This window comes from Triturus cristatus, chromosome 6 (genome assembly GCF_964204655.1).
Source record: "Triturus cristatus chromosome 6, aTriCri1.1, whole genome shotgun sequence".
Taxonomy (NCBI): domain Eukaryota; kingdom Metazoa; phylum Chordata; class Amphibia; order Caudata; family Salamandridae; genus Triturus; species Triturus cristatus.
Genome location: NC_140589.1, coordinates 1,512,649,781 through 1,512,721,869, shown reverse-complemented (window position 1 = coordinate 1,512,721,869; position 72,089 = coordinate 1,512,649,781).

The window sequence follows — 72,089 nt, the reverse complement described above, 5'->3', positions numbered from 1 at the left end:
CACCCACAGAAACCTGCACCGCAGCAATGATTAATAAACTAGTAACATGCACCGACATAAGAGTTAATAGACATCAATCATACAGCGACCGATAAAAGCATTTCCCCAACTACTCGGTGGTTGGGCGAGAGGATGAAGTGTGTAAATGTCTTCCCTGCCAACTCTCTAAGATTTTGTTTCTTGTACTCATTCAAAGATAACCTGCGGCCATCGGAAGAGAGGGGTCGGACGTGACGCACAGCCTGGCTGCGGACCATGGAACATCTATGGCATCGACCAAGGGGGGAGCAACGAAGCAAAAAGGGCGTGAGACGAGGCACCATTATTAGCATGATAAACGATAGAACGAAGGGCTATCTCGAGGCCCCCTGCTCGCTGACCAGCGTGCCTGAAGTCCCAACCCGTCGGGCCCGATTGATGGGCCCAGTGCTGAAAGATTCTGCTCTCCTTGGTCTGCTTTTTGATCCGATCCCACTCCACCCCCTCTTCCCTCGGCATCCCAAAGTACGCCACACCCCTTCTCTCTCTCTCTCTTATATGGATTTTGAATTTGACTTAACAACAGAAGAACAAAATGCGGGTACCCCGTCTCAAGGTACCTATGATAAAATGAGTTAGAGAACAGGACTGTGATCCGAGAACCACGAATGGTCACACCCTGCTACGTGAAAACTTGGATTTGAGCTGGACCTTAGCTCCACCGCCGGTGCTCAACAGTGCCAACAAAAGAAGAAGAACAATAAGAGCTTACCAGTGATGGCTCGTTATAATAGGACGCTGGAAAGAAGAACTCCCTTCCCTGACTGTAACTCATGTTAAGTTGAATTCCTCTCCCAACCGCTTTTATATTGACTATCTTCCAATCGAGTTTTCGTGATATTGCATCAGTCACTTCCAACTGTACACTGATAAGTTAAGAAACTCTAACTTTGTATAATGACATTTGTATACACATGACTATGCTGTTTAGCTTGATCCACGCGAAGTCTAGGCCTTAAGTAAATGGGCGTAATTATCTCTTGTTTTACCGAACCTTTTTCAAGTATCGAGTTTGTGTTCTAATGAAATTCTGTATACGCTACGCCATCAACTGTCACGTCAACCACATGTAACTATGTACAATTGTGTCAGATTGCTCCCGCCTGTCCTAAGACTCTGTACTTTTAAGGAATGCATGAAAACATTTACAATATTATGGCTAAAAGGTAAACGAAGGTGAATGTCGGCCAGGCAAGCTGGCGAGATATGTTAAAAGGGAGGACTGTGGAAATTTAGTTTACAACTGAACATTATCTGCGCCATCTTGCCTCTCCCCAGCGCCACGCACCGGAAACGTACGACAGCCATTTTAGGCACCCCACTCTCTCTCCCCGCTCATTATCACCAGCGCGCCCCTCAGGCGCTGCGAACATCCCCCGCGCGCTGGCCACCCCCGCTCTCTCGTACATGGGCTGTAAAACCTCTCCTTCTGCGCAACCCTGCCATGGAATCGCACCCCGTGCCTGACCAACACTTCCTTTTCATCCCATACATGGTCATACATCCTTTCTGATAACCCCCTTCCTCCGCGCCCGATTGTCCGAACCGATCCCAGGCCATCCCCCAGCCCTGCGGATGCAGTTTATTGCCCCTACTGTAAAGGAAACACCCCACATCAAAGGGATTACAGCAGATCAAGGCCCCCCCCCACCCCCTGAGATCCGACCGGTCGCACACACCCCCGGGAATTGGCGGAATGTCCAGCTGTGTGATAGCCATCTCCCACTGTGGGTGGGGTGGGGGCTTCCACTGTATATATGTGTGGGAACGAGCTTGAAGTGGGGATTCTGAGGATGTTCTTTCATGTATCAAAGCGACCTCAAGAATGTGCCATGTATGATAAGCCTGCAATAAAGTCATAAACCTGTGTATAAGAGGCCAGGCCTCAGAGATGTGGTTAGAGCACCTCATGACGAAACCTTGCTGTCTGACCTGATGTGTTTTCCTCCGGAGAGAATAAAACCTTGTTTCCTGCCTTCCAGTCTCCGGAGCCTGCCTCTTTGTTGGTTTAGCATCGAATGGTACAAGAGGCGATTACCGCCGGGCAATACTTGAAAGGTTATCGACTACGACTGCCGCTACCATTTAACACATTGACCACCCTGAGGAAGGCTTGCAAAAAATCAGAACGTGAATGGAGGAAGGATTATGATCTTAGGAAAAAAGCATGTTATCAGGCTCTGATCAAACAATATCACTGATCTATCTGTAAAGTTTGAGCAGCATACTTTGCCAATGAGATCAAGCTCAGCTCTAATCCAGCTAAATGTAATTTTAAGATCCTCAAAGATCTTAGGGCCAGAAAAAGCTCAGCTCCCGTTATTTCATCTAATCGGCAGTGTGAAGACCTGGCCACCTTCTTCATTGAGAAAGTCCGTACCATCTACCGGTCTTTCCCTCAAGTGAGCTTTCCATCTTCTACCAGTCTTCCTAGATCCCTGACACGTCCTTCCTTAACAGTCATACCTAGCATTTCATTGGATGAGTTCACTCAGTTGAGCCGGAAAGTTAAATCTGGCTCCCCGGCTGACCCTTTAAAGCCAGCCCAGTTTAGGGAGTCATTCTCTCTTTTCTTGACCCCACTATGTCAGATTGTTAATTTTTCCCTTTCTTCAGCTACTGTCCCTGTGTCATGGAAGCAGGCATGGGAATCCCCCATTCTTAAAAAACCACTACTCAACCCTACCAATCCCGAAAATTTTCGGCCTATATCTCTCCTCCCTTGGGTGGCTAAGTTTACAGAGACTCATGTTAATAACATGCTTACGAACTTTTTAAGTACCAATAACATCTTGGATCCTTCTCAGAATGGTTTCCGCCCGCGCCACAGCATGGAAACTGCTCTTTTGGCCATGACTGAACATCTGCGGACCATTCTTGATTCTGGTCAGACGGCGTCATTGATCCTGTTGGATCTCACATGGCATTCTGCTCCAGTGGCTGGAGGAGGCGGGTGTGGCCGGCTTGGCTTTGGAATGGTTTAGATCTTTTCTAACTGATAGATATTTTCGAGTGTCTGCCCCCCCCTTTCTTTCCCAGACTCATTCCATCGATCAGGGTGTGTGCCAGGGCTTGGGACTCAGGCCATCATTGTTCAATCTGTATGTCCAGCCTCTTGAGGCGGTCACCAGGCAGTGGAACCTCACCATGGTCTCCTATGCGGATGATACGCAGCTGGTGGTGGCCCTGGCTGAAGGTTCCTCACTGAATGCCTCTAGGTTTAGTGGCAGCCTGGCGGCCGTCGCAGATTGGATGACTACTAATTGTTTACAGCTGAATGCTAGCAAAACGGAGGTTCTGTTAGTAGGGAAGAATGCTAGCCTTTGGAGTGAGAGTTGGTGGCCGAGTGTCTTGGGCAGTCCTCCCAATCCTAAGCGTGTGGTTAAGAACTTGGGGGTCTGGATAGATTCCTCCCTCACTTTGGAGGTCTTAAGCCTCTTTTAAAGTTTTTTGATCCCCCAACACGCCAGCTGATTGTCCAGTCAACTATTTTATCTCAACTGGACTATGCTAGTTCTCTATTATTAGGGGCTAACCAAGCTGAAATAATTTGGCTACAGCGTGTTCAAAATGCTACCGCTAGAGCCTTGTTAGGGCTCCCGCGGTTTTGCTCCTCTACCAGTGCCATTCGTAGATTTCACTGGCTTCCCATGGTGGAGCGCATTCAATTTAAGACGTTTTGTCTCTCTTTTAAGATTCTGAAGCTGGCCACTCCCAGTCTGCTTAGTAACTTGCTCATCCCCTATGTTCCCGCACGTCAGCTGCGTTCCTTGGGGCAGCATTTGGTTATTGTCCCGCGTGTGAAACGCCTTCGTGCTGGAGGCCGGTCTTTTCGCTGCTTGGCAGCTAAGCTATGGAACTTTCTGCCTGTTCAGATTCGTAGGATGACTTGTTTGTCCGGCTTTAGGAAGGCGATCAAAACTTTTCTCTTTCCCCTTATTTTTTTTTTATCCCAGTTCGACCATTTCACTGTTCTCTGCTGCTTCTCGGTCTCAGGGTTTGGATCAGCTCTCTGATGCTGCAGTGCCGGGACGCCCCTTTGCTGGGGCAGCTGTGTGCTATACAAATCCTAATAACATAACATAACATAACATGCAGCATACATGTGAGTCAGGAACTGGCATCTGATTTCACAGTTTGGTCATGTACAGGAAAGGACACCTTCCAGCGCATGTAAATACCATGGCTTTTGACTTTTCCAATGTGGACTGCACATGGGAGCACACCTGAAACTAGCTAATGTGAGGATATGTTATGCATTTCTCCAAGTTTTGCTACCTTAGGCCCAGGGATTCTGTGGTGTTCACATCTGCACTGCCACATGTTCTATCCGCTATTGATGATTAGTGGCAGCATCAACTTCTGTGACTGTAGTTGTGGGACACCCACCACTACAACAACTGCATGCCCCCTTTCACAGAAGGTTTAGCCTGGAAGTGGCCACATTCACAAGTCAGCGTGAAGACACTTTACATAGCTTGATACAACATTGGGTGACTTGACGCTGCCTTGGTCATGTTGTGCTGTCCCTATCACCCCCGCTAATTCCAACATGAGTGACATTGTGGTTGTGATGGGGGCTTGTTACTATGGCCCATGGTGTAAACACACTTTACCCTCAAGGTTGACCCCACATGTGGTGTGTAAGTGTTCTATGATTCTAATGTGTGTGCATTTCATGATGTCTTTTTCTGCTGCTCGGGCCTGGTCAATGCCACCCTGACATGTGATGCTAATGTGTGGGTGATGTGTGTTTGTGTATGTGCCACTCAGCTGCTGCCATGGATGGTACATTCTGTACTGGTTCTGATATTCATGGGCTGACATGTGTGTGATGAGTACCTAACAGCATTTTATTTAACTGACACAGTTGACTTGCCATGTGGTTATGTTGAATGGCACATGAGGGTGTGATGGTCAACTCACATCATGAGTGATGTTGGATGCTGTATTCTGTGTGGCAGATGTGTGCACTGTGGGCCATTTTGTCGTGACCGGTAATGTACTTATCACCGCTTTGCCAGCACGGTACAGGCGCCGAGGCGACAATGAGGGGCTAGATCAAGTGCCCAATGGAATTACCAAATGAGCCTAGGGTCACACCAGACACTGGACTTCTGATGGAATTCTATGGGGGATTTCATCGCGCCTCTTGCCGCCACTTTACCAGCATTTTCCTGCTGCACAGGCAGTGATGATTATATCACCATTCTTGGTAATCTGGCCCACATCTCATGAACAGGCAAGGAGGCACATTGCATGGGAATGCAGGTGTTGTCTTAGTTTCTGACTTTGCACAACACCACACACATTCAATTTGGCTGCACACGGACACATGCAACTCTGACACCACAGTGTGGATGCACTGTGTATGTTAATGCTCATGTGCACGATTAGGCATGCCGCTTCCGACGTCAGCACACAGGCGACATTAGGCACATGTGCTTGAGTAGTCTGCAGGTATGTGCATGTGCGTATGTGTCAAGCTGGCAAGGCATGCACCAGCTTGGACACTACTCAGACACATGTGGGCAATGCTGCAGGTGTGCTGACGTTGGTGGAGGCATGACTGATCGTGCACATGAGCATAGACATTCCCAGCTCATCCACAACGTGGCATCTGAGTGACATGTGTACTTGTGCAGGCAATTTGTATGTGCGTGGTGATGTGGCAAGGGGACCATTTGGCAACTCTGCCACATGTCAAGTTGTTGTGCCACTGTGTGGTTTGCAGCTGAACATATGGGGTGCTCTGACATTGTACTTGGACTAGGTTTGCTTAGCTTTTCTGTGCACATATTATGGTCTGTCTGCCCGCCACTATGGGCCATATTATCAATTATGTCGCCAACATTATAGTTGCTTTTGCGGAAGGAAACTGCTGCTTCAGCGGCACTACAGGGCTTGATGATATGCCCTATTGACTTCTAATGGCAAACAAGCTTCTGTTGTGCACCTGGACTACTATTTGAATTCAATTGATCATATTCTCATGCCCCTTATCACTGCTTTGGCAGCAGGTTCCTGCCGCTACAGCACCAATTATGTTGGCGTCATTCCTGTTACTATGGCCCTGTGTGTTGTGTGATGTGCTGTTTGAGAATGGTGATATGTCCCTATGCCAGCATGCACAGGGGTATCCAGGACCTGTTCCACAGTACACGTGGGTATGCACTTCAATTAATTTCATGGTACTTGGGTGCCACTGTGCTCATCCACCCCCTTCCCCCTGTCCCTGGTTGATGCTCACCCTGGTGTTGTGTCTGTTCACATTCAGCACTATCCTGACCTGCCACTCCGACGACAGTCTCCTCACTGATGACGCGGGACACCTGCTCCTCCAGCTCATCCAGCTCCTGCAGTGGAGCTGGGTCGCCACCTCCAGTCTGCATCGCTGCCTTAAGGTTGGCTCCCAGTTTCTTCTTGGTCTTGCTCTTTGCATCATGCCAACGCTTCTTGCACTCATCCACTGTCCTACTCCTCTCTCCAATGGCATTCACCTTGGACACGATGTCCTGCCATATATCTTTTTTCCTTGCCAATGTCACTGTGGAACTCACAAACAGTTCCTGTTGGTGTAGCGTCACCTCTTCAACCAGGACCTGGTTCTCCATTGGACTGAACTTGGGGTTCCTCTTCCTCTTGGCCTTCACATGGGTCTCTGCCTGGTCCTCCTGGGTGTTATTGGGGTTGTTCATGGCCTCTGCACTGGCCCCAGGTTGTTCCATGTCACCTCTTGCATTTTCCATTTTGTATTTTTTTGTTCCTGCTTTGCAAGCCTGGTGCCTATTGGCGAGCGGATTTTATCTCTGATTGGTCCATCGTGAGATTTTTCACGTTAGCGTGCGTTTTTTTATCACCATCATGCTAAATCTATCGCCGTCCCTTTCCGCATGAAAAGGTTACTATCACCAGTTAGCGACGTGTTGCTAATATGCCGCTAATGCGGCGATAGATTCTGGCGATAAAAATAATCACTCTAAATAGCGTTAGCGATAAATATAGCCTCTTTTTGCTAATATGCCCCATAGTTACTTTGAATTGTTCGGTCTCAAATCCTGTTCAAACAGTGATGTGTTGAGTTTCAGGTAATTTTCTATTCAGAGTGGAATTGTTTTATATTTTTGGTGGTAGGCACGGGAGAAATACCACAATGAGATATTCCACTCTACGAACCCTGGACTACCCTGCAACTTATCAGTTTCTTGGCTTATTGGAAAATAGTTGGTCTCTTCTGTTGTCTGAAGTTTGTGAGGAAGGAAATGATCTACATCAAAACTATTCCTGAATCTCAGTGGTTCAAGCAGGTGTTGGAGCAGAATACATTTATTTGCTTCACCAAGGACTGTGAAAGGTTTAGTGTGATTAATGCAGCTGGATGGGCGGCTTTCTAGGGAGGGAGGAAACCCTCTCTCAAGGGTTGCTTCCCCACTCTCCGTGGTCTGCTATTGACGTTTATGGTAAAGTTGGTTCCAACATCTGTGGCGTCGCTTGAAGTAGGTTGTTCTGGGAAAGGTGGCAGGGAAGTGAGGAGTGATTACTTCATCTTTTAATGGTTTTTTGACTGAGTCTTCAAGAAGGGACATTTTGAAAATCTTTGTGATGTCTGCGAAAGGTAATGCAATGGATTTCTCATGCAGAGTAGGGTTCTACTACTATGTTAGGGCCTTTGGTTTTATCTGCTGACTCCCAGGCATGAATCAAGCGTAACAATTGGAAGTAGGGCTAGGAAGAAAAAAAATGCAAGAATATGTAATGGGGTACTGTTCAATTCTGCAGTTGTCCTTTGTAGTTTTACAACATAGTTTTCTATTTTCACTCCAAGAACTCAGAAAGAGATATTCTCTGTGCAGTTTCAAGTTCATTTTGAAGTTTTGGCCCACACATCTGCTGTCGACTTTGAGAAGTTTATTTATTGGGGTATAGCATGGGATATTCTTGCCGATTGTTTTTGGTTTATGATAGCCCTTGAGATACATAATATATGTTCAGCTCTGTTGGTTTCATACAATTGGCGTTCAGAGTTAAACTATTTCTTTCTAAGTTGGCTATCTCGGTAATGTGCTCCTCATTAGACATTTCTTATGATTTTGCTTTCTCTTTACTAGCAGTGATGCCACATCAGGTGTTCTGGTAAGTTATGTGTGCAAGGCATTATTGAGAGGTTGAGAGTACTGTGGGGGCTACATTGAGCAGCTTTGTTTCAGTATGTCTTCTTCGTGCACCAAGAGCCAGATTATACAAAGTGCCCTGGGGATGCAACCGGTTTGGGCATCCGTTTTTTGCACCCCAGGGGAACTTAAGTATTGCACAAAAAGTTGCTGACAATCGCACCACCCATTTCTGTGATATGGAGTGCACTTTAGCTAAATGTCCTCCACCTTAACATCAAGGGAGCATTTCTTCATTTGCAAGTGGGTATGGTCCCATGAAAATAAGGGAATTCTTTTTCATTGAGCCAGTGCTGTTTTAAAAATACAGTCACATGGGCAAATTAGCTGCTAGAAGGTAGCCTTATTGTGCACCGCCCCCTTGAGGTTTTGTACGGTCTGTGCACCCCCACCCTACCTTTAGGGAGGAGGGGATGGGGGGTTTCTCTCTGGCATTGCAATGCAAAATTCTTAATTTACCTCACTAAAGAAAAATTTTTAATCTCAGTATTTATATTTGTTTATATTTACTTATCTCTAGTCTATATGACTAACTAGGTAAGGTGTATTTCAAACTTGGATAGACTACACTTATTTCGCATCCATTTTGGCAAAAATGTATTTTGTTGTCACAAGTAAGTTTTAAAGAGTGAAAATCTAAAATGGAGGTTTTAACAGAAAGGTCACTTTGTGCAGGTGTACAAGTGCAGTTCACTGCGCAGCTGAGTTCCAATATGAATAGAACTATACTCCCCTTTGCTTTGTCAAAGGTCAAAGCTGCTCCTTGTCTTCACATTATAAGTGGAAACTTCTTGGTAAGGTTTAGTTGGAGGTGGAATAACTTGTTTAACTTTTTGCCTAGTGTCTGATTCTGCTGTCTCAATCTGTGTGTCTCACTCTAACGCGCTGTATGCATTAGCAAATTAAACCTAGCTGTATTGGCTTTGACAATGTTTGTTAACATGTTGTGATTTGTGATAAATTTTACATTTCAAGAATACAAAATACTTTCTAAAACTAAGCAGGGTTGGCAGGTGAACCAATGCAGCTCACCTGACTCTAATTACATGGTGAAATATCAACCACAAAAAACATATTGTGGGAAAATCATGGTACAGAAGTACTAGATTGCCACATACTGATGTTATTATGGTAAGTATGTACAATTAGTTGAAACCAACATTAATAACATTCAAAATAAAAGATACTGAGGGGTCTATTAGGATGGCGGGCGGATGGCCTGGAAAACCGCCGGTCCGATTAGCATCGCGGTCATGACCGCTGCAGTGTGATTTTCCGCCCGCCACTTTTCTGCCGGTTGCAGTCCACCCGCTTGCCTTGCGGGTGGAGCTGGACCGCTACAATTGTTGCGGGTCAGGGCCAAGCACCGCCAGCACGATTCTGATGCCAGCGGTAGCCAGCCTTTCCGCTGTGGTGGAACCGCCAATGGAAAGGCAATGCGGAGACATGTCCAGGGGCCCATTTCAGGCCCCCAATGTGTTGGGAGGGAGTGTGGGTGCACTGGGGGGGTCCCCATGGTATCCCCCACATGTCCCTGTACCAGGTGGCAGGCACTGTGCAGTGCCTGCCACGCAGTGCAGTGACATGCATGACATGCTCCTTTTCACACCACTGCGGTGTTGCTGGCAGCAGCAACCGCCGCAATGTTAATCGCCAGAATCCGACCACCGTGGTTGGATTTCGACTGCGGAGCATCCTAATTGGACCGGTGGTTATGCCACGGTCCTTGTGGGTGGTCTTTTCCCGCTACCATGGCGGTTCGAGAGATTTTCCGACCTCCATCCTAATAGACCCCTCAGTTTTTATAAAACTAATATAAAAACATAACATATCAATACTTACTTATTAACTTAAAAATTTAAATTATCTTTATAAAAACTGTACACTCAATTAAGCAGCAAATATGAATACTTTTTAGTATGAAACTAAACATTAAAATACACATAAAAAATAATTCTTAAATTGAAATATATAATAATTATAATTTTTATTAGAAATAAGCATATAGGTATATAGGTAATAATCATTCTAAGAATATGAAAATATGTTTTTAAATATATTCCATATTTTAAAATAATTTAAAAAAAATATAGAATACAAAATGTTCTAACTGAAATTCTACAATAAAAAGGGAACATTCATACATTGGTTAATGAAAATGCAGTATTCAAGCTTCAATCTAAAAAAAAATTTGTGAAAGTGAATAAACTGGTTTTGGGTGTCAGCTTTATCACTTTAATTTCAATCCAACAAGCATTGGAGAAAGTGCATATATTTAGGAAGCAGATCTATTATGGTAACTCCTGTCTAACCAACACTGGGGAAAGTGAATACATTGGGAGGGTTAGATGTATTATTCTGACAAACATTGAAGAATGCAAATGCATGTGGGGGCTGATTTACTATTCTAACTTGACTAGCAAACATTGTGGAAAGTATTTACATTAGGAGGGTCAGATTTATGTTTCTATTCTGACTCCAGCCTAAAAAATATAGGGGAAAGTAAATTAATAATGGGTTCATATTTAATATTATATCTAACTCCAGTCTAATGAACATTGGGGAATATGCATACACTGAGTGTCAAATTTAATATACCAACTACAGTCTAAGAAATATTTTGGAAATAGCATTTGGACTTTTTGATTTGCTAGTCTAAAAAACATTGTGAAGGATACATATGTGGGTGGAGGCCAGACAAGAGGCCTCATTTAGAGTTTGGCACTGGGTCACACAATCCATGATCCGACCACAAGCTAGCAGCTGACAAGGGTCTGCATATACCACTTCTACAATAAGGGCGCAGAAACAGAGAAATCAACAGCGCAAAATTGATGGAAGTAGCATATATTTGCATACAAATGGGTTCAATCTGAGGAGACATGATGGGCAAAAGAACAATGTGTTGGAATGCTACCCAAAGCCATTGCCAGTGATTACACTTATTGCAAGCATCCTCCCATTATATTTTGTGTGTTTTATGTAACAGGCTCAAAGGCCGTGGGTATGCTCAGATGTGGGTCCCTTTAGTACAACTGTGCCACTAAAACCGAGCTATTATGGCTGTTACTATTGGAGCAGGGTCAAGACTGGTTTACATATAGCTGGGCCCAATCTGAGTGGCATGGTGGGGCAAAAATGCTTTGGAATACTACCTTGAGTGATTGCCAGTGGTTAGACTTATTGAAAGCCTCTTTCCATCACCTTTTGTGGGATTGATGTGCTGCTCCAGGCTGACAGCTTGTGTACTGTCTGTTAGAAAGGAGCAGATCCATTGGAGTGTGGGTCCTTGGATGTCAAGCATCCTCCCATCACTTTTCGGGTGTTTGAATACTGGAGCATTACTTTTCTGATGCCCTCAAACTCATCTGTGCAGGGCCTCAATGGTTCTTATCTCAGCCCTACCCTCTTCAGAGCATATTCAATTCCACTGGTCAATGTTTTCTGCACACAACATCAAAATCAACTCCTACCCAAATGACAAACAACTCATACTTTCTATTTCGGACAAGATCCCCCCCACACAAGGAACAAGTTCCTTACCTGCATGATCGAAGTTGCCAACTGCATGAAGTTAAATTATCCCAAACTCAGCACTGATTAGACAGTAAGTAGTGATCTTCAGAAAGAACACCACAACATGAGACTTCAATTGGTGGCCAGCCAACTTTGAACCCACACCCACCTCCACCTCCAGCACCTACACCAGGAACCTCAGTATCATCATTGACAGCAATCTAGACATGACCACAGAAGCCAACGCCATCACTGTATCCCAGTGACCAAGCCAAAGTCAACTCCACTGGCTCCTAGTGACCAAGCATATCGATTTCAAAGCACTATGTTATATGCATAAGATCTGTTCCCGCTGAGGACCACGGTACTTGCAAAAACTGCCGAATCCAGCACTCCAGCAGTGTTTTCTATTTAAAGTTCCGAGAGTCAGGTATGCTTGCATGATCAGGTAATCTTTTTTTTTGCTAGGTTCAAGACTATGGAACGCTCTTCCAGCATCATGAAGATGCTATGGCTCCCTCTCCACTTGTCGCAAGGGACTAAAACCTTGGTTGTTTAATCTCCTATTAGGTTGATCTACCGGTTCTCCAAGCGCAGGTAAACCCTGCTAGGATAGCCATGCGCTATACAGGAACTCCATAATAATAATAAGGTAAAGGTAGTGCATGGACAACAGGCATGGATATAAGAGGCAGAACCAGCAAGGGCACATAATCAGAGAGGGCAGAGAGAAAATGGTGAGATGTGGGTGGAAAAGGGTAGACCAATAAAGAGATACTAAGAAGTTGGTGGGGAGAGGGAGAGAGGAGGGGTGAGGTGGAACTAAGATGGGCAGAAACAGCTAAAGAAAATGAATGGCTTGGTGAAGGATAAAGAGTAGATTAGTGAAGTAGAGGTTGGTGTAAAAGGGGCACAATAAGCAAGAGAATGTATGAGGAGAAGGGCAAGGACTAAAAGGCTGAACCAGCGAAAAAAGATAGGAGGACAGGGCAAAAGGACAAGTGAGATAGGTGAATTTAGGATGGATAAACCAGCATAGAAGATCAAAGGCTGGGTGGATAGGTAAGAAGTGAAGTGTAGGACAGGGAAGGGAGGCATGGATACAACAGGGGCAAGACCAACAAAAAAAGGTGAGAGGCTGAGTGGATAGATGAGAAGTAAGACTAGATGGGAAAGATGAATGCAAGAGTGACAGACAGAGAAGTTAAGATGCTTGGGGGAGATGAGAGGTGAAGACGAGATATATCAGGGGTGAAGTGGATATAAGAGGGGCTGTACTATCAAGAGTAAATAATAGACTGGGTGAGAGATGAGGTGAAAATTACCGCAAAGAGGGGAGAGGTGGAGGTAAGAGGGCAGAATCAGGAAACAGAGTAAGAGCCTGGAGAAGAGGTAAAAATGTATTTGAACCAGTTTTTGATTCTAAGTCTGTTGGGCCTTTAGCTGGAGTTTGCAATTCCATATTTCTTTATTTCACATGTAAAAAAAAAGAAAATAGTCTTAGTTTGGAGATGCGTGTGTCAACCTTCTCAAAGGGTTGTGATATTTAACCATCCTAGATGTGACTGAAGAATTTCAACCTGCCCTCTGTGTACTCTGTTACTCATTTCCATTAATTTTTGCTCCCAGTAGGACCATTTCCTTCCCATGACCTGACAGGAGATCTAGAGGTCATAGCTCCTGCCCTGACATCACTTTGCAATATTTCGCTTTCCTGATCACTGGTTCCTACCAATCTAAAAAAATAACTACAGTCGTTCCTCTGCTCAAAAACAACCTTCAGTAGGCTCAAATTATCTCTGCATCTTCTGACATCTCTTTGCTGACTTTTCCTTGAAAATTCCACAATATTTTGAAGTAATACCAAAAGGGTAAATGTATATTGGTGAGACCTTTACTTTGGGTGAGGGGCAATAGGTGATTGATTGGCAGTGCCTGTTATGTATACCATTGTTTTCAATTGCTGATACAGAGCTTAAGACCATTTCATTTGGATAAGAGGTATTCCTTTTGGAACCTTGCCTCCCCAAAGGTGGCAATAGTGAGAAGTTAAAGCTTACTTCAGGAGTGATAAAGGTATTGGACATCGAATACAGTATGACACGTTAATCATACCCATTAGGCACCTCTCTTACAAATCTCTTTCAAAAGGGACAATTTAGAGAATGTGGTTATGGAATGTAACACAAAAAATGTGTTCCACAAAAAATGTGTTCTGTGACTAAATAGTCCCCCTCTTCCAAACAAATGTCTTTTGATGTCTCTGTGTGTGAAAAGTGTCCTGCAAAGTGATAACGGACGGAAGCCCATCTTGCAAGATGTAAGTGCTGTGGAGTCCAGGGAAGAGGGCTAGGCTCAGACAGGAAAGGCAGAGGTTATACAGATGACCAATGGACTTATGTTTGGAGCCAGCTGGTGGGACTTTTTTTTATTACTGTGTATAAACCAGATTCCTTAATTGTATTGTATTGTATTGTATAAGCTCTTCTATAGCGCTGTCTGTCACCCTACGGGTATCCTGGCGCTGAGAGACTATAATAACCTGGGACCGTAAGAACGAAAGCCGATGGGACAAGATTGTTGCAATCTATTCTCTGCCAAAGAGCCACGTTTTAAGGTTTTTCCTAAAGTTCAGCAATGTTTTGGCTTGACGTAATTCTTGGGGGATCTGATTCCAGAGGCGGGCTGCCGCCGTACTGAAGGCCCTGCCTCCCATCTTGGTGCGTTTTACTCTGGCGACCACTGCCAAACTTTGGCTGGTGGATCGAAGATGTCTCTTAGGTTCGTACCATGAGAATCTGTCACACAGAGGTAGCGGGTCAATATTGTGAAGGGCTCTATAAACCATAACCAATGATTTAAACTTGATCCTTTTATTGACCGGGAGCCAGTGAAGGTCCCTCAGTGCCAATGTTACTGAGGAGTCACGCTGTCTCCCCAGGGCCAGTTTGGCTGCAGCAGACTGTATTCTTTGCAATCCCTGTACAATATACAGGGGGGCACCCAGGTACAGTGAATTGCAATAATCCAGCCTGCTTAGGATCACGCTCTGGACCACCAGAGATCTGGTCTCGTTAGGGAGAAGCGGAAGAATTTGGCGCAGAGCTCTTAGTAAAGCAATACAGGTTCCAATGGTTTTATTCGCCTGGGATTGCAACTGGAGTTCTTCGTCCATCATAACCCCCAGGTTACGGACTGTTTTTACTGCCGCTATCGGGGCATCTTCCGGTAGAAGCCGGAACTCACCCAAGAGATGTTTAGGCAGGCTAGCTGCACGGCAATGCAGTAACTCCGTTTTCCCGGCATTCAGCTGCAGTGAGTTGGCTCTCAGCCAGTCTGAGACTTTCCTCATGCATGCCTGGAAAGAATTCAGGGGCACTGCATGTTCTCCTTCCAAGGAGAACATTAGCTGAATGTCATCTGCATAATTGACCACCTCAATCCCGTAAGATTGTATTAGAGGGATCAGGGGCCTCAGGTAGGCATTAAAGAGTATAGGGCTGATAGCTGAGCCCAGAGGTACTCCATGGCGAACCGGGGTCCAGGGGGATACAAATGGCGTCAGGGTCACTGCCTGTTGACGATCCGTCAAATATGACCGTAGCCATTCCAAGGCACGACCTGTCACTCCCATATCCTCTAGCCTTGCCAGCAGCACTGAGTGATTAACCGTGTCGAAGGCTGCCGACATGTCCAGCAGCACCAGCATAGAGGAACAGCCACTGTCGGCACGCATTCGAAGTTTGTCCAAAACGGTAATCAGTGCAGTTTCCGTCCCGTGCCCAGGCCGAAAGCCAAACTGGTCCCTGTCTAAAATCAAATGTTCTTCCAAAAAATTAGACAGGGATTTGCTGACTAATTTTTCCAAGATTTTAATTGGAAATGGCAAAAGGGAGATAGGGCGGAAATTAGCTGGCAATGATGGATCAAGGGAAGGTTTTTTCAATAGTGGGGTGACTATCGCTTGCTTCCACCTACTTGGTACAGTACCTTCACTCAGGGATTGACAGCAGATCTGCCACAGGTCTGAGAATAGATCGGGTCTGAGCTCCTTCCAGATCTTATGAGGAAGGGGGTCAAGGGGTGATCCTGATGATATCTCCCGCGCTATCTCATTAAAAGACTCCTCCGTAGGGGGATAAAAATGGCTCAAAGCAGAGTCTCCCCTGATGTCTACACTGATCGGGGAGGGCTCTGTAGCATTCTGATCAAACCCACCCACGATATTGTTGACCTTCTCAACAAAAAATGTAGCAATTTTATTGCACAAGTTTTGTGATGGCTGGACAGTGCTGGCCAGGCAACCCGGGTCACTGAGGTCTCTAACGATGTTAAAGAGCGCCCTTGTTCCGTTGGGTGCCTGCAGAATGGAGTTAGCATAAAATTTCGCCTTGGCTTCCCTAATAGCTGCCTTGTATTGAAGTTGTATAATTTTTAAGGCTTTTCTATCTGCTTCCAAGTACTGTCTACGCCAGCTTCTTTCGGTCTGTCTGCGTGCTAAGCGTAGCGCTTTTAGCTCCTCACTGAACCAGGGGGCTGATGGAGTACTGCGCACTCTCAGTTTTTTTTTTTTTAGGTATGTATCCTTCCAATACTAAATTGATGGAGTTATTATATCTAGTATAGTTTTCTTCCGGTGCAGCTTTTGGGTCAAACAGATTAGATCTTGAGAAAAGGGAGGATGCTCCTCTCTTGGAGAGTTTAGCCCAGTCTCTTCCCCACCTAAAGTGGGCTTGTTTGTTCCCAGCCAATTTGTCCTCTTGTATGCTTATCCTGAACTGTATTAGATAGTGGTCAGTCCAATTTAGTGGGGCAATACTGATTACTTCAGTTTCAGAGGGTTTGGCGAATACTAGATCAAGTGTGTGGCCTCCTACATGTGTAGGTTGTAGGATAAGCTGGTGGAGGCCACAGTTCTCACAGGTGTAGTTCAGGGCTTGTAAATGATTTCCAGAGCTCCCCGTTTCCCAGAGATTAAAATCTCCCAAAAGCAGCATTCTGGAATGTGTGGAAGCCATAATTGGGCTGGCTTGGCCTTTGGTGCACAACCCGAAAAGCTACAGCAGCCTTAGGGTTGAAGTGCTTACAAAAGCAGCTGGCTCACTGCAATGTGCAGAATGACAATGGGCAGGCCTGGGCAAGTACAATATGATGTGGTCCTCTTCCCCACAACAAAAAATCCCAAATCCTCAGGGAGTGAAAGTGAAGCCCTGGGAAATCACTGTTTTTCAGGTGCACATAATTGGCCTTGTGTGGAGGTGAGGAGTAGAGGGGGGAGTGTACAGGAGATGGAGGCTGTGAGGGAGGCTCAGGAGTGTGTGGTGCATTCCATAGAGTACTTTAGTGTACATGGAGCGATCTGTCAATCACTGTGCCTCTGTGAGTAGGTAAAAGACACACAAATGATGAACAGAATGCAGAACACATCAAAATATTCACCCTTGGTCAAGATATCTGGGTTAAATTCTTAGTTCTTTTGCTCACCATGCCACCCCAGTTTAGACCCAGCCACATGCAAATCAGTCTTGACCCTGTTCCCCATGGGGACAGTCCAGCCGGAACCGCAAAGTCAGGTCCTCCCTGGACCCTAAAACAAGCATCCTAGGACCGGTTTTGGGGTTTCATCCCTCATCAGCCAGGCTACCTTGAATCCAGTGGCATAGTGAGCCCAGGACCCACGTATGGGCATACCCGGAGCACTTAGTGCGAGAACGCAAAAGACACACAAATGATGGACGGAATGCAGAACAAATCAAAATATTCACACCCAGTCATGAGATCTGGGTTAAATCTAGTAGGTAGGCAGAATGCTCAGAGAGGCAGATCTTACAATTGTTGACAGAACAAAAGTGTTTGGTTAGGGAGCCTTTAGTGACTTGTGGATGATGCTAATGGTCTTGCAAGGGTCTTTCATTTAATTATCTCTTTCACTAAGAGCCAATGAATTTATCTGAGGGCAGGTGCAATTTGGTTATTATTTCTTAGGCTAAATATGAGTCAATTGCCATGGTTCTGGTCCCTGTGCATTGGCCAATATCTTCTCAGATACTAGGGACATATGACGTTAAATGCCTTAAACTCTAAATCTCTGGGTTTAATTGAGCTTCATTTTGCAATTCAAGCACCACCTCTCCCAACCTACCTATTCCACATTGCTACATTTCCTTTCCTTAAAAATGTAAACCACACAGTACGTACTATAGTTCTATAGTACATCCTTCTTGTTTTGCTTTGTTGCTTTAATATACTAAATGTCTCTTTACTGACTGGTTCCTAGTGTAGCTTTTGGCACTCTTTTTCCTTGGTCACACATTGTTGTCCCTTTTAGCCTTCTCTTCTGTATATCTTTAAGTTAGTTCACCTCTTTGCATTTTTTTTAAAATTGAGTTTAAGAGTAATTGCTGTTTTTAGGTGCTGGGTGTACAGGTGGTGGCTCAGCCTCTGGATCTTCAGCCTGCCAACATATTAGCCAACCCACCTTTGTATGACATTTGTGTTATATTTTGCAATCTGGCCTCTCTGTTGTTTGCTCCTGTACTTGCAGTTCACTCATCTCATCTAGATTGTATCCCTTTGTGTTGATCCCCCATGCCTTCTGAAAACCAAATGCCTTATCTTGAATTTCACTGACGTAGAGGAGGATGGTGAGTTACTTGAAGATCTACTGTATAGCTATGGGACAATATGTGTTGGAATTGTAATTGTGCACTAATCTGGAAACAATTAGTGAACATCAGAGTAATCATATCGGTTTTGGAGAGACCTACGCCTAGCTATTTCACCCGATTTGATTGATGCAATGTAATTCAAATTAACACAGCTTTAAATATATGTACTTATTTTATTAGGGTTATTATTGATATTTTAGCCATTTTAGTGATATCCACATTATGTAAGAATCTTCTTGCAAACAGAGACAAAAAATGGTCAATTGATGTCACTTTCTGTGAAGTCACTTCCTGCGATTTTACATCTTACAGGGCGTGATCCTATTCTGAACGGGCCCCACAAGTACTAGAATCGGCCCTGGTGTAAAGGCAGTCTACATAGCGCAGCACACGTGCATTTCCAGGTCCATCTTGTCCTGAACATCAGTATTGATGTAATTTTGTTCTTATGTTACATTCAAAATTCTGTTTTTTTAAATGAGACTTACTTGTGGGAGAAAAAGGCTGATGGGTGAAACATGACTGTGAGGTTTCTCACTTGTTTACAGGCGTGCAAGTATTATTTAGACCCACGGCCGCTTAGTATGGTATGGTATGGCTCCAGAGCTGAAATGTTGAGTAAGCAGCGGTGTAACCTAAAATAATGGGGCTCCTTCAGTGTCGGATTGGTAAGGCAGGCACTCGGGCAATGGCCGAGGGGCCGTTATCTGAGTTCTAGCTGTGGGCTGCTTTTTTGGGCAGCATGGGGGGCCGATTAGGGCGGTGTCTGTGTTATTCGGATGCCACCAGCACTCAGTGGGTGCCTGAGTGGCCTTTCTGGAGGCAGATGGGCATCCATTACCTCCCTTTTATCAACGGGCGAGGTGTCACTCCCTTTCTCTGGCTGGGCCGGCCCATTAATGCATGCATATTGAGCGGGGGCAGGGGGCCTGAGCAATAGTGGCCTCACTTGTTTTCAGGTGAGTTCCACCAGTGTTAATTAATCTGTGCATTCCTTTTTTTATCTAAGTAAAGTTAAAAAAAACATGCCTCTGTCAGACACCCTCCCCCCCCCCTTATTTTCGCCGAAGCAGTGTTTTGCATAAAGGCAATATGGAAATTTGGGCCACTTTTTTTGGGGATGCCCGGGCCGATTTTTTATCCCAATCCAACCCTTGGCTCCCTTACAGAATGTAGAGACAAGCCTCCGTGCCTCCCATACCTCCCAGATACTCATTGGCCTTTGGGCGGAACCACCCCCCCCCCTTCCCTTCCCCACCGGAAGGATTTGGTGGCCTCTGAAGGAATGGGGAACCCCTGCGCGGCAGTGGCTGCAGGGGCTTGCGTTACGCTTCTGTGAGTAAGGAGGCAATATTTTTTTAGAGCCTTTCGGGCATAAACTACTTTCCGTCGCCCATTTCTGTACCTGAGCTTGACAGTTCAACATTTCTGGGAGGTGAAATGCATCACAGGTTAGCTATATGTTATTAAAACCTCTTTTGATCATTTTAGTAATTATACATGACATAAGGGTGGCTCCTCGGATGCGTTTATTTGACCATGTTTTCTTTCACACTGGCCTGTCTACTTTAGTGGAAGCTTTTGTAGATATTTTATGTTAATACTGGAAGATGGTAATGTTTTAAAACGTTGAAAATCACAGTATCAACTATTCATGTACAGGACAGGGATAATAGTTTCAGCAAAGGAAGGAGACATCTAAAGATTCTCACCATTGGAAGAAAATAATCTTCAGGGAGTCAGCTTCCAATGCTCTTCGGTGTGCACAGCAGTGGAAGCATTTTATGCTATGCAACCTCGTTGAAATGATTTTGCATATAAATGAAATTCAGGAAACACGTAATGTATCTACCTCGAGCCAAAGACAGTTTCGTGTGCTTGGCACTTATACACCCACATAATGCATACGTTTATGACAAGATAGGACTGGTAAGACACTTTGAAACAAAGCAATAGTGTATGTAACCTTGAGTGACACGTCACACTGAAAGTTTATTATCGCTTGAATGCTGTCCATAAAAACTCTTGCTGTGAAGCTTTTCAGTTGAAAATAATCCAAGATTCCATACCGGATATTCATTTTTATTATTCATATCGTGGGAGATGCACCTCACGTAGTGCATTCTGCAGATGTTGAGAATGCCACCTGTTTCCTCTTGTATAACTCACTCCTTCATAGTATCCTGGTCTCAATTCTTGCACATGCTTAAGATGGGCCCATTCACTCCTGCCTGGGTCGTGGGTTATACATGGTAATTAACAGCTAACTCTACTTACAGTCTCTCATCTGCCCTCTGTTTTGCCTTTTAAGCGTTCTTGTGGGAAGCTGGCTACATCTCCACATAAGGAAGGGGGCACGCTGAGTAAAAAATGTTTCAAATAATCTATATTTAGTGTGATTTCGAATATATCTTGAAAATCGATTTAAAGCACAGCTGTTTGTTTTATGCAAGGCACTGCACAATAGGTTATAAGAGCTGTACATTCCACGGACTGGAAAGTCCACTGGCTGAAATATGTCCTTCTCTGATCTAGTCAAGGAGAACTGAGTGAAAAAAAACTCAGCAGATTTGTCTGAATATGGGTAGCTAAATTCAAGCAGGTCTCTCTCTGCCTGTATCTAAAGTTGCTTTACTCACTGAAGACCTGCTCTTATTTCAGGCACAGGTATCGTCCATCCTGTAAGTGATTGTTTTCATGTTTATATAATGCAGCCTTTAGGTGTATCTGCAAAGAGGCAGCAAAGAGTCAGGGCGTAAAAGTTTTGAGGAAGTTGGTACAATAATCACCACTTACATTGACAAGCCATTAAACCCTTCCATCTTGCTTTGTTTGCTCACAGTTGAGACTTCCATTAAAAAGGAAGAGTGACGGGGGGGTTTCTCCTTTGTACAAAGAATGTTCTGTAGCTTTCGCAGTAGTTGTTCTTCTTTCAGGGTGGTTTTCACTCTTCCAAAGGCATATTTCATGGAAGAGTTAACACCATCAATGCAACTCATCAGCAAATGGGTGTTAAGTACCACAGGGCCAGGAAGAGGGCGTGCAGTTGTTTTCTTTGCTTGTCAGGGGCTTTTAATTCTGAAACAACGCCGAGCCGTTCGGCACGTGATTATCTTTCTGCAGCCTGGAATGATTTGTACACGTTAGGATAACCACAAAATAAAGCCCCTACGCAAACTCACAGGCTTTGCTGGAATTTGATTTCATTTATTTTGAAGGTAAACAGGCCAGTATTCGCTTGTGAGCCACATGCAGATATACTAGAAAACCCCATCCCCGAAAGGATCAGGTCCTGGACTCAAAGGTTGAACTCCGTTGATGACATGGGCTAAATAATCCTTTGTTCTGTTTATTTTTTCCACGGATCTCAGCACAAATGACCCTTTTACAGCAGCGCTGGTAAATGCACCATTTGAGAGTTTACAGGGAATGTTTATTTAAAGTGCTTCAACTACCAAGTTTGTGGGGCAATCGCCCTCCCACCCTTTGCAAAATAAACAGGATCCCATTTGATAACCATTAGTGACTTTGACCAGAAAAATAAAAGACTCACATAAAACAGGGCCGGTTAACACTTTATTGAAATGACTGCCGTCAATAAGGTATTTTGCTGCCTGCAGTGCACAAAACAGTGTATACTTTTTACTTACAAAGCATTTTTGTTGTCTTAGCCACAATGGCGTTTACTGTGCTACGACGTGTTCTTTGTTTAGCACAAAATAATTTCATATTTACTACCTTCATAGAGAAACTGTGTTACTCAAAATGCAAGATTCTTGGCCAGGACTCAACATCTCCGTGCAGCAGGGAAAAGTGACTTAAAGCTGAGAGCAGTCATTAACTGCAACAGTCTCTGTATTTCATTTACATTTTAATATGAATGCAGACTGGAAAACAACATGCTAACCCACAAGGCCTAATGATCTACATGTCCCATATCCAAGAGTATTCATTGTACTTTCAACGTTTCTGATTTGCAGAAAGAGCATTAGGAATGCAAAGCTGATAAGTATATACAAAAAAAAAAAAAGAGTGGAAATTAAATTTAAATGCAGTATGAACATTCAAACAGATGGTGACGAAAGCAGATATATGGGCTCATTATGATGTCGGCCCCACCGACATCTGAAGCAGCGTTCAGACCGCTGCATTACAATGCGGTCGGTCCGACCGCATGTGTGAGGGACTGACCGCTGCAATGCCGATGGGTTCAAGGAGCCCGTCGGCCCTGTGGTCGGAATGTAATCCATACAATGGGGGTGGTGCCTGCTCAGGCACCGCCATAGGGATTATAATGTCCCTTTCCGATGGCCTTTTAATGGCGGTCCGACTGCAATTGAAATGCTGTCGGAAACAGATTTTGGGGGCCCCTAGAAGGGCCCGTCCCTCCTCAGCACCGCTATGAGGCCGGGTGTGCACCACAGTTGCCCCCACAAACATAAATGCCCCATGTGGCAGGCAAGTGCCTGCCACAGGGTGCAGGGATATTTAAAAACATGCCTTTTGGCATTGGGGCTTGTGCTGCAACCCTTTTCTGGGCAGCAGCACAAGCCTCATTGCCAAAAGGCATTTTTCTGACTGCCTCCACGGCAGTTGGATCCTAATTAGTTGGTCAGGAATGTCGACTACCTGTCGGCCAGTCCCTTTACTGCAATGATGCCGGTCGGACGCTCGTCTGATCGGCAATGTAATTAGGGTCATAGTTCGGCGTCAGGAAGGGCAGAGACAACATAGGGCTTCTCAGTCATATTCTATAGCTTGCCAGTAAATACAAATTCTTTTGCCCTATGGAAATTGATAGCAAATATAAATGTGAAAGTAATTTTTATTCTGGTTTACTATATTTGTCACAAACAGATGACATTTTACAAGTGGTGGTATTTTACATCCCGTTAATTTTACTACAAAAATAAACAACTTATTTATCTTCAGCATCAGCTTTATTTTTCTGCCAGATGTGTTTTTTTTCATGCCATGTAGGTGCTCAGATTAGAAACCAATTCTGCAGACTCCAAGGCGAAAATGAATACATTCGAATATCTTCACAGTGACAGCTTTCCTCAAAGTGGGACCTAAAATCCATGCTATAAAATTTCGCCACACCGCCATTTGGACAGGAAATATAGCATTCAAACGTTAGTCAGAATTATTTTGTTAGAATACAAAAAATATTGAGAAACATATACTGGCCTGGTATCAGGGCTGGGTTGCAAAAAATATAAAGCTGGGCAGATAAATGAAAGTTCTGAGCACTTTTCCTAGTTCCCCCCAAAAAAACAAAAAGGGAAGTTTTCTATTTTTCTTTCCCCTCCCAAACAAAGGGCTAGATTAGGATTTTGCAAATCGCTATTTGGTCATCGCTATTACTAATGTACAAACATAATATCTGGCCCATTAGCAATTCATAGTGGTTCACAAATAGACCTACCTCAAGAATATTAATGAAGTAGATCACAATTTGTGAACTACTAGGATTAGTTGCGATCACAGGGATGGTGGCCTGCTGGGGTAAGAAGACCACCATGCCTTTGATTGCTTTTAAATAAAGCAATCAGTTTATATTTAAATGCATCCCGTTTCACTTAAAGGAAGATGGGAATGCATTTAAAAATGAAAAGTGAAAAGTTTCCATCCTATGTCTACTCTTAAAAAAATATTTTTTGAAACATTCTAAGAGGGGAACGGGTCCCAAGGGGACCCTTTCCCATTTGCGAATGGGTTACCACCACCTTTAAGTTGGTGGTAAAGTGTGAATGTTTTGTGAACGCATTTTGGTCACAAAACATTCATACATCCCATTCTGATTTGGAATTGAAGCCCCAAAACACACCTCTTCTAAATGCGGAATAGTTATGTATTCTCAATCCTGAATTGTCATTCAATAACATGACATTGAATTGCAATTTGGGATTAATGCATACCAAAATGCATTTTTGTGGTCATAAACGTTCCAATTCTGCTAATCAAGCCATTGGCTACTGCAAAAATGCTTTGTACGTCTAGCCCAAAATGTTATACTAATTATGTTGTCTGCTTACCCCATCACATCAAATCGCAGCATTTGGCAGGAATTGTATGTCTGGGGACTAGCAAGCATCTGATTGAGAAGTTCTGGATTGATAAATTAGGGGGAGAACAAGTTGTTGGCTCTATTCTGACTCAATCTGGATGACCTCTATGGAAGAGTCTGCTACTTTCCAGGCTTCTACTGTCACATGTTTCCAATCTCAGGATCCATGGCCCATGCTCACCCAGGGATGCTGGGGATGTGCAGAAACGTAATCTCCTGCACTTCGTGTGGATGCAAATTATTCATTTAAGAGAAAAGCCTGGGTTTGTGCAGATCACAGGCACCATATGGACAGGGGCGTCGAGGTATAAGGTCTACGCTATGCAAAGTGCACGAGTAAAATTAGGTGACCTAGCGTCATCAAAATGTTGCAAGACTCTCTTGAGACTTGCTGTGTCAGCATTGATCTTTATCAATTTGGTATAAATTCATCTTGTTGTATAATAAATACAAAGTTGAGGAGCACTGTCAGTTAGACCAGTGGCTCCATAAAACACTAGTCACTTGTGTCTCTCTCATTCCACCTCTATAAATGAGGAAAAATATACGGTTCAAAGAAACATTTAGTGAATATCCAACATTCTTGAATCATGAAGAGACAACAAGACGTCCGGTATGTTCTTTCTGTATTTTCTTTTTTATTTCTAATTTCTTTCCATATAAAACACATCAGAAAATACAGTCAACGCATTTCATCCCAACACTCTGGGTACTTCTTCATGGCTGCAAGCTCTGATTTCGCTCGCTTTTTCTGGGGTGATGACATTATTGGCAGCTTGTAGACTTTCTTCGTTTGAACTTTGCAAGAGCTTACTGGCTTTCAGCAATGTTGTACAGCAACACAGATATTGTACAGCATGCCGCTCTTCCCTCCTCTCATATTTTAGAATAATCTTCACCACAGGCATGCATCCGGTTAAGACCCGCCTTGTGGCCAAAAACAGATACGTGCATCATCAATTATATAGAGGTCCTGGAGACACTTGTAGTTGCAACAAGCACCACCAGTCGCAAACTCAACAGTGACACTATCCTGGATTTTTTAATGTAAAATGATATTGAATTAAATTGTTAATATTGTTTGTAATATTAATATGAATTTTTAAATTTGCAGAACTGTTTTAATTTTCATTGTTTTGTTTACATTTATTATATTACATTTTAAATATTTATTTTTAGTATTTTTCGTTTATTTTTAAAATTTTTGTAGACACTTTATTTGTTTGTAATGATCAGATCAGAAAAAGCTTTATTCGGTAAGATATTCACAAACCATAAAAGCATTTACATTTTACATTAGGCATCGACAGTGTACATAACAACAATTAGTCATCATAAGGTTAAAAAGGCTTTTATGATTGCCAACAAGATTAAAAAACTGTGCAAAATAGCAATTTTAAGTGCAAAAGTGTTGAATTAATTTTCGCTTTACTTTACGTGATTAGGTTTTATATAGACTATATCACTTTAAGACGGAAAAGAAAGGCCCCCCAGACAGCAGGATTAGGATGCATAGGGGGATGATCCCAGTTCAACGTAGGGTACAATTGTTTGTTTTATGCAATCCGCCTTAGGGTCAATTAAATTGTATGTTATATTTTGTGGCGTAACAGAATGCTTACTAAAAGACAGTTTACAAACTAAAGATTTGTTCTATGCCGTACGCAAAATGTAAAAAACTTGATCATATTTATCGCCAACGATTCTGTATCAAGCATTTGAAGAGCCATAAGGGCGGGTCGACATTGTTTTAAACCCATAAGTTTCAACAGGGGAATCAGGTACAGCTTTCCTGGTGCAGTATAAAATTTACAAAACATGATTACGTGCAGGGTGGACTGAGCTGAAATATCGTCACATGGACAATGAGCCAGTTGCTTTGACCAATCGTTAGTCGCCGGAAAGGTGATTAAGCGATGGAAAATGTTGAAACGTAATCTAGTTAGCAAGAATTTGTCATAGCTGCTTGAGTTAAAGGTCAGATATGGCTCGATTTTAGCTGTTGTTTGAATAATAAGGGAATGCTGTACAGAGGGTTTGCTTGATTCTAGGGCCAGGCGTAAGTCAGCAAGATGGCTTAGACACTCGTCTAGCAATTTCTTTCTGGGGATAGAATTTAATTGTTGTGGGTTAAGATACAGGTGCTCATATCCCAGATCAGAATGGAATTTTTTATCATAAGATAGCCAAGTAATGTGAAGCCCGTAATCTAGATTCATACAATCAATGATGAGTGCCTGTGTTTTAGCTCTGTTGTGGTCCAGATGCGATGCCAGAGAAGAATTGGCTGCATCCGGATTACGTCTGGAATATATGGAAGGCCCAGTTCGCTATGGATGTTATATGTAGAGGTGGAGGACGGAGCAGCCAATAAAAATTTCAGGAAGATATTTTCTGTTATTTGGATCGAGTCCACTTGTGCATTTCCCCATATCCCTGCCCCATAAGTAGCCGTGCTAAGGCATCTTGAATGATAGATGTCTAGCAGTTCTTTTGGTGGTCTCTTTCCCAGTCTCCGTGCGAAAGCGACCAAGGCCATCGTTGAGTTTTGGAATTGGAGCTTTCTCATCTCGATTGCCCTTTTCCAAGTGCCTTTATGATCTATTATTACTCCCAGGTATGGATAGGTAGTAGTGTTTTCTACTCTTATCTTATTTAGGTAGGTACCTTTTCCTTTACTGGTTTGTTTCCCTGAGGTCATTGTGAATGTCTTTTTGACGTTGATATTTTAATCCAATTGAGTCATGAACTTTTTATATCTGTCCAGAGAACGTTGTAATTCAAGAGGGGTGCGGGCAATTATGACTGCGTCATCCGCATAGAGGAGAGCGGGGATCGGGCGTTCTTGAATTTGTGGTAGGTCCTGGCCACCCTTCAGCATAGCTGCTTCTAAACCGTTGGTATATAAGGTAAAGAGGAAGGGGGCGAGGACACAGCCCTGCCTGACTCCCCGCTCTACCCCAAAGGATGAAGTTAGCTGCACCCCGAACCATATCTTACTTTTGCGGTTGCATTCGAATAGATTTCCCTGACGTAATTGACCAAATTGATGTCTACTCCCATATCGGTCAGTATGATCCACAGTTTCTTATGAGCCATGCAGTCAAAGGCTGCGGAGAGATCTACGTATGCCATCCAATGGCTGCCACCCTTTGCTTGGACATATTTGCCTCTCAGCAATGTAAGGTTTAGGACCTGTTCGATGGTGCCTTTTCCCTCTCTGAAACCATACTGGAGGTCGGAAATTATGTTGTTTGTTTCCGCCCAACCTTGTAGGCGTTCCAGGAGGATTCTTCTTACAATTTTACCAAGCGAGTCCAGTAGGGATATGGGACGGTAGCACGTGGGGATGTTTCTATTACCCTTTTTAAAGATAGGGACTAAGATGGAGTCGGACCAGGAGTCGGGTAGTCCCACCTTTCCCATAGCTTCTAGGACTTTGAGTAGTAGGGGGGCCCAAAGGTCAATGTTCGATTTATAGAGGTCCATAGGGACCCCGTCGGGGCCCGGGGCCTTTCCGGATCTACTTAAGTTCAGGGCTGACTTGACCTCAGGAAGAGTGAAATCTAGGTCTAGTGGAATGATCGGGTCAATTGGATGGATGGGTTTCTGTCGATTTGTCCCGGCGGGAATTGAAAATATTTTTGAAAAGTGTGTGATCCAGTCTTGTTCTGTGATGGATGTTTCAATTAGGTCATGGGTTTTTGGGCCTGAAGGGAAAGACGAGTTAACTATCTCCCAGAAAGCGGCAGAGTCATTGTTTTTGCAGCTATCGTGTAGGGCAGCCCAGTGTGCCTCTTTTAGTTCTTTTTTCCGGGAGGTTAAGGTGTTAATATATAGTTTCCTAACTTGTGTGACCTCTGCTAGATCTCTTGGGGGTTTTTTTAAGGCTTTTTTGAGGGCTTTATATGCTTTGGTACAGGCTGAATTGAACCACCCAAATTTAGGTTTTATCCTTGGTGTTTTCTCCCCACTAAATTTAACTGTCAGGGCCTTCTTAACTTCAATGATTATTTTGTTGTAGTTTAGTACAATCTCATGCTCAGACGAGGTCTCTGTCAAACACACTAAGAATGCTGGGTATGCCCCTCTAAGTGTGGTCTCTAGGATGGCAGTGGAATCAATATGGGACCATTTTAAGGTATAGCTGTTTGGTCTGGGCATCGATATGTTGTCTTCATGATATAGTGTTTGTATCTTTTTTTTGGGGCGGTAATTCGGATGGTAATAGATATTGGAAAGTGATCACTAAAGACACAATCGTGGGTGGTAAACATAGTGATCACTTCCATAGGGCTATTTCCCATTAGGATGAAGTCTATGCAGGATAGCGAACCTCTGCCGTTAAAAGTTGGAGCGAAAGCAACAGCAGCAGCAGACTCGAGCAGTTCATTGGCAAAGGCTAATTGGAGAAGGGTCATAGTCTCATTCATGAGAGACCCTTTTTGTGTATGCAAGAAGTGCGTGATGTTGTTATTTTGATAATCTATATAGCCACATTTATCATTATGACTATTATCGCAGAGTGTAAGATTAAAATCGCCTCCCCATATGATTGATGGTTCTTTCCCTGATTTGGTGTTGATGTAATCTAGTAGGAAGTGGCGTATTTCCTTTAAGACCTCCATGAACTTAATATCTGTGAGGTTGTAATATATATTAACTATCAGAATGGGTGGTGATTTCGTGATGGTTATTTTTAGTATCTGGTATTGAGTCTCAGTTTTTAGGGCTTGGGCCTCAAGGGTTGGAATTAAATTTGTGACATAAATCGCTAGGCCACCCTTAGCTCTGCCTGATGTAGAGGCCAACGATGGGCTAAAGAAAGTTTTGTAGCCGTTTAAGTGAATGGGGGTGATTGCCCATGTCTCCTGCATACAAACGATGTTGTTTTCTTTTATAAATGTCAGCCACCCTTCGTTGTTAACCTTTGAGCGGAGGCCCGAGACGTTCCAGAAAGTAATTTTTAGATGTGAGTCCGTCAAGGGATTACTGTTTGTACTATTAGGGGTGTTTTGGATTTTTGATTTGAGTACGGAAGAATCCGTGAAAGGAGAAATTCTGCCGGGGTTATGTAGTCTATCTATAGTAAGTGATAAAGTTTTGTGCATGCCGTTGGACTTTGTGCTAGAAATATGCTTAGGTTGCGCTATTAACGAGGAGTGGTGAGCGATGGAATGAGCCGCGCTATTTTCTTGGCTGTGATCTGAATCGAAGGAGTTTTCTGCTCCCCCGTCTGTCCAGGTTACATTATGGGGAGTAGGGTTATCTGGTGGTGTTAGTTGTCAGTCCACGTCCTCTAATGTTGTAAGCTGTTCGAACCTGTTTTGTAATAGGATACAGCCGTTTCATCTATTGTCGGGATTTGGTACTGTGTGATAAAAAGAATCGAGTGGTACCATGTTAGTTGCTGTTTTTGAGTTTATTTGTTCCCTATTGGCCGCTAGTAAAGATCGCACTAGTCTCGGTGATTTGAAATTCACTACTATGCAGTCTCCTATGGTGTCTTTTTTGGGAGTAACCTATCCAACCTACTCTCCTGACCATCAAAATCTGGTTAGTATGATTTGGGTGGAAATGTTTGTGTTTGGTGAGCCAGTCCGTGACCTTGTTTCTAAGTGAAGTCCAAGTTTCAGTTGATTCTTTATTTAAGGGTGGTACGCCTGTTAAAACTAGGGCATACGGACAAGCCACAGGTGGCAAGTTTAGAGTTTCTCTGTTTGGTTGAGGGGAAGATCTAGTCATAATTGTTTTTTTCCTTATGAGATCCTACGTGAGTTCTTAATTCCACTGTTCCGCTTGAACTAGGCTCTACATTTTTCCCTGGTTGTTAACTGGTGTTGCTATAAGAGTGGTTGTTGTAGGATTGTTAGGGCATTCCTTTGCAAGTGGTAGGAGATGTGGGTCTTGGGGGGTAGATTGGTTATTATCAGCGTAAGATCTGTGTGGATTAGGTCGTGTTTTGCTGTTGGTTACTAGTTTTTCTAGTTGGATGAATTTATCGTCAAAAACTGAGGAAAGTATAGTAATCATTTCACCCAGTTTTTCTTCCAATGCTTGATTTATTAATATTTGTAGCGATGTTTCGCGGTGTTTGGAAATCAACTCTGACGTTGCGGTGTGTGGTTCTGGATGTACAGGGAGGTTTTGATGGGTCTCCTCTGTCTGCGTTCCTATTTTACATAAGACTGGATGAGGAGGAACCTTTCCCTCTTTTTTTGAGAAGCGGCCTTTAGTGGTTGCCCCCCTGGCCCCGTTTGGTTTTTGTTTGGTTTTTCCCCGGGTTAGGGGTCCTTTCCTTGGTGGGGGGGTGGAATTTGTAAGTACTTCTATGACCTCGGGAGTTTTATGAGGAGTGGAAACCAGAGGGTCAGGTGAGAATATCAAAGTAGGTGTTTTGTTTAAGAGAGAGGAACTAATGGTATCGGGATCTCTGATTATTCTGCTAGCTGGATCTAGTGAGAGCCTCCTTTCAGTAGATAATATTTCCTGGTCTATGATTGATTCGGCTCGTAATAAGTAGGCATCTAGTGTGCCCACCGCACATTTACGTTTTTCCATAATTAAAGGTGGAATGATATTGGATAAACAATACAGAATCCCGCTATGTCCAATTAACCTCTATGTGTCCTTCGGAACAAATTATGACAACCAGTCCATATATGTTGGTAGCTGCACAAGCGTGGGGCCTTGATGTATAACGTACCTTTTCTACCCAGTGTCTAACAGATGTCTTTCTTGCGGAGACAAGGGGGGTGGCCCAGCCCTGCCTCTGACGGCCACAGACGGCCCACCCTTTGCCCGGGCTTAGCCTGGCGCGACCAGCGCGCGGTCCCGCGACGCGGGGTTGGGCTGCTCTTTTAAGCGCCTCCGGGCGCGGAAACGGCGTCGGCAGCTTTCCTGCCGCTGGGAAGCCTGGGTGATGTAGTCCCCGCCTCCACTCCGCGGCCGCGATGGATGAAACTGTGGCGGCGGGAGGCGGGAATGGCAGAAGGTTCAGTGGCACAAGAGTAGGTAGGATTATTCCTCTCACACGATCTCCCCCAATGTTTGTTGGCTGGTGCCCGCTCTGCCGGGGGTGGGCTGCTCTTTTAAGCGCCTCCAGGCGCGGAAACGGCGTCGGCGGCTTTCCTGCCGCTGGGAAGCCTGGGTGATGTAGTCCCCGCCTCCACTCCGCGGCCGCGATGGATGAAACTGCGGCGGCGGGAGGCGGGAACGGCAGAAGGTTCAGTGGCACAAGAGTAGGTAGGATTATTCCTCTCACACGATCTCCCCCAATGTTTGTTGTTTGTAATGTAATACTGACTGTAGTGGGTATAATAATTAAAAAAAAAATGTAATCCAAAACTTTCCCTACTGTTGCGCTGACTGGAGTGGGTATAGTACATTTTACCCCTCCACAATCCAGCACTTTCCCTACCGTTATAATGACTGCAGTGGGAATAGTAAATTTTACCCCTCCGCAATTCAACACTTTCCCTACTTTCTCACTGAGTGGAGTGGGAATAGTAAATGTAACCCTCTGCAATCCAACACTTTTCCTACTTTTGCACTGACTTGAGTGGGATTAATACATTTTACCCCTCCGCAATATAACACTTTCCCTACTTTTGCACTGATTGGAGTGGGAATAGTAAATTTTACCCCTCTGCAATCCAGCACTTTCCCTAATTTTGCACTAGGTTGAGTGGGAATGGCACATTTTACCCCTCTGCAATTCAACATTTTCCGTATTGTTGCATTGACTGTAGTGGGAATTGAAATTATCATTTTTTTGTTAATTATACATTTTATTTTGTTAATTTTAGTGGGAATAGTAAATTGCAGTATTTTGCACTGTTATATTTTATGTTAATTTTATTTTTATTGTAGTTAGAGTAGTAAATAGTAATTTTGTGTGATGTGAAAATGTTTGTTACTGTTGTGCTGCGTTAGGTGGGAATACTCATTTTTATATTTGTTTAGTATAAAGATGTTTGTTAATGTAGTAGGAAATTTATATGTATTTATTTTAATTTTCAATCATTTATTTTATGTTGTTATCATTTTTATAATTATGTGTTTGATTTATAATAATATTAATATTAACAATTTACAATCTTTTTTGTTTGTAAATTATTTTTATTAAATTGTATGAAATCTATGTTGTTTAATTTTAATTTTAAATTAATTTGGTTTTCTTTTTGTAATATATTATGTTTTTGGTATATTTAAATATGTATACATATATTTCATATGGATATTGGCTCAATATACATTAGCCTTTCCCTCCCGAGCCCCAACCCCTTTCTGACCTTATGCTTTACCTGGGGGGTCCCGTACTTTTTGCTATACCTTGCATTCACGACATCCTTTTCTGCAAGTGTATTGTCATCATGGACTAATTTTCTCTCATTTACCTGGCTGATGTTATATGTGATTCCATTTATTGTTTCACATGCCTGTGGCAATATCACATTGGTATTGTCCTATGTGAGTATGTGGGGGCCTGGGGGTGTTATTATGTTATTATAATAATTTTGTTACATTTGCGCACTTTATTGCCTTGTATCCAACATTGTTTGGTGTTCACTATCGTTAATCTCCCCTTTCCAAGATGGCCGCCACAGTTACTGCCTTGTAGTCCTTTGTTGATGATCATGCCTGTTTGAACATTGCTCGTAATGCTTTATTTATGGCTGTCTGCATTTGCTCACTTCACACGTGATCAAGGTTCTGTACCGAAACGCGTTGTGTGAATTAAACACTCGGACTATACCATCCTGCTGGCTGTCTGTGTCTCACTGAGAGCGCACGTTCCACTACTTTCTTATTTGGATATTGCTGTTACCGGCGTGCTCCGCCGGTGTGTGCACCACCTCTCTCGGGTCCCAGCGATCCGGAAGGAGCAACTTTTCTTCGTGGATTTCATGTGAGGATCGCATTTTGGACCGGCTGTGCGGTGACCGTTGGGATTGTGTAACGTTTACTGCGGGGAGAGGATCGGCAGTGTCGGAATACGTATCTGGAGGTAAGCCTACTTGTTGTTTGTTCGTCCCTTGATGGGGGGTTATTTTCTCGTATCGGAGGATGCGGGACAGTATTTCATCCCTCGGGGCAGCGACAGATAGCAGAGGGTGACCGCTCACAGATCGTTTCCCAGTTCTTCCCGCATCCCTGTTCTAACGGTGCTAATGGATTACCGTGTACCTCGTAGAGGATTTCATTCAGGATCGCAGTGCTAGGAGCGTCCACCTGATTATATTCAGAGTTACTTTTGTGTGACTTTCACTCGTATCATCGACGGCTCCCATCACAGCCCTATCACTGACTATACCAGCTTTCCACAGCAGGAGGAACTCCCAATGTATGGGGAGGGTGAGACAGACTAAGACCAGCAGACACGAGTCCTAGTGTTTATGGAAACATGGAGGAGGAAGCAGAAAGGAGAGCAGCAGCGGTGACTCTTTTCAGCAGAAAAACGGGGACTCACAGTAAGAATGATACTACCCAAAAAGGAGATTCGTCTATCCAACCATTGGAAGACAAAATAAGAAAATTGGAGAAACTCAAACGTAATGAAGTTTCTAAATGGTGGGAGGCAATTTCTCTACAGAATTATGTGGATCAGAACATGGCGCCGAGAGGATTGAGAATTTTTATCACTCCTATCTACGAGGCACCCAATCCCAAGATGCTAGAGGAATGGTCGGAACATTCTGCTGCCAGTTCCAAAGGCATGATAACAATATTGATCAAATATGCCTGGCAGGACAGAGATGAGCTCTTGAAACAGATCAAAGTCATCAGTGATGAGTTGCAGCAGATGTTGGACTGTGATGCCCTTAAAAAAGTTCTAGACCCCATGAAGGATCGACTGACCAAATACGAGGAAGAGATCAAAGCCAGGAAACAGAGAAAGATGAACAGAGACTATGCAGACTATGAGAAAGGGAGAATTCTTACATTCAGTAAGAAATATGACCATCTTTACCTATCTCAGGAAGCTTCTACGACACCCATCTCTACCATCAACAACACCACAGCGGTGGATATACCCGTCATAAGTGATGTCGAATCAGATGTGTCCGAAGGCAATACATCCGGTGAAGATTGCAACATCAGACAGATTAATTTTTTAGAAGAGTTTCGGGTCCTGCAGAGGGATCGACAAACAACGAGGGACAACCCACAACCGAGAACACGTGGACGAGGAAGAGGAAGAGGAAGGGGCAGGGGAAGCGCCGCAACAGAAAAAAGAGACTGCAACAACGTTGGGAATACAGACAAAACAAGAGGAGCCATGGGAAGCCGAAGAACACGCTCCAACAGAAATTACTGATGGATATGAACATGGTAAATCTAACTGTAGTTAACCTATCCAAGAGACCTATGTCGGATATTGAAAAGAGAACCCTATGCTTGGGTCTTTCTTTCTGTCCATCTTCCTCTTTTAATTATACCGAAACTCGCATTGACCTGTTTAAATATGTGAGGAAATTGAAACTAAAAAAATGGTACACATTGAAAGGACAAGACTGCAATACTAACACTAATAACACTGTTAATAATGAGGTTGGTAGTAATCTGTTGATCAATGATATCGATAATCTTCTTACTTTGACTGAGTTAGCCCTTGATAAAGAGCCCAGTGGTAGCCAAATCCACACCACCCAGGTTCTGGATGACATGGATCTGAATCTGGGGGCAGCAGCATGTACGGATTTTAGAGTCAAATCTACCTTTGTACCTCCACTCCCCCACGATAACATTGATACCTTTCATGACTGCATTGTTAAATCTTTAGTTGATCTCAGATTTAGCAAAAAACACTCACGTAATTTTTCCAACAACCTATCGCAGACCCAGAGACAGGCACTCAAGACACTAGCTAATGATACCAGTCTAGTCATACGCCCTGCTGACAAGGGGGGCAATGTGGTTATCTTAGACAAGGAGTACTATATCAGTGAAGCCCTACGCCAACTCCAAGACACCAATTTTTACATAACCATATCTGGAGATATCTATAATCAGAGTATCACAGACATCTGGGACAAACTTACAACTTGGAAGGATAAGGGTCTCTTGTTGTTGGAGGAATTTTGCTACCTCAAGAGGGACTATCCTAAGCTTCCCGTATTATATCTGCTACCCAAACTGCATAAGAACAAGACCAAACCTCCCGGTCGCCCCATTGTTTCCTCGATAGGGAGTGTCTGTGAACATATCTCTAAGTATGTTGATCACTTTCTAAGAGAATTTGTCATACAACTTCCTAGTTACTTGAGAGACACCAAAGACTTTCTTTGCAAAATTGAGGATTTGATTTGGGAGCCTACCTACCTGTTCATAGTGTTGGATGTCCAATCCTTATACACTATAATTAATCACCAACAAGGGTTGGAAGCTTGTGAACACTTTCTAAAACAAAAGCCTATCAGATATCGGGAACATAGCCGTATGATAGTTGAAATGATTGATTTCTGTCTGAAGAATAATATTTTTTCTTTCAATGGCGCCCTCTACAGGCAAGTGAACGGTACTGCTATGGGTTCTTGCTTTGCTCCCAGTTTCGCCAATCTTTTCATGGGTTACTGGGAGCAAGAAATAGCAGCCAGCAGTACCCTGGCAAGTGATCTACGCAAAGTTGTCATGTGGCGTCGCTACATTGATGATTTGTTCATTGTATGGAATGGTCCTGCTTGTGATGCTGAGGAATTCATCAGGAAACTCAATACTAACAGTTATAATATCATTCTGACTGGTAGTGTTGATGCCACTAAAGTTGACTTTCTTGACGTAGGACTTGAAATCAAGCAGAACAAAATATGCACCACACTTTTTCGGAAAGCCACAGCAGGGAATAGCATTCTGCATGCCCTCAGCAACCACCCTGATGTGCTCAAATGGAGCATACCTTATGGGGAGCTGTTGAGGGCAAAAAGGAATTGCAATAGTTCTGAGGCCTACACAGTCGAGATGGAAAACATCATCAGTAGATTTCAAACAAGAGGTTACCCCAATTGGGTCCTGAAAAAAGCTAAGCAACGTGCTGAAGCTATCAATAGAGCTGATACCCTTGTTGATAAAAGAGACAGTGAGTTGGAAACTAACCAGACGGACGTTCGCATGATCCTTACTTACAACTCCGATGCGCATAAGATCAAACGCATCTTTGCCAAACACTGGGACATTTTGAAATCTGATGGGGTGGTAGGCACTCAGATCTCTGAAAGGCCCAACCTGACCTACAGGCGGGATAGGAACATACGTGACATGGTCGTCAAGAATGACATCACTGACTATACCACCAACACTGGCCATGGCCTCGTGGGATTTTTCCCATGCGGCCATTGCAAAGCATGTAGACACAGCAAAAGTAAGGACAAATTGGAATATGGAGGGGTATCCAAGAAAATTACCCAATTCTTAACATGCAGTACATGTTTTGTGATCTACGCCATTGAGTGTACTTGCAAACTCTGGTATATAGGGAGTACCACTTGTCCAGCGAAAAAGAGAGTACTAGAGCATCAGAGAGCGATAACCCACAATGACCAGAAATACCCTGTTGCGCGCCACTTTTATGAAAGACATTGTTCTAACATTTCTGACATGAGTTATCTCATTCTTGAACACATTCCTAGACATCCCAGAGGGGGAGATAGGACTCTTATCTTAAGACAACGGGAGTCCAGGTATATTATTGATTTTCAAACCAGAAGCCCGGGTGGGTTGAACATGGATGAAGAAATGTCAATCCACCTCAAATAGTGATTACAGTCTGCATTTGGTTACTCTGTACTGTATTTTATGACATGCTGATGCTTCTTCTATTTTTCTCTCTTTTCTTCTTCTTTTTCTGCTTCTCTCTCTTTTTTCTTCTTTTCTTCTTCGTTTTCTTTCTCTCCTTTTTCTCTCCTTTTTCTTCTCTCTGTTCTTCATTTCCTGCTGCTGCTTTTTGCTCTGCTCACACTGACTCTAGTAAAACGTTTTAACTCCTGTTATAATTCTTAAACATTTATGTTATGTGTTGATAATGATCTATATACATTTGTATGTATTTTTTGCAGGAGAGAAGGAAGGAGCCCCTCACTTGTATTCACCGGCACGGGCATCCTACCCTTTTGCTCCATATTGCTACTCGTCACTCAGATCTTCACTTCATCATCTTCACCTGCAGTTCCATGTTATAGCACACGAGCACGTTCCCTGGTTACACTTGTGGTTTAAGTTAAGTCAGCTCGACCTATGTCGCTTTAACTTTTTGTCTCTAAGTTTTTGTTAACCTGCATCAGTTCTATTTTAGAATTACTTTGTTTGCCATTTTTTGACCCGGCCTGGATATTCTATTCGGGTGTTGTAGCAGGGGCACTTGCCCACACAGTGAGTTACCTGGGTTGTGTGGTTGTGCATTTAGCATCAGTATTACTCTGTTTGCCACTTTTTGACCAGCTTCTGATATGGGGAGCTGGGCGGCTAGCAGGGGCACTGGCCCTTAGACTATGACACCGGGGTGTTGGGGCATGCATGCATTATCCATGGCATTCATATGGATATTGGCTCAATATACATTAGCCTTTCCCTCCCGAGCCCCAACCCCTTTCTGACCTTATGCTTTACCTGGGGGGTCCCGTACTTTTTGCTATACCTTGCATTCACAACATCCTTTTCTGCAAGTGTATTGTCATCATGGACTAATTTTCTCTCATTTACCTGGCTGATGTTATATGTGATTCCATTTATTGTTTCACATGCCTGTGGCAATATCACATTGGTATTGTCCTATGTGAGTATGTGGGGGCCTGGGGGTGTTATTATGTTATTATAATAATTTTGTTACATTTGCGCACTTTATTGCCTTGTATCCAACATTGTTTGGTGTTCACTATCGTTAATCTCCCCTTTCCAAGATGGCCGCCACAGTTACTGCCTTGTAGTCCTTTGTTGATGATCATGCCTGTTTGAACATTGCTCGTAATGCTTTATTTATGGCTGTCTGCATTTGCTCACTTCACACGTGATCAAGGTTCTGTACCGAAACGCGTTGTGTGAATTAAACACTCGGACTATACCATCCTGCTGGCTGTCTGTGTCTCACTGAGAGCGCACGTTCCACTACTTTCTTATTTGGATATTGCTGTTACCGGCGTGCTCCGCCGGTGTGTGCACCACCTCTCTCGGGTCCCAGCGATCCGGAAGGAGCAACTTTTCTTCGTGGATATATATATATATATATATGTATGTGTGTTTACATTTTTAAAAGTTCATTTTTTTGTTATATTTGTTAAAATATACTTTTAAATATATTTTATTTTTCATAAATTAATGTTAGTATTTAATATATGGTTATGTTAATATTTTAAATTATATACGTTTAAAAATCGATATTTAATAAACTTTATTATTGTAAACAATAATGTTTTGTGATTTTTTCGTACTTACCTTATTAAGTATAGCAAGTCAATATTTTTGAGGTCGATATTCTGGCAGTGAACCCTTGTACACAGAGACGTATAACGGATGCCTTTGCAGATACTCCATGATAGAGTGTTCTAGTTTTGTGTGAAGAACTTGATACTGGAGTCATCTGGGTTTTCGCTATAATCATTATCCTTAAATTTGTTGGTTTTGTGCTATGAACACTATATTGAGGCCGGATGTACAAAGCATTTTGCCAGTTGCATAATTCAAAAATGTATTTTATTCTGTACAAATCACAAATTGTGATTTGGTAGCAAGTTACGAAATAGCAATTTGAGTTTGTGATTCAATACTGATTCGGTAACTGGAAGGTGAATCCTTTCCAAATACCAAATCAGATTGTATGCATTAGTATTTGGCAACCCAATTCTGGTTGCAAAATATTAATCTTTTACAACCTCCTCAAAGGAGGTGGCAAGTCATTTGCAAACAGTACCCCTTTCCCTTTGTGAATGATTTTTAAGAGTTGGCAGTGGTCTTGTGCAAATTAGTAATTTTATTAAAAAACGGGGATTTTCTGTTGGACAGAGCTCCTAAAGCCTAATGCAATGTTTGGCGGCTTTAGTATCCTCTCAGTTCAGATTCATACTAGTCTAAATTTGAGAAATATTTCACTTTTGCATATTGTACACCTAAGGCTTGCAGGATTCAAGGCACTACCTATAGGTGACCTCATTAATATCCAAAGAAAACTGATAATTTCCTTTGACATGGCCTGGTTATGGCTTTGCACAGCAGTTTAGAGCTGCAGTGGCAGGCCTGAAGTAATAGTCTTAAAGTCCATCATGCGGGTGGTACAAATATGCATTGTGCATGTGCTATTTAACCTCCATGCCAATGGTGCATTTCCTGCACCATAATAGTGTGGCTTTGTTTAAAGACTAGGGGTCCGATTCCGATCCTGTATTTTTTTTTCCCGTACGACTCGTATCGGTAATTTTTTCCATACAAATCGTACAAGTCCCGCCCGACCCGTCAAGGACGATTCGTACGGGAAAAATACAACTTTTCCCGATCCGATTTGTACGGATCGGCCCGATCAAAAGGTTACAGCCAGTTCAAAATGCTGCTGCCATCTCTTAATGAATGTCCCAAAACATCAGTTGATATCTGGCTCACCGTCACTCTTACATTGGCTTTCAAAGGACAAAAGGCTACAATTAAACCCCTTTGTTTTGTCCAGAGGGCGCATCACAAAACAACCCCTCAATTGTAACAATCTTTACTTCAGCCTTATATACCTTTATTTTGAAGTTTGGAAGCTCCCGATTGGGGAGGACCCCAAAAGTTTGCAGGGCGAGAGGTGGAGGGCACTCCTTCTCTTATTTGGCACTTAAGCTTTGGAATTTTCTACCGATCAGGCTACGCCAATTTAATTACCGAATATGCTGAAAGGCATGGCTGTTTATTTAATTGAGGTTGACCTGACTGAAGAACTCCGATTCAGTGGTGGATCAGAGCGCTGTCGGTTGTTTAGCACTGGAAGGCCTATTGGGTAGCCATGCACTCTACAAATCACCTAAAATAGAATAGAATAGGAGCAGGAGAGAAATAACAGGTCAATTATGCACTGCAATATATAGAGCTATAGACTTGTGGCATGTTTCCAGGCATCAGGTAGGTGGCTGTGTTGATTAAGTCATTCAGGATTGGGGTGAGGGCTGAGCTGATGGGGTCCAGTTCTTTAGTGAATACCTGATGAGGGCAGGGGTACAATGGTGCTCCAGAGTGTATGGTGCACATACTAATCCTCAAAGCTACAAGCTCAAATAAATGAGAAGCATTTGTGAACATTACAATTCAGAACGTCTATATGTGCAATAGTTGTCTTTCTATTTCTGTTCATCTGCTGTTCCTTTCTGTTTTCCCAGTCCTCCATACTCCTAATAGAGCCCTGATTTTGCCTGCAAATTACATATAAAAACTATAAAACAACAGTTAATAAATATATTTGGTAAGAATTACAATAATGGTAATCAGTTGACATAATGTATACTATCAGTTATAATGTGTCAGTGTAAGATTGTATTTGCACCCATCTACAACTGAAGTAATCTCAATGAACTCCAAAATTGTATAATAGATGCATGTCTCATTGTATCAGTCTCATTGACCAAATTGGGCCATTGCTGCAAAATATTTTAAACTATGTGTTGTTTATCCTGAAAACTGTGTTGTTCACTTTTCCTTTTCTTTATGTTTAATACAATAAATTCTCCTGTGTGGTCAAGACCAAGACATAGAACGTCTGCAATTTCCTGTAAAATGTGTCTGGAGCTGGAGGAGTGGTTCAAAACACTTGCCTTACCAGATAGTGATATCTAGGCTGGGTGATGTTGTGAACTGGTAAAGCATACTGCCCTTTGGGTAGGACTCTGGAGAGGAAGCAGGCAGTGTGAGAGAAAAAGAGTTCTGTTACACTTTCTCTATCAATGTCCTTCAATATGTAGAAGAAGTTGGTGACTTTGTAGAATGTGAAAGTGGAGAATAGGAAGGAAAGATTGAACTGCTAATTGGCAGATATTTAGTCGCTTCCGGGTTGGGCCTTATAGATAAGTGTCTTTGGAAAATACTCCTGTAGATGTGTGGATTCTCTGCATGCCAACTAGTTTGTCACCTGGCTTTCCCGGCTTTCCGTTCCTCCACTTCGTTATTTTGTCTCCTTTGGGTTACTTCAGGCCCCTGTTAGAGCTCCTGCTACTGCCTCTCTACTTAAGTGTCGTCCTTGGTGACTGCTATACCATCAAGGGTCTTGAGTACCACTCCTTGGTCTCCCGGGGTTCACACAGACCCTGGTTGGTGGCAGGACTCATGCCAGCATCCTCCACTTTGGAGTTGGTAAGTTGCTTAAGTTGCTATTTCATGTATCTGCTATTATCCCTTGTCTTGCTTCTAACCATGTACTACATCTGCCCTTTCTGTGGCACATCTGATTCTTGAGACCCAGTGTTAGAAGTCATCATGACTGAACCACCCCACATAGTTGACTGGCTTCTGTGTCTCTCTCACCATTCACACTTGTGCCCTCACTCCTCTATACACCATACTGTTTCTGCGATATTCAATTGTTGGAGAACAGGTGAGAGGACTCAAACTCACAGCAGATCCATCTTCTTCAGTCCAGGATGCAGAATTACAGTATAAATTTTAGCTGCATAAGAATCAACTCTGGCATCATTTGAAATTACAGCATGCATTATCCCCTTACATCAAGATTGTGGGTGATATCCCAGACCAAGCTCACAATTGGGAGGTATGTGACACCTTGGTAATTAACTCGCCAGACACCTTTTCAAAGCTCAGGAAGTCCTCGTAGGATGACTTTGGGAAGTTGTCAAAACAGAAAAGCAGAACAAGAATGGAGGGATACCTTCATGGTCTGCAGAGAAGAGGCCATTTCAGGAAAATTCAAGGTTATTCTTTTTAAGTATCTGCATAGGACATACTACAACTAATTAGGTTGCAGGGTAATGGTGGCTATCAGTTAACCATGTGTCTTCAAAGAAGTTTGAATAAGGGTGATTTTCTAAACCTGGTTTGGGAATGTATAATCGTTCACAAATTCTGGTCGTACATGAAAGGAGTGGTTTATGGTTTATGTGATGCAGGGGTGAACAGTTGCACCTCCCCCATAACTGGCAAGCAAACATAGTCATAAAGACGGTTACAGATTTGGGCATGCTTGTGACAAAAAGAAGTGTGGATCAGAACTGGAAGACTGAGGAGGTGCTCTCTGTGGGTGTTGGATTAGAAGCATGGACAGATGCATGAAGTCACCATGTACCTATCTTGGGGCTGCCCTTGGGAACATGAGAAAATAGGGGTTGCCTTGGATGTCTCACTTTAATGCTACCCTCTAATCCTGAAATTAAAAGTGTGATAAAAGTGGGACCGGATGATTTGTGGCCTTGTGGCACTGGCAAAAAATGCTTGCCTTACGTTATGTTGATTACTGCCACTATAGTAGTCCATGAGGGGGAGGACACGACAGAGCAAGTACAACCTTATGCTCCAAGAAAAGTGAGCAAGAGTCTTTTGACATCCGTTCTCAGTTTTCATTGGCTAACACTGCCTTCTCTCATCACTGCTCTGATTTTGTGAAAGGGCTGACGTGCCATACTATCTGACTCTAATTCTGCCTGCACTAGCCAAACTGTTCCTCACTCTTCACTGCTTAGAATATCAGTTCTACTCTTCTTCTTTTCACCCCTTTCAAAGATGGGCACATCTTATCCCCACCACTGGGTCATCTGAAATCCCCCTCCAACTTCACCCCTGTACAGGGGATGAACCACCCTAACAACCTCTTCTGAACCTCCTTTCAGGAGCTTACTTCTCACCCCTTATTTCCCCATACTATTGTCGGTTGGGCATTTAACGGGTTTCATTCCAATCTTGCAATGCTTTACCCGCAAACTTTTGCCATACCTCTTCTACTCAAGTAAGGGCCAGCACAATTCCAATTCATTCTCCATTCTACCCTACAGTGGATGAAAATGTGATTGCATTATGCAGACATGAATACACATTATCCTTGCCTTGTAAGGGATCCCATACTCTTCTCATTCCTCTTCCTGGTCCTTCCAATTGTGGGTATTTTCAACCCCTCTTCCCATATTTAGAAGGTCATTTGATCATCAGTGAGGGCATAAGTGTTGTGTTAGCTGCTCTAATTGAATCCTACCCACCAAACTAATAGTTTCCCGTTCACATAATGGGGAATGGTTTTCAAAAGTGCATCTCCAGGCACAGCAGAAGCACTTTCTTCAAATAAAGGATTCACATACAGCCCTCCATGGCAGACAATCAGCATTTGTAATGTTTTTAAGACAGGTTCTCTAAATGGGAGATTTCCTCTGAAAAGGAAAAATAAATCAATTTCCCTGCAGCAATTGCAGTTTGGAGATTGTTTAGGGATTGTGATCTTCATGGTACACATGTCAGTCTTGGTCATGAAAGGAAATTGCCATGAATAATATTTGAGGGATGTCCTGTAACATGGCATCAACTCCAACCCCAGACTTGCCTACATTTTCAGAAGTAGTGAGCATGCTTCCAATGTGGAAACCAGCAGAGGCACCTTCATTGGAAATAAGTGTATTCTCAAACTTTATGCAAGGTATGGGCATTAAAAGGCTTATTTAGTATTTAACAGAGTGGGAGGAATGCCGTAAAAGGTGTTTGTCTTGCCCTGACTAAACCGTGGCTTCCCCACATAATTTAGAGTCAGGGAAACTGCTTGGTACCCACTAGGGGAGCCCCTGCTGGTGGGAACCATGATCAAAAGGTCTGTATACCACAGCCTGACTACCTTCACTTCTTTTATCTGGATAAGTCTGAAACGCATTGCAAAGAAAATTATTATTGGCAACAATGCACACTGTGATTCAGTGCCATAAGTCTTTTGTTTATATAAAAACAAAAACGTTTGCCGAGCAGGCATTTTAAACATGGTGCCTGCTCAGCAAACATCACTGCCGTGAAGTGAGCCACTATCAGGCCAGCAGTCTTCATAGTAGTGATATCTCCACCAGGCAGGAATCTCTAAATAAGGCAGATGGTCATTGTAGCATCCTCCCCAGCCTTGGAGCATGTAAATGATTATGCCACACACAGAGCTTGGTATTAAACATCTTTATTCCTCAGCATGTAACCGTTAACTGAACATTCTACATCATTAATTCTATCAACCACATCCAAGCACTTACGTCACTGTTCTACGAAGTGTGTCAGGAACCAAAAGGGTCGCAACATCTCTAACTCACAGGAGAATGCATCTCCCCTTTTTTTTTAAATAAAAAGGACAAATAATACATATATACATCATAGCTCTTCAACAAGTCATTTTAGTGCTTGAATCAATCACACAAACCTTGTAATGTGAGGCTGTGGAAGTGCCCATAACTGGCACTGGTGACAGAGACACATGTGCAGTTGTTGGGTTCTCAGGATTCTCAGGTGGAAAAGTTTCACTTCTGACATCTGGAGTTGGCGAATGCAGAGGCAGTTGATTGAAATGAAGAATCTCACATAATGGACTTTCCAGGATGGTGAGCAGTCATCATGTGTCCTTTACTAGTCACAGCCCTCAGTGGGTCAACATTAAAAGGAGCATCAGCCTTGTGTTTTCATTTCTGTCTTACAAGGACTTGTTCTCCTTCTGTAAAGACGGTGTTCCTTGCACATCGATGTTTGTCTGCATAGGTCCTTATTTTGTATTAGTGACATGAATCTGCTCGACGAAGTTCATCATCATCATCATTCACTCTTTTAGTGGTTCATTGTGGTAACATGGTCTTCATGGCTCTCCCAAACATCAGGGTTGCAGGACTTACACCTGTAGTTGAATGGGGAGTCAACCGGTATGTATGAAGAGCTGAGTGAAGAGCTGATTTGAGTTTGAGCTTTTCTAGTGCAGCACGCTGAACAGTCTTTTAGGGTGCATATGAAATGCTCAACAACACCGTTTGCTTGTGTCCAGAGAGGTGTGTTTTTCTGATGCTTGACATTCAGATGAGTAAGAGAGTCTTTGAATTCTCGACTGCTGAAAGGTGGGCCACTGTCGGACTTCAGAGTTGAAGGAACACCCCATGTTGCAAAACTACCATCTAGCCTCTTGATGACTTATTCCTGAGTGATCAATAAGAGGTCTTCTCCCAAGGGAAAACAAGAATATTCATCAATGACTGCCATTAGATGATGTTTATTGTCAAGGGGTCCAAAGAAGTCAACAGCGATTCTCTCCCATACATCTTTTGGAAGATCAGAAAAGTTCAATGGATGCTGGTTTGTTTTGGGAGATAAACAGCTGCACAAATGACATGCTTTAATCCCCTTTCAACTCTTTTATCAAGATGAGGAAACCAAGCTTGGTCTCGGAGAGCTCGCTTAGTGTTGACAATTCCACGATGTCCCTCATGTACCACTTCAATGATTTGTTGTGTCAGACTCTTCAATATCATGATTCTCAAACCTTAGAAGATGATACCTTATTGGGTAATGAAAAGTTCATCTTTCACATGTTTGAACTTTTGATATTCCCTGTAATTTGTCAAGAAGTCAAGTGTGCTATTTCCAGGATTGATGTGCAATAATTGCTTTGAGTATTAGCATATCACTGTCTGTGCTCGTGGCAGCAATGATTTGTTCCACTGATATTGCAAGTGTACTGGACTTTATGATGAAATCAATGTAGGCTTTAGCCGTTTTGGAAGTGGTACTATGACACTGTATGGGCACTCATGAAAAGTAGTCAGCAGGGTTTTGTTATTTCGTTGGTCGGTGCACAACAGGGTAATCATATTCCTGCAGTTGCAACCCTCACCTCTCAATGGAAGGGGGCATCTTGGCTCTGGGATTGGTAAAGATGGTAAGCAATGCTTGATGATCTATGACAAGAGTGAAATGCTTTCCATAAAGAAACGCGTGAAAATGTTCACAAGCCCACACCACAGCTAGGCTTTTAATTTACAGGTTGTGAATAGGCACGTTCAGTATGTGACAAAGTTCTGTTAGCATAAGTCACAATATGCCTTTGAGCATTTGGATGTCTTTGTGTTGGGCAAGAATCGCACCCATCCCTACTAGGCTTGCATCAACAACAACTTCTGTATGTAGCTTTGGATCAAAGTTAGGGGTGGGCGGAATTTGCAAAATTCACTTTCGCAGATTATCGCGAAAATTTTAAAAATCTCCGCAAACACGCGGAAATATCGCGAAGATGCGGAAGTTTTTTTTCCCGCCCGTTCGCGGTATTTTCTGCGTGGTCGCGGCTCGCCAACTTACCCATGCGGTTGCTCGCGGGCGCGGCCATCTTGTTTTCACTTGCCTCGCGGTGCATGATCGCGAGAAGAAAGACGTGATCGCGCGACGCATGACGTTACAGCGGGCGCGAACTGTCGCGGGACAGCGCAAATGGCTACCAACAATCCAACATCTCGTGGAGAACGCGACCGGTTCGGGAAAACTTGTCGGCAAACGCGGGGATTCAGGTAAGGCGATCGCTCGCGCGCGAGAATGTATTATTTTACAGAGCGAGCAAGAAACAAATTATCGCTAAGCTGCGGAATGCGGAAATTTTTACATTTTCTTGCTTTCCACGGAACGTGAAAATGCCAAATAATCGCAATTTCGGCGAACGGAATTTTGGCCCAGGCCTAATCAAAGTAGGCTATTTCAGTGGTGTTTCCAATTGCATTGTTGATTTTCTTGAAGCTTAGTTCACATTCATGTGCACATGCATGTGACCATTGAAATGAAGCATTTTATTTAGTTAAGCCTCTTAATGGAGCACTTACCATGGCAAAATCATGGATGTACATAGTGCAGTAGCTGGCCATGCCAAGAAAAGAGTGTAACATGGTAACGTCTTTTGTGGGACAGCTGGCTGACAAAGCCTGTACTTTAGCCCGATCTAAAGTCATTCTCCCATCAGAGAAAATATGACCAAATAATTTGAGTTTTGTTTTGTGGAACTCACCCATCTCTGCATTCAAAGTGAGACCTGTATCAGCAAGTAAATGGCACACTTGTTTAAGAGGTTTATCATGTTCCTTTTGTGTGGTCCCAAAAACCAATACATCATCACTGTAATTGAAAGCATGCGTAACAGGCTGTAGTATGCGGTGAATTGCATCTTGTAACAGTTCTACAGCTGATGACATGCAAAACCAATATGGGTAGAAAAGGTAGTAATGTACCTGCAATGTTCTTCTAGTGCCAATTGATGATATTCTTTGTTCAGATCAAGGCAAGAAAAGATTTTGGCACCATTCAGCTGTGTGATTATATTGGCAATGTGTGGACCTCGATGTCGTCCTGTTGCAATTGTCTTGTTATCAACACAGATATACACAGTTCCTTCACTGTCCTTTTAAGGCACTACCACTATGGGTCAAAGCTATGGTATCTGACCAGTAGATTGCTCAATGGTATGCTTTAGTAATGTCTCAAGTTCTTTTTCAACAACTTCCTGTAAAAAAAATGCAATTCACGATGTTGCTGAGCAACAGGACAAACGTCCTAATTAATATGCAGGTGCAATTTAATTGTCTTAATTTTGCCCAATCCATGAACCAACAATGGAAACTGCTTCAATATTTCTTTTTGAGCATTTATGTTGTAATTTACAGATAGCAGTCCCACTTCAGCAGCAGTACTGAAACTTTGTAAACAAGCACTCGCCAACGTACCTTTAAGTACGTGAATTGGTACTTGTACTTTCATATTTTTGTGCTTCATGGTTGCTACAAATAAACCTTGACTTTTTAGTGGTGTCAATGCAGCCCATGTATACACTTTAGTCTTTGACGGTTTGAGAAAGGCACTGGAGACAGTTTGTTGTGCTTCTCGTCAGGCATGATGTTTATCAACGCACCACTGTCTATGATAAAAGGTATGGAACAACCATTCACCTTTAGAGTGATTTTAGGGCATGCGCATGTTTTACTCTTTAGTTGACATCAACATCGCTTATCCATCTTCCTCACTGTCACTCGACAATGATGTTACAGAAATTTTGGGCAAAGATTTAGACAACGATCGACTTTGCTTAGTTTCCATTTGTCTCCATTGATGTGACTACTCGGCCTTCTGGGCATGTGTATTCATGTCTGCATAATGCAATCACATTTTCATCCACTGTAGGGTAGAATGGAGAATGAATTGGAATTGTGCTGGCCCTTACTTGAGTAGAAGAGGTATGGCAAAAGTTTGCGGGTAAAGCATTGCAAGATTGGAATGAAACCCGTTAAATGCCCAACCGACAATAGTATGGGGAAATAAGGGGTGAGAAGTAAGCTCCTGAAAGGAGGTTCAGAAGAGGTTGTTAGGGTGGTTCATCCCCTGTACAGGGGTGAAGTTGGAGGGGGATTTCAGATGACCCAGTGGTGGGGATAAGATGTGCCCATCTTTGAAAGGGGTGAAAAGAAGAAGAGTAGAACTGATATTCTAAGCAGTGAAGAGTGAGGAACAGTTTGGCTAGTGCAGGCAGAATTAGAGTCAGATAGTATGGCACGTCAGCCCTTTCACAAAATCAGAGCAGTGATGAGAGAAGGCAGTGTTAGCCAATGAAAACTGAGAACGGATGTCAAAAGACTCTTGCTCACTTTTCTTGGAGCATAAGGTTGTACTTGCTCTGTCGTGTCCTCCCCCTCATGGACTACTATAGTGGCAGTAATCAACATAACGTAAGGCAAGCATTTTTTGCCAGTGCCACAAGGCCACAAATCATCCGGTCCCACTTTTATCACACTTTTAATTTCAGGATTAGAGGGTAGCATTAAAGTGAGACATCCAAGGCAACCCCTATTTTCTCATGTTCCCAAGGGCAGCCCCAAGATAGGTACATGGTGACTTCATGCATCTGTCCATGCTTCTAATCCAACACCCACAGAGAGCACCTCCTCAGTCTTCCAGTTCTGATCCACACTTCTTTTTGTCACAAGCATGCCCAAATCTGTAACCGTCTTTATGACTATGTTTGCTTGCCAGTTATGGGGGAGGTGCAACTGTTCACCCCTGCATCACATAAACCATAAACCACTCCTTTCATGTACGACCAGAATTTGTGAACGATTATACATTCCCAAACCAGGTTTAGAAAATCACCCTTATTCAAACTTCTTTGAAGACACATGGTTAACTGATAGCCACCATTACCCTGCAACCTAATTAGTTGTAGTATGTCCTATGCAGATACTTAAAAAGAATAACCTTGAATTTTCCTGAAATGGCCTCTTCTCTGCAGACCATGAAGGTATCCCTCCATTCTTGTTCTGCTTTTCTGTTTTGACAACTTCCCAAAGTCATCCTACGAGGACTTCCTGAGCTTTGAAAAGGTGTCTGGCGAGTTAATTACCAAGGTGTCACATACCTCCCAATTGTGAGCTTGGTCTGGGATATCACCCACAATCTTGATGTAAGGGGATAATGCATGCTGTAATTTCAAATGATGCCAGAGTTGATTCTTATGCAGCTAAAATTTATACTGTAATTCTGCATCCTGGACTGAAGAAGATGGATCTGCTGTGAGTTTGAGTCCTCTCACCTGTTCTCCAACAAATGAATATCGCAGAAACAGTATGGTGTATAGAGGAGTGAGGGCACAAGTGTGAATGGTGAGAGAGACACAGAAGCCAGTCAACTATGTGGGGTGGTTCAGTCATGATGACTTCTAACACTGGGTCTCAAGAATCAGATGTGCCACAGAAAGGGCAGAGGTAGTACATGGTTAGAAGCAAGACAAGGGATAATAGCAGATACATGAAATAGCAACTTAAGCAACTTACCAACTCCAAAGTGGAGGATGCTGGCATGAGTCCTGCCACCAACCAGGGTCTGTGTGAACCCCGGGAGACCAAGGAGTGGTACTCAAGACCCTTGATGGTATAGCAGTCACCAAGGACGACACTTAAGTAGAGAGGCAGTAGCAGGAGCTCTAACAGGGGCCTGAAGTAACCCAAAGGAGACAAAATAACGAAGTGGAGGAACGGAAAGCCGGGAAAGCCAGGTGACAAACTAGTTGGCATGCAGAGAATCCACACATCTACAGGAATATTTTCCAAAGACACTTATCTATAAGGCCCAACCCGGAAGCGACTAAATATCTGCCAATTAGCAGTTCAATCTTTCCTTCCTATTCTCCACTGTCACATTCTACAAAGTCACCAACTTCTTCTACATATTGAAGGACATTGATAGAGAAAGTGTAACAGAACTCTTTTTCTCTCACACTGCCTGCTTCCTCTCCAGAGTCCTACCCAAAGGGCAGTATGCTTTACCAGTTCACAACATCACCCAGCCTAGATATCACTATCTGGTAAGGCAAGTGTTTTGAACCACTCCTCCAGCTCCAGACACATTTTACAGGAAATTGCAGACGTTCTATGTCTTGGTCTTGACCACACAGGAGAATTTATTGTATTAAACATAAAGAAAAGGAAAAGTGAACAACACAGTTTTCAGGATAAACAACACATAGTTTAAAATATTTTGCAGCAATGGCCCAATTTGGTCAATGAGACTGATACAATGAGACATGCATCTATTATACAATTTTGGAGTTCATTGAGATTACTTCAGTTGTAGATGGGTGCAAATACAATCTTACACTGACACATTATAACTGATAGTATACATTATGTCAACTGATTACCATTATTGTAATTCTTACCAAATATATTTATTAACTGTTGTTTTATAGTTTTTATATGTAATTTGCAGGCAAAATCAGGGCTCTATTAGGAGTATGGAGGACTGGGAAAACAGAAAGGAACAGCAGATGAACAGAAACAGAAAGACAACTATTGCACATATAGACGTTCTGAATTGTAATGTTCACAAATGCTTCTCATTTATTTGAGCTTGTAGCTTTGAGGATTAGTATGTGCACCATACACTCTGGAGCACCATTGTACCCCTGCCCTCATCAGGTATTCACTAAAGAACTGGACCCCATCAGCTCAGCCCTCACCCCAATCCTGAATGACTTAATCAACACAGCCACCTACCTGATGCCTGGAAACATGCCACAAGTCTATAGCTCTATATATTGCAGTGCATAATTGACCTGTTATTTCTCTCCTGCTCCTATTCTATTCTATTTTAGGTGATTTGTAGAGTGCATGGCTACCCAATAGGCCTTCCAGTGCTAAACAACCGACAGCGCTCTGATCCACCACTGAATCGGAGTTCTTCAGTCAGGTCAACCTCAATTAAATAAACAGCCATGCCTTTCAGCATATTCGGTAATTAAATTGGCGTAGCCTGATCGGTAGAAAATTCCAAAGCTTAAGTGCCAAATAAGAGAAGGAGTGCCCTCCACCTCTCGCCCTGCAAACTTTTGGGGTCCTCCCCAATCGGGAGCTTCCAAACTTCAAAATAAAGGTATATAAGGCTGAAGTAAAGATTGTTACAATTGAGGGGTTGTTTTGTGATGCGCCCTCTGGACAAAACAAAGGGGTTTAATTGTAGCCTTTTGTCCTTTGAAAGCCAATGTAAGAGTGACGGTGAGCCAGATATCAACTGATGTTTTGGGACATTCATTAAGAGATGGCAGCAGCATTTTGAACTGGCTGTAACCTTTTGATCGGGCCGATCCGTACAAATCGGATCGGGAAAAGTTGTATTTTTCCCGTACGAATCGTCCTTGACGGGTCGGGCGGGACTTGTACGATTTGTATGGAAAAAATTACCGATACGAGTCGTACGGGAAAAAAAAATACAGGATCGGAATCGGACCCCTAGTCTTTAAACAAAGCCACACTATTATGGTGCAGGAAATGCACCATTGGCATGGAGGTTAAATAGCACATGCACAATGCATATTTGTACCACCCGCATGATGGACTTTAAGACTATTACTTCAGGCCTGCCACTGCAGCTCTAAACTGCTGTGCAAAGCCATAACCAGGCCATGTCAAAGGAAATTATCAGTTTTCTTTGGATATTAATGAGGTCACCTATAGTTAGTGCCTTGAATCCTGCAAGCCTTAGGTGTACAATATGCAAAAGTGAAATATTTCTCAAATTTAGACTAGTATGAATCTGAACTGAGAGGATACTAAAGCCGCCAAACATTGCATTAGGCTTTAGGAGCTCTGTCCAACAGAAAATCCCCGTTTTTTAATAAAATTACTAATTTGCACAAGACCACTGCCAACTCTTAAAAATCATTCACAAAGGGAAAGGGGTACTGTTTGCAAATGACTTGCCACCTCCTTTGAGGAGGTTGTAAAAGATTAATATTTTGCAACCAGAATTGGGTTGCCAAATACTAATGCATACAATCTGATTTGGTATTTGGAAAGGATTCACCTTCCAGTTACCGAATCAGTATTGAATCACAAACTCAAATTGCTATTTCGTAACTTGCTACCAAATCACAATTTGTGATTTGTACAGAATAAAATACATTTTTGAATTATGCAACTGGCAAAATGCTTTGTACATCCGGCCTCAATATAGTGTTCATAGCACTAATTGAAATCCCCCGTTATAGTTAGTTCAGATAACTATAACTCGTTCGCCCGCAATCCGCTGCTGATGACGTCACATATTACATCACTGATGACATGGTCAGTGGCATCACTCATGACATCACTGATGACATCATCCTTGTGATAGAGTGGCGGTCGCACGAGTTATAGTTATCTGAACTAACTATAACGGGCGAATTTCAATGGTTTTTTACGAGTGAAATGTCCAGCTAACTATAACATGTGTGAAACCTATGGTTTTTAAAGTGAATTTGCAAGGTTTATTAAATGCTAATTCCTAACTATAAAGTGTGTGAAACCTATGGTTTTTTAAGTGAATTTGTAAGGTTTTTTAAATGCTAAGTTATGTATGTTTTATTATATTTCTTATATATTTATTTTACAATAAGCTACCTATGTATATAGTTATAGATTGACTGTATCCTGTAATATGGAATGGCTCGTTTAAATTTTTTTTTTTTTTTTAAGGTTTTTCACCGTGCGCGCACGGTGCGCGCACCTCGCGGTTTTTTGAAAAAAAAACTAAAATGTTTTTTTCACCCTTCGGGGTCCTTCAGGGACCCCCTGACAAAGGCTAGGGGGTCAGGAACTCTCTACCCTGCCCCCTTTTCACGTTCACCACCTTTCTTTTTCACTGTCACACACAAAACTCACAAAATGGCGGCCGACACTTTCTAATTTCGACCGATTCGAATGTTGACTGACATGTAACCACCATTCAGAATTACGCTCGCACACGTTATGGTGCGCGCACCGTGCGCACCTATAGATATTTATGTACATTTAACTGCAATTTTCTCAGGAACTACTGAACAGATTGACACCATATATGCAAAAGGCACATGCCTGACCTGAGGACTACCTCTTTGCCAAATTTCAAGTAATTCTGTTCAGCCGTTCGGGCTGTACCTTCGACTAAAGGTCCTATGGGAAAATGCATGGGGAAAATGCGTTCTGGGACTCCCCTTTTTTCTCAGCCCCCGCTTGACGAATCACCCCGAGACTTTCAGGGTAGGAGCTGATCGGAGCGCTCCATTACTTTTGAAAATTTCGCAAGGATTCGTCAACCGGCACCAAAGTTATTCAAAATAGAATTTTCAGATTTCCTATGGAAACACGGTCCTAACTACAACTATCTACTGGCGACCGCCAGTAGATAATATTTTAGCATTTCCATGCTTATGGTTCAGACTAAAACACAATTGAGCTGTATAAATCATAGCAGTATTAAGACTCATGACACTTGCTCTCTGCTCAGATGTGGAGGATTAGCCTAAAGGTGAGAGGGTGGATAACCATTGTTCCTTTTCCTGCAGAACCTTGATTTCAGGTGAGTGGTGCCTTAACACCTCTGAAGAGAGTGCTGGAGGTCTGCAATGTCAGGCTCTCTCTCCTGTGCTCCTCACAGCCACGTCCGGCTGCCCCCAGCAAAGTGACCTCACCTGGGGCCATCATATGCATGGGCCAATGATCAAATGGGCACCATCCCCCCTTGCTTGAAAGCACCACAATCAGCTTGGCCGCTTGACAGCCTGACAAGCCCCGAGCCACTACCCAGCCATGCCTCAGCCACCATCATCTTCTGCTTGCAGCAGGCTGCTACACACTGCTGTTGCGCTCTCACCTCAGTGTAGATATGTCTGCCACCAGAGCTCAAGTCTCAGGCAGCTGTATTTGTTGCCAGCTCTCTCGCACCTGCCAGCCATTTTGTTTAATGAAATTAATGTTCTAAAATAATAATCTGTTGACCAGGAAACATAGTTTTTGTGTTTTCACAATATAACGACTTCCATTAAGGACAGGGCAGTACTGAGTTTGTTTTCACCAGCCACAATGGGCCAGGGGCTGCCTTTGTACAAATAGTGCCCTGGGCAAAAACATAATTTGTGAGTCTAGAGTAACTTTAGAGCTAAGGCCTGATGTGGAGCCTAGGCCCCACCACCAATTGACCCTGTCCTTGCCTTTTAATTAGAAGAAAAAGAGAAGCAAAGTTACTAGGGACGTATGGAGAATTGTCTGCAGCTTAAGATCTTCACTTCCTCCCTGGCAGTATGTTGATCTTTCCTGCCTGCCCCCCTACTGCTGGCAATCTTCTAGGATGAGCCTTTTGTGTTTGCAGGTCTATCACTGATTATTTCACTCAGAGCAGTGAAGGGCCTGCTGTGAGCACACATCTCTCCATCTTTTGCCCACCTTACATGAATCTTCTCCACTAGCTCGCTAGCTCTTGACACCAGGGTGATAGCCCTGGTGGGGGAGCAGGATATGAAAAGGGGAGAAGAGAGAGGACTAAGGAGATTGGGTTTTACAAGCAGGATGCAAGCAGCTAAAAAAATGATTTAAGGGCAGTTTACATGAATCAGATCAGTGGGCAACTGCTGTGTGGCCTGTACAGACAGGCTATGTGCACCTCTGACCATTAGCTCCCTGGACATTGGCCAACTCCACCCATGCTAAAGGCTAGTCTTGTGCATGCAGTACATATGCACTAATCTGGCTACATATTCAAGAATATAAGTGTCACCGCTGAAGGTCCTGCTGTTGGGTGGCTAGTATGTCCCATAGCAAGCCCCTAAATTTTGTTCTGACAGAAGATGGAGTGGGCTGATTGGTAGGTGAGCATTTACATGATGAGCCCAACCTGCTGAGGGTACAATATCCATTAAGGGCATATTCTGCGCACAATCTGCCACAGGTGGCATTCGGCCATGCACAGTGGAAGTTGGCAATGGAATCTTTGACACCACACCCACCTCTCAACCCCACCAGCCAAACCCGCCATAGGTACAGGGGTGGTTGGACAAAAGGGCCTGGCATTTGACCAGGCCCTTCATCCTCACCACCACAGACAGCCAACCCCACCTGTGAACAGCCTTCAGCAATGAAACGCAGGGGTTAACTGCAAGGCCTTGCCTATGGCTCGATTCTGTTGCATTTTTATTTTAAAATTTTCGCTGACCCTGTGTTAGGGTTTGCAGACCCTCACAAACCCTTGTCCCATTGTTGGACATCCCCTGGAACTTGCAGAAACTGGTCGAGGTCTGCAAACGATGTGGTGGGTCCAAAATGGGCCCAGGAGTCCTTGCTAGGGGGTTGTGGAATCCAAGACCTCATGGACCATGCTGGAGACTGCACACTCAGCCTCAGGGTCTGTGAACCCATGCAAAAACTGGCCCTTTTTAAAAACTTTTACTTGGAGCTCGATTTTTGGACCCCCTTCACCTAAATCAGGAGTGAAGGATGCTCCCCTTGTCCCTTTATGGCTCCTTCAATTTTATTTGCAGAATGCATGGGCTGAGTCCCCATGTCTTTTAATACCAGCCACATCAATGTTGTCCCAGTTGTGGCAAGGCAATAAGAAAGTAGACCAAAAATGGATGATTGGGTAAAAAGCTACCTCGTCAATCAGGTTTTTTTTAAACAGGGCTCCGTGCATTTACTCAGGAATGTACACCATCCCTGGGGTGATGGTCCAGAGCGTTGTAAGCTTAACTGACAGTTTGGCTCAATTTAAGGCCCTTTATATCCATTTTGTTATGCAAATTTCTCAATACATCTGAACAGATTTTCAACATCTGATCAAAGGTACCTCCTTGAGTAAAATTCTGCTTTCAAGCCACATTTGCTATAGTTCCATTGAGCCGATATTTCTGCATTGAAGAGCAAAGAATCCTACAGAAATTAAAACAAGTCACTGTTTTTGACCCCCCCCCCCCCTTTTTATCTACTGCTTGACGACTCTGCATGAAACTTGACGTGTCAAACCTAAGCCAGATTAACTGTTTTGGAACGTTTCCTGTAGATTCATTGAACAGCACCAAAGTTTTTACCTGGCCCTCTGGGTTTGCCAATGCAGACTTACTGGCTTTGACAATTCTTTTTGCCAATGCTGCTCAGCATCGGCAAAAAGGAAAAAAACACTTGTTTACTAATGCTGAGCAGCATTGTCAAAAAAGCAAGTTTTGTATAACTTATGATGCCATGGTGGCCCAGTGTGATGAACATGTACACTTGCATGCCTCACGCACATTTCAGAAAGTGTTATTTTCAATAAAGAGATATCCAATAGCAATTGCAGCTGATGGGTTCTCGAAAAAAGAAAACAAAATATATGTGACACTGAGGCGCATGTGAACAAAATAGAATGGCAGTGGGTGGGAGAAAGGAGTACACAGGTAAGTGCAGAAAATGCAGTTGAAAGTTGTCTGAAAGCGAGAGCACAAATAACACAGCTTTTTCAGTGGAGAGTCAAACCTAACCATAACTAAAGAGGCAGTTTTTATATGTCAGAACCAAATTGTCTTTTTGTTTGGTACCCCATGGGATGGGTACATTTATCATGAGTACAAGTGACTTATTATACAATTGTATTCTATTTGAAAATGTGAATAATGTTTTGATACTGAATGACAACAGAGGCTACTGATGACAATAGCATTGGACTATTCTGTTACCCACATTTCATTTGAAAATTGAAGAGGAAATAGCAAACCACAAACAAATATCCACAAGAAAAAGTTAAGAAAGCAAATGTCTGCAAGGAAATTGTATATTCTTATGACACAGTAGGGAGGAAACAGTGGAAGGGTACAGTTTCATCTATCCAGAGAAAAAGAGGAAAGAGAATCCCGTATCTGCAAAGGATAAGATGATTTAGAAGTCCATGAAGGCAAGAGACTAGAGTGGACTGATAGAGAAGCTGCCTGCAAAAATTGGCTGATCCATATCTGCCCAACTTTTAAGTACTTGTTTAGCTATTGGTGGGCAGCCTGCCATTCCACCAGGGTGGCAGTGGTCATGACTCGAGTGTCTTGTGAGTTAGAGATGACAGGACAATTTTGATTACTGATGGACTCCATAGAGCAGTGACATTAGTGCTTGGGTGTGGTTGATAAAATTCATGATGTAGAATGTTCAGTTAACGGTTACACGCTGAGGAATAAATACGTTTAATAACAAGCTCTCTGTGGAATGATCATTTACATGCTCCGAGGTTGGGGAGGATGCTACAACTGGTGATGAGATAGGGGATATGTAACCCGAAGAACTGACAGTGCTCTCCCAGAGAGAATGCCATGGTCCAGCAAACTGCTTGTGCGTGCCTCATGTGCCTCAATCGAAGTAAAGCTCAATGGTTGGTGTATGTGGAGGCAAAGTGCCACTCCAATCAGTGCAAAGTTTTCAAAGAAGACAAAGACCTTACAAAGGAATGTATGTATTATCTGCTGGTGAGGCTATGAAGGAGGTTCTGCACTACAACACAACACAGTGACATAAGACATCTGGAAAGATAATGCTAAAGGCAGTGACAGCTGGGTACATAGAAATTATAAAGGCAGTGATAGCGAGGGACAGAGAAGCGCTAAAGGCAGCGATAGCCAGGTGCAAGAAAGTGCTAGAAGAGATCTACGAAGTGTGTCAGGAACCAAAAGGGTCGCAACATCTCTAACTCACAGGAGAATGCATCTCCCCTTTTTTTTAAATAAAAAGGACAAATAATACATATATACATCATAGCTCTTCAACAAGTCATTTTAGTGCTTGAATCAATCACACAAACCTTGTAATGTGAGGCTGTGGAAGTGCCCATAACTGGCACTGGTGACAGAGACACATGTGCAGTTGTTGGGTTCTCAGGATTCTCAGGTGGAAAAGTTTCACTTCTGACATCTGGAGTTGGCGAATGCAGAGGCAGTTGATTGAAATGAAGAATCTCACATAATGGACTTTCCAGGATGGTGAGCAGTCATCATGTGTCCTTTACTAGTCACAGCCCTCAGTGGGTCAACATTAAAAGGAGCATCAGCCTTGTGTTTTCATTTCTGTCTTACAAGGACTTGTTCTCCTTCTGTAAAGACGGTGTTCCTTGCACATCGATGTTTGTCTGCATAGGTCCTTATTTTGTATTAGTGACATGAATCTGCTCGACGAAGTTCATCATCATCATCATTCACTCTTTTAGTGGTTCATTGTGGTAACATGGTCTTCATGGCTCTCCCAAACATCAGGGTTGCAGGACTTACACCTGTAGTTGAATGGGGAGTCAACCGGTATGTATGAAGAGCTGAGTGAAGAGCTGATTTGAGTTTGAGCTTTTCTAGTGCAGCACGCTGAACAGTCTTTTAGGGTGCATATGAAATGCTCAACAACACCGTTTGCTTGTGTCCAGAGAGGTGTGTTTTTCTGATGCTTGACATTCAGATGAGTAAGAGAGTCTTTGAATTCTCGACTGCTGAAAGGTGGGCCACTGTCGGACTTCAGAGTTGAAGGAACACCCCATGTTGCAAAACTACCATCTAGCCTCTTGATGACTTATTCCTGAGTGATCAATGAGAGGTCTTCTCCCAAGGGAAAACAAGAATATTCATCAATGACTGCCATTAGATGATGTTTATTGTCAAGGGGTCCAAAGAAGTCAACAGCGATTCTCTCCCATACATCTTTTGGAAGATCAGAAAAGTTCAATGGATGCTGGTTTGTTTTGGGAGATAAACAGCTGCACAAATGACATGCTTTAATCCCCTTTCAACTCCTTTATCAAGATGAGGAAACCAAGCTTGGTCTCGGAGAGCTCGCTTAGTGTTGACAATTCCACGATGTCCCTCATGTACCACTTCAATGATTTGTTGTGTCAGACTCTTCAATATCATGATTCTCAAACCTTAGAAGATGATACCTTATTGGGTAATGAAAAGTTCATCTTTCACATGTTTGAACTTTTGATATTCCCTGTAATTTGTCAAGAAGTCAAGTGTGCTATTTCCAGGATTGATGTGCAATAATTGCTTTGAGTATTAGCATATCACTGTCTGTGCTCGTGGCAGCAATGATTTGTTCCACTGATATTGCAAGTGTACTGGACTTTATGATGAAATCAATGTAGGCTTTAGCCGTTTTGGAAGTGGTACTATGACACTGTATGGGCACTCATGAAAAGTAGTCAGCAGGGTTTTGTTATTTCGTTGGTCGGTGCACAACAGGGTAATCATATTCCTGCAGTTGCAACCCTCACCTCTCAATGGAAGGGGGCATCTTGGCTCTGGGATTGGTAAAGATGGTAAGCAATGCTTGATGATCTATGACAAGAGTGAAATGCTTTCCATAAAGAAACGCGTGAAAATGTTCACAAGCCCACACCATAGCTAGGCTTTTAATTTACAGGTTGTGAATAGGCACGTTCAGTATGTGACAAAGTTCTGTTAGCATAAGTCACAATATGCCTTTGAGCATTTGGATGTCTTTGTGTTGGGCAAGAATCGCACCCATCCCTACTAGGCTTGCATCAACAACAACTTCTGTATGTAGCTTTGGATCAAAGTTAGGGGTGGGCGGAATTTGCAAAATTCACTTTCGCAGATTATCGCGAAAATTTTAAAAATCTCCGCAAACACGCGGAAATATCGCGAAGATGCGGAAGTTTTTTTTCCCGCCCGTTCGCGGTATTTTCTGCGTGGTCGCGGCTCGCCAACTTACCCATGCGGTTGCTCGCGGGCGCGGCCATCTTGTTTTCACTTGTCTCGCGGTGCATGATCGCGAGAAGAAAGACGTGATCGCGCGACGCATGACGTTACAGCGGGCGCGAACTGTCGCGGGACAGCGCAAATGGCTACCAACAATCCAACATCTCGTGGAGAACGCGACCGGTTCGGGAAAACTTGTCGGCAAACGCGGGGATTCAGGTAAGGCGATCGCTCGCGCGCGAGAATGTATTATTTTACAGAGCGAGCAAGAAACAAATTATCGCTAAGCTGCGGAATGCGGAAATTTTTACATTTTCTTGCTTTCCACGGAACGTGAAAATGCCAAATAATCGCAATTTCGGCAAACGGAATTTTGTCCCAGGCCTAATCAAAGTAGGCTATTTCATTGGTGTTTCCAATTGCATTGTTGATTTTCTTGAAGCTTAGTTCACATTCATGTGCACATGCATGTGACCATTGAAATGAAGCATTTTATTTAGTTAAGCCTCTTAATGGAGCACTTACCATGGCAAAATCATGGATGTACATAGTGCAGTAGCTGGCCATGCCAAGAAAAGAGTGTAACATGGTAACGTCTTTTGTGGGACAGCTGGCTGACAAAGCCTGTACTTTAGCCCGATCTAAAGTCATTCTCCCATCAGAGAAAATATGACCAAATAATTTGAGTTTTGTTTTGTGGAACTCACCCATCTCTGCATTCAAAGTGAGACCTGTATCAGCAAGTAAATGGCACACTTGTTTAAGAGGTTTATCATGTTCCTTTTGTGTGGTCCCAAAAACCAATACATCATCACTGTAATTGAAAGCATGCGTAACAGGCTGTAGTATGCGGTGAATTACATCTTGTAACAGTTCTACAGCTGATGACATGCAAAACCAATATGGGTAGAAAAGGTAGTAATGTACCTGCAATGTTCTTCTAGTGCCAATTGATGATATTCTTTGTTCAGATCAAGGCAAGAAAAGATTTTGGCACCATTCAGCTGTGTGATTATATTGGCAATGTGTGGACCTCGATGTCGTTCTGTTGCAATTGTCTTGTTATCAACACAGATATACACAGTTCCTTCACTGTCCTTTTAAGGCACTACCACTATGGGTCAAAGCCATGGTATCTGACCAGTAGATTGCTCAATGGTATGCTTTAGTAATGTCTCAAGTTCTTTTTCAACAAATTCCTGTAAAAAAAATGCAATTCACGATGTTGCTGAGCAACAGGACAAACGTCCTAATTAATATGCAGGTGCAATTTAATTGTCTTAATTTTGCCCAATCCATGAACCAACAATGGAAACTGCTTCAATATTTCTTTTTGAGCATTTATGTTGTAATTTACAGATAGCAGTCCCACTTCAGCAGCAGTACTGAAACTTTGTAAACAAGCACTCACCAACGTACCTTTAAGTACGTGAATTGGTACTTGTACTTTCATCTTTTTGTGCTTCATGGTTGCTACAAATAAACCTTGACTTTTTAGTGGTGTCAATGCAGCCCATGTATACACTTTAGTCTTTGACGGTTTGAGAAAGGCACTGGAGACAGTTTGTTGTGCTTCTCGTCAGGCATGATGTTTATCAACGCACCACTGTCTATGATAAAAGGTATGGAACAACCATTCACCTTTAGAGTGATTTTAGGGCATGCGCATGTTTTACTCTTTAGTTGACATCAACATCGCTTATCCATCTTCCTCACTGTCACTCGACAATGATGTTACAGAAATTTTGGGCAAAGATTTAGACAACGATCGACTTTGCTTAGTTTCCATTTGTCTCCATTGATGTGACTACACGGCCTTCTGGGCATGAGTAGAACATCACTTCTGGAATGTTCGGGCATCCATTTTGTTTTCTCGACATGACACACTACATTTTTCCTTCGCTTTGCAAACCATCATAGAATGGTTCTCTTTCCCACAACTCTTGCCTATTTGTCCAAGTGCAGGACATTTGCCTTCTAGTGGAAAAGAAAATCTGCATCTAAACCACAGTTTCTTTTTCTTTGGAGACATCACTTTGTGGCCGTCAACCGTTTGTCTCTGCTTACTTTTCATGTTCAGTTCTGACTCGCTCTGGGCTCTTTTGGCTTCCATGTCAGCAGCTTGTCAGTCTGCATTTTCTTCAGCCCTTGCAGCCATAAGTACTCGCTCCAGACTGAGTTTTTCTCTCAGCATTCATCGCCTGAATGAATCGGAAAAACAAACATCTATGACTCTGAGACATATGGCTTCTTCATCATTGAATTCATTGAATTTTAAATGTTTGATGCGCATATCAAGTCTCCACAATCTCGTCGATTGTTTCACAAGCTGTCCTTCTTTCTTTGTTGAAAATGTATCTTTGGTAATCTAAAGTCAGCATTGGATTGAACTTGATATTTAATGCCTTTTTGATTTGATGATATCAGACTTGATCAAAGTGGGATATTTTCTTTAGTTTTTCCTTTGCTCCTGCAAAATCCTTGAGATATTTGATGATCTTTTTGTTATCTGATTCTTGCAATGCATTGATTAAATCATCAAAAGTTTAGTTCCAGACAGTCCATCTGGGACCAATTTTCAGCTTTTTGGCAGTATCAAATGCAATTGGTGGTTTCAGGAAAACGACGGCGTTTAAAACAGTTGTGGAACTTACTGACGATGAGAGCCTGTGCTGTTCAGATTGCACTGGATGGGCACCTAATTCTGTACCTTCTGGAAGTACTGGCTCAGTACTAGAACGTGGGCCGCCTGGCGGTCTGGCCTACTTACCTCACATGCAGCACCTTCTTCCTCTTTTACAGTAAGTACTTGTTTTGTCTCTTGCATGTGTTCACCATTTTCAATCTCCTGCATTGTAGCTGGTTTCCACTGCCTTTAGCGTTTCTCTGTATCTGGCTAGTTCTCTTCTAGCACTTTCTTGCACCTGGCTATCGCTGCCTTTAGCGCTTCTCTGTCCCTCGCTATCACTGCCTTTAGAATTTCTATGTACCCAGCTGTCACTGCCTTTCGCATTATCTTTCCAGATGTCTTATGTCACTGTGTTGTGTTGTAGTGCAGAACCTCCTTCATAGCCTCACCAGCAGATAATACATACATTCCTTTGTAAGGTCTTTGTCTTCTTTGAAAACTTTGCACTGATTGGAGTGGCACTTTGCCTCCACATACACCAACCATTGAGCTTTACTTCGATTGAGGCACATGAGGCACGCACAAGCAGTTTGCTGGACCATGGCATTCTCTCTGGGAGAGCACTGTCAGTTCTTCGGGTTACATATCCCCTATCTCATCACCAGTTGTAGCATCCTCCCCAACCTCGGAGCATGTAAATGATCATTCCACAGAGAGCTTGTTATTAAACGTATTTATTCCTCAGCGTGTAACAGTTAACTGAACATTCTACATCATGAATTTTATCAACCACACCCAAGCACTAATGTCACTGCTCTATGGAGTCCATCAGTAATCAAAATTGTCCTGTCATCTCTAACTCACAAGACACTCGAGTCATGACCACTGCCACCCTGGTGGAATGGCAGGCTGCCCACCATTAGCTAAACAAGTACTTAAAAGTTGGGCAGATATGGATCAGCCAATTTTTGCAGGCAGCTTCTCTATCAGTCCACTCTAGTCTCTTGCCTTCATGGACTTCTAAATCATCTTATCCTTTGCAGATACGGGATTCTCTTTCCTCTTTTTCTCTGGATAGATGAAACTGTACCCTTCCACTGTTTCCTCCCTACTGTGTCATAAGAATATACAATTTCCTTGCAGACATTTGCTTTCTTAACTTTTTCTTGTGGATATTTGTTTGTGGTTTGCTATTTCCTCTTCAATTTTCAAATGAAATGTGGGTAACAGAATAGTCCAATGCTATTGTCATCAGTAGCCTCTGTTGTCATTCAGTATCAAAACATTATTCACATTTTCAAATAGAATACAATTGTATAATAAGTCACTTGTACTCATGATAAATGTACCCATCCCATGGGGTACCAAACAAAAAGACAATTTGGTTCTGACATATAAAAACTGCCTCTTTAGTTATGGTTAGGTATGACTCTCCACTGAAAAAGCTGTGTTATTTGTGCTCTCGCTTTCAGACAACTTTCAACTGCATTTTCTGCACTTCCCTGTGTACTCCTTTCTCCCACCCACTGCCATTCTATTTTGTTCACATGCGCCTCAGTGTCACATATATTTTGTTTTCTTTTTTCGAGAACCCATCAGCTGCAATTGCTATTGGATATCTCTTTATTGAAAATAACACTTTCTGAAATGTGCGTGAGGCATGCAAGTGTACATGTTCATCACACTGGGCCACCATGGCATCATAAGTTATACAAAACTTGCTTTTTTGACAATGCTGCTCAGCATTAGTAAACAAGTGTTTTTTTCCTTTTTGCCGATGCTGAGCAGCATTGGCAAAAAGAATTGTCAAAGCCAGTAAGTCTGCATTGGCAAACCCAGAGGGCCAGGTAAAAACTTTGGTGCTGTTCAATGAATCTACAGGAAACGTTCCAAAACAGTTAATCTGGCTTAGGTTTGACACGTCAAGTTTCATGCAGAGTCGTCAAGCAGTAGATAAAAAGGGGGGGGGGGTCAAAAACAGTGACTTGTTTTAATTTCTGTAGGATTCTTTGCTCTTCAATGCAGAAATATCGGCTCAATGGAACTATAGCAAATGTGGCTTGAAAGCAGAATTTTACTCAAGGAGGTACCTTTGATCAGATGTTGAAAATCTGTTCAGATGTATTGAGAAATTTGCATAACAAAATGGATATAAAGGGCCTTAAATTGAGCCAAACTGTCAGTTAAGCTTACAACGCTCTGGACCATCACCCCAGGGATGGTGTACATTCCTGAGTAAATGCACGGAGCCCTGTTTAAAAAAAACCTGATTGACGAGGTAGCTTTTTACCCAATCATCCATTTTTGGTCTACTTTCTTATTGCCTTGCCACAACTGGGACAACATTGATGTGGCTGGTATTAAAAGACATGGGGACTCAGCCCATGCATTCTGCAAATAAAATTGAAGGAGCCATAAAGGGACAAGGGGAGCATCCTTCACTCCTGATTCAGGTGAAGGGGGTCCAAAAATCGAGCTCCAAGTAAAAGTTTTTAAAAAGGGCCAGTTTTTGCATGGGTTCACAGACCCTGAGGCTGAGTGTGCAGTCTCCAGCATGGTCCATGAGGTCTTGGATTCCACAACCCCCTAGCAAGGACTCCTGGGCCCATTTTGGACCCACCACATCGTTTGCAGACCTCGACCAGTTTCTGCAAGTTCCAGGGGATGTCCAACAATGGGACAACGGTTTGTGAGGGTCTGCAAACCCTAACACAGGGTCAGCGAAAATTTTAAAATAAAAATGCAACAGAATCGAGCCATAGGCAAGGCCTTGCAGTTAACCCCTGCGTTTCATTGCTGAAGGCTGTTCACAGGTGGGGTTGGCTGTCTGTGATGGTGAGGATGAAGGGCCTGGTCAAATGCCAGGCCCTTTTGTCCAACCACCCCTGTACCTATGGCGGGTTTGGCTGGTGGGGTTGAGAGGTGGGTGTGGTGTCAAAGATTCCATTGCCAACTTCCACTGTGCATGGCCGAATGCCACCTGTGGCAGATTGTGCGCAGAATATGCCCTTAATGGATATTGTACCCTCAGCAGGTTGGGCTCATCATGTAAATGCTCACCTACCAATCAGCCCACTCCATCTTCTGTCAGAACAAAATTTAGGGGCTTGCTATGGGACATACTAGCCACCCAACAGCAGGACCTTCAGCGGTGACACTTATATTCTTGAATATGTAGCCAGATTAGTGCATATGTACTGCATGCACAAGACTAGCCTTTAGCATGGGTGGAGTTGGCCAATGTCCAGGGAGCTAATGGTCAGAGGTGCACATAGCCTGTCTGTACAGGCCACACAGCAGTTGCCCACTGATCTGATTCATGTAAACTGCCCTTAAATCATTTTTTTAGCTGCTTGCATCCTGCTTGTAAAACCCAATCTCCTTAGTCCTCTCTCTTCTCCCCTTTTCATATCCTGCTCCCCCACCAGGGCTATCACCCTGGTGTCAAGAGCTAGCGAGCTAGCGGAGAAGATTCATGTAAGGTGGGCAAAAGATGGAGAGATGTGTGCTCACAGCAGGCCCTTCACTGCTCTGAGTGAAATAATCAGTGATAGACCTGCAAACACAAAAGGCTCATCCTAGAAGATTGCCAGCAGTAGGGGGGCAGGCAGGAAAGATCAACATACTGCCAGGGAGGAAGTGAAGATCTTAAGCTGCAGACAATTCTCCATACGTCCCTAGTAACTTTGCTTCTCTTTTTCTTCTAATTAAAAGGCAAGGACAGGGTCAATTGGTGGTGGGGCCTAGGCTCCACATCAGGCCTTAGCTCTAAAGTTACTCTAGACTCACAAATTATGTTTTTGCCCAGGGCACTATTTGTACAAAGGCAGCCCCTGGCCCATTGTGGCTGGTGAAAACAAACTCAGTACTGCCCTGTCCTTAATGGAAGTCGTTATATTGTGAAAACACAAAAACTATGTTTCCTGGTCAACAGATTATTATTTTAGAACATTAATTTCATTAAACAAAATGGCTGGCAGGTGCGAGAGAGCTGGCAACAAATACAGCTGCCTGAGACTTGAGCTCTGGTGGCAGACATATCTACACTGAGGTGAGAGCGCAACAGCAGTGTGTAGCAGCCTGCTGCAAGCAGAAGATGATGGTGGCTGAGGCATGGCTGGGTAGTGGCTCGGGGCTTGTCAGGCTGTCAAGCGGCCAAGCTGATTGTGGTGCTTTCAAGCAAGGGGGGATGGTGCCCATTTGATCATTGGCCCATGCATATGATGGCCCCAGGTGAGGTCACTTTGCTGGGGGCAGCCGGACGTGGCTGTGAGGAGCACAGGAGAGAGAGCCTGACATTGCAGACCTCCAGCACTCTCTTCAGAGGTGTTAAGGCACCACTCACATGAAATCAAGGTTCTGCAGGAAAAGGAACAATGGTTATCCACCCTCTCACCTTTAGGCTAATCCTCCACATCTGAGCAGAGAGCAAGTGTCATGAGTCTTAATACTGCTATGATTTATACAGCTCAATTGTGTTTTAGTCTGAACCATAAGCATGGAAATGCTAAAATATTATCTACTGGCGGTCGCCAGTAGATAGTTGTAGTTAGGACCGTGTTTCCATAGGAAATCTGAAAATTCTATTTTGAATAACTTTGGTGCCGGTTGACGAATCCTTGCGAAATTTTCAAAAGTAATGGGGCGCTCCAATCAGCTCCTACCCTGAAAGTCTCGGGGTGATTCGTCAAGCGGGGGCTGAGAAAAAAGGGGAGTCCCAGAACGCATTTTCCCCATGCATTTTCCCATAGGACCTTTAGTCGAAGGTACAGCCCGAACGGCTGAACAGAATTACTTGAAATTTGGCAAAGAGGTAGTCCTCAGGTCAGGCATGTGCCTTTTGCATATATGGTGTCAATCTGTTCAGTAGTTCTTGAGAAAATTGCAGTTAAATGTACATAAATATCTATAGGTGCGCACGGTGCGCGCACCATAACGTGTGCGAGCGTAATTCTGAATGGTGGTTACATGTCAGTCAACATTCGAATCGGTCGAAATCAGAAAGTGTCGGCCGCCATTTTGTGTGTTTTGTGTGTGACAGTGAAAAAGAAAGGTGGTGAACGTGAAAAGGGGGCAGGGTAGAGAGTTCCTGACCCCCTAGCCTTTGTCAGGGGGTCCCTGAAGGACCCCGAAGGGTGAAAAAAACATTTTAGTTTTTTTTTCAAAAAACCGCGAGGTGCGCGCACCGTGCGCGCACGGTGAAAAACCTTAAAAAAAAAAAAACATTTTAAACGAGCCATTCCATATTACAGGATACAGTCAATCTATAACTATATACATAGGTAGCTTAGTGTAAAATAAATATATAAGAAATATAATAAAACATACATAACTTAGCATTTAAAAAACCTTACAAATTCACTTAAAAAACCATAGGTTTCACACACTTTATAGTTAGGAATTAGCATTTAATAAACCTTGCAAATTCACTTTAAAAACCATAGGTTTCACACATGTTATAGTTAGCTGGACATTTCACTCGTAAAAAACCATTGAAATTCGCCCGTTATAGTTAGTTCAGATAACTATAACTCGTGCGACCGCCACTCTATCACAAGGATGATGTCATCAGTGATGTCATGAGTGATGCCACTGACCATGTCATCAGTGATGTAATATGTGACGTCATCAGCAGCGGATTGCGGGCGAACGAGTTATAGTTATCTGAACTAACTATAACGGGGGATTTCAATGGTTTTTTACGAGTAAAATGTCCAGCTAACTATAACATGTGTGAAACCTATGGTTTTTTAAGTGAATATATATATATTTAGATATGAAGAATTTAAAGTGGTTATACATATTTCATATGTTCTGATCTATAACGAACATTCAACAGGAAGCAGAATAAGATTAAAGTAAGTGATTAAAGTAAGTGATAACTCTTCAACGTGATCAGACAAGAGTATGCAAATGAGAGGCAGTGGCTGTTGACAGCTTTCAGACTGTCAAACGTGTGCACATGTTAAATGTCAAAACGTGAGCACATGTTAACTGACAAACGTGCTGTACAAGTGAATGAGTCAGCGCATTGCTTCAAAAGTATTTAAACCACACCCGCCCCTTGAGACTCGCTTAGTCTCGTTTGCTCGCGTCACTCATCTGCTTTCAGATTTCTCCTGGGAGGCATGTGTGGACCGGCTTCTCCTCACCTGCTTCCAGAGACCTCATCAGTGGCGACTTCGGACCGGCTTCTCCTTCTGGCAGCATTCTCCTGAGTCTTGTTTCGCTTCCGGTGGGTCCATCTCGCTGCTTCGTCCTCCTTCCTGTTTCCAGGCTGGGAATTCTGGATCCTAAAAAAGGAAACACACAAAGACCTGATTATTAGACGGCGATAGCGCGCATTTGCAAGTAAGAAATGGAATCTTCAAGACCTGTAATTCAACGCTTCTCGGTGAGTTACTTTAACTGTATTTAATGACGACAGATCATTTAAAGGATCTCTGCGGACCCGGTAACTTTGCTAATTTCGGCAATGCGACTAACAAGAAGCAGTTTGACAATATCGGTTGCACAGCTAAAAGAAAACTATTGAACAATTATTATTTTGGAGAACATTGTTATACAAACTTTTGTGCTCAGTTCTCTCTTTCCATGAAGATATGAACATTGGTAATTAATATGTTGTGTACCAACGAGATTGTTTAGAGAGACAAACAAAATGAGTAAGAACCCTGTAAGTTGGAGAGTTAATTACGGATAGTATTGTGAATTGTTCCACTCATAACCTGATTGCCGATAATAATTACTTTAATCATTTATTGTGTTTTAGGAACAACTAATTATTTTTCTTGAATTAATAATATTCTAGAGAGCTCAACAGTAGAGCTTCAGGATTCTGAGACTAGGTATTTGCAAACAAACTTAAGCAAAGCATAAGAAATCATTGTATATTGAATAGCTTGATGTTTACCTTATGTTTATTAACATTTAGAACTACTCAAAGAAATGACGTGAAGTAAAGTGATCGACCTCTGTTCACAAACGAGACAGAATTCAGAGACTGCATCTTCCCAGAGAAAACCTACAAATCCCGAATTCACAGAGAGAAGAGACTACAGTGCACTAAGACGTCTGATGACACCTCGTCATTTTCTCTCTTTCTCTCTTCTCGTCCCCATTCCCCTTCCCCCTGGGGTGATATCGTTTGGCCGTGTATCTTTTACTACGGAATTTCTATTTTACCTTGGAGGAGTTAGGGACTTATCGAGACTACAGTAGAACACCCTGGAGAACAGGTGAGTTGCAGTCATAACAGCAAGTGTGGGTTATTAGCCTTTAAAGGAAAGGGGTTGGGAATGGAGAAGGAAAGAGAATAGGGAGTCCTAGATATTCTCACACTCAGCTTGGACCTTTGCTAAGCTCAGAAGCTGGGGAACTGGTCTTCTCCCCGTGGATCAGATACTGCTAATCTCTCACACCCGCCCCTTTTAAAAAGTAAACAAAGGGGAGGAGTTACTACTTAGCTACAGAGATTCTTGTAAAAGAATCAACATTTCAACTGTAAGCATCATGTAGTGTCTGATTGTGAGTCACTCACTAAGTGTGAGATTCACATTTATACGTTTGCAGTGCAACTGTTAAGGCTTGCATTAATGTTCATTGTTCTCCTATTTCTCCCTAGGAATACTTGGGGGTCGTATTCTTTCCTGTTATAAGCATAGGAACATAATTCAGTCTTACTCTTTAGAGAGTTCTGGACTCAAAGTCTCAGGGCATTAAATCCATTTGTCTAGAACTGAAAAGGTTTCAGTACACTGAACTTATTGTCTGCAATGTTTTGCGCTGCTATTCATGTAGATTCGTAAATCTTTTATTTTTCTTTGTTTGCAGGTTTTTTCTGTTGCAGAAGAGATACGCAGCAGAGGAAAGAAGGGAGGGAGCTGGACCACTGGAACTCTATCGAGGCTATTGAGGGCATCGTTCCTCTGTGGGGTAACCTTTCTGGTCCATAAGACAGAATAATTGATCTTGCAGTCTCGGGTAAATCAAGAATGCGATTCACCTAAAACTCTTCATAGCTGTCTACGATCACAGGAGGGGAGGAGGGACTGAATGATTGAGGAGAGGTTGAATGATTAGTCGGCACAAAGGGCTTTAATAGGGAGGTATGAAAAACTGTGTGGATGAAATATTCATCTGGTAATTCTACTTTCATGTCCACTGGATTAACCAATTTGAGGATGTTGAAGGTCCCAATATAGCGAGGCTGAAGTTTTTAGGGACCCTTTAAACACAGATTCTTTGTAGCCTACTAAGATGGTTCCAAAGATCCAGGTGCCCTCGAATACTACCAAGTATGGGCAGTGGGTCACCATCAATGGCCATAGAGGGGAAGCTCTGAGAGATACAGGAGCCAGTATGACTATGGTAAGGAGTCAACTGGTGTCCTCGGAGCAGGTGGTTCCGGGCGTACTTCATCCAGCCGCACTGGCTGACGGCAGAATGGGCCACTATCCTGTGGCCGAGGTTCCCTTTGAGTGGGGAGGGGTTGCAGGTCCACTTCGAGTCGCCGTAAGCCCCGCCGTGCCAGTCGATTGTTTGCTGGGCAATGATATGGAGCACAATGCTTGGAAGGAGGTGGAATACCGGACGCATTCGGAGATGCTGGGTACACCTGATTGGGCCTGTGTGAGTACCAGGTCGGCAACTGCTCAGGAGGAGAAGTGGCAGGGGTCGGAGTCTGGAACAATGGCCCACCCCGTAGCTGCTGATGAGGGAGCATGCCGAGTACAGGAGGAGCCTGCCTTGACGTCCGTGCCCCGTGAGATGGATAGGCCACCTACGGAGGTGGACCCAGAGTCCACGGAGGAGGACATGGTTCCGTTGGAGAACTTACCTATCCCCGCTGATTGGCGAGTGGAGGGAGGTCCGTCCAGGGAGGAACTGAGCAGGGGACAAAGGGAATGTCCCACCCTCAAGGGTCTGAGGCAACAGGCTGAAGCCCAAGCAGCGGGTAACGAGTCTGGGAACTATTGTATTTACTGGGAGGATGGCCTCCTCTACAGTGAACCCAGGGCGCCAGTGCACGGATTGTCACGGGCCCTGGTAGTCCCACAGGGTTACCGAGCCT